Genomic DNA, 72,089 nt, shown 5'->3' on the forward strand with positions numbered 1-72,089 from the left:
CAATTTATTTGTGACTGTCCTATGTATCTGTATTGCTAATGCTAAGAAATAGAATGGACTGATTACAATGCTGTGCCTAAATATTTAGTCATGCTGAATGAGATAATTTTTCAAACACTAATGTAATAGGATAGGTATTAGGACTAGATTTCTGATATGATTGAAAATAAATTGATGGTGAAACATGTTTTCCTTGACTTTATAATAATAAGGATGTGTCCTACAGTGATTACAGAGTAAGAGGAGAAATGATCAGAGGTAAATTTTAGCACCAAATGCATTCATAACTAAAAAAGGCAGCAGGAAAATAAATGAACTAATCATAATAACTTTCACCATTAGGAAATGATAAAAAATAATGCATTAATAAAAATTAAAGCAGTAATTAATGTATTAAGAAACATCCTAGCAATTAAATAGAAATGATTAAAAATGCCTTCTGCTGTTCTTCAAATATAAGAGAATAAAACATAAATTTCTCTTTAGTTTTAAGTTTATTCATTTTGAGAGAGAGCAGGGGATGGACAGAGAGAGAGGAAAAGAGAGAATCCCAAGCAGGCTCCATGCTGTCAGCACAGAGCCCGATTCAGGGCTGGATCTCACGAACTGTGAGATATGACCTGAGCTGAAATCAAGAGTTGGATGCTTAACCGACTGAGCCACCCAGGCTCCCCTAAAGTAGAAATTTCTAGCTAGTCCAACACAGCAAAAATACAAACACCCCAACACAAAATTAGTTATGAGAAAAGGGACATAACCACAGTTTTAGGAAATAAAAAAGAAAATCATATGAATAATATGTACAGGTCTATGTTGCTAGGGATAGAATAATAAGGGAAAACAGATAATAGTATTTGAATATTTCAAACTAGTCTTCAGCCTTCTTGCATTTACTTTTCAAAAATATCAGAGGAAATTACATGTCTAGAAAACAAAAAACAAAGAAATCTATGAGATTTTTACAATGAGATTCTTTAATGAAAATAATCTAATAAGCTATGTAAATGAAATATACTTATTTGGATTTTTGTTGTATTATGCCTAGGCAGAAGCAGATCAGTATTGTAGAGACAAAGCAAACTAGGAAGCCACATTTTTTTTTACCTTAACTCCTAATGCAGATACGATATATAAGGTGCTTAAGTTACCATTAGAACAGTGGGAAAAGGCCAGTGAAAGAAAACACCAGGCAGCAAGAGGAAGCATGTACATAAAAATGGATGGTGAAGCAAAAACAATTATTCCAATTTGCAAACAAGAGAAGGAAATCTAAAGGAAAGCAGTTATTTTCATTTTTGGACTTTCCTAGAGTCATAAACTCCAGAAAGTTTTATGGTCCTTAAGCCTCTAAGTCTTTCGGGGGTTTTGTTCAGTAATTCTGGCTTTTGGCTCCTGTTCTACTTATTTCCTTCACACACACACACATACACACGCACAAACACACACACACACATACACACACTTGACTACCACTTACCACAGTTACTTAGATTTCTGCTTTTTTCTGATTTGCTCAGTTGCCACTTATCCATCAGCTTCCAAAAATGTATTGCATGCAAAGAGAGTACAGGTACATATGTTCATTCTGACAGGTTTAACTAAAATTTGTTTTTTGGGGGATGCCTTGGTGGCTCAGTTGAGTGTCTGACTCTTTGGTTTCAGCTTAGTTACAGTCTCATGGTTCGTGAGTTCGAGCCCTGCCTTGGGTTCTGTGCTGATAGCACAGAGCCTGCTTGGAATTCTCTCTATCCCTCTCTGTCTGTCCCACTTGTGCGCTCTCTCTCTCTCTCTCTCTCTCTCTCTCTCTCTCTCTCAAAATAAATAAATAAATATATATTAAAAAAATTTTTTTTTCCTAATGGTTTTGTTAACAAGAGATAGAAATGAGACATAAAAAAAGAACAGAGTAGACATTGCATGTGTGCCAAGGGTGTTGGAGGAGACATGTGATTTACCTTCTTGGACATACAGCTATAACTGGGAAACATTTGCAGAATGATTTAGACCTGGCCATTCTAAAAGTAATGACTTATCTCCCTGCCACTTGGGCAATAAAGAGAGAGAGAGAGAGAGAGAGAGAGAGAGAGAGAGAGATTAAAGAACTCAAGTTATAGAATCATGTGATTAGCTGAAATTCCATCTGTACTATTTGCTGGGTGAGTGAAGTTGGGCAAGATTCTTAGCCACTTGAGCTTTGGTTTTGCTCAGCTGTAACAGAGGAAATATAATAGTCCCAATTTCATAGGAATCTTGTAGAACTTAAGCAACCTGAGTATGAAAATACCTTGGGCTATGGAAAGGATTTACTATTTCTAGTAATTACCATTATTATTAACATATATTTTGTGTGTTTGTTGGATGATTATGTCAATATAAATAGCAAGTAAGGAAGAGTCAATAAGAAAATTGAAAAACTTTATTCACTTTGTATAAGTCATCCATGTGATTATTTTACTGCTCAAAATATGTATGAAATAAGGTGAATTTCAACATCAGTTTTGGTATGTGTGAATAAAAGTTAAACACATACTTTACAAACAGGCATAAAGATGTGATTATAATATCTATTTCAAATAAGAATGAACATATCATACTCAACAGTGAAAAATTAGAGTAATCTTAATTAAAATCAGAAGCAAAACACATATGCTGTTAATTGCTGTATCTATGAAACAGTGTTCTGAAGTTTTAATTATTTCAATATCCAGGACAAAGAAATAAGACCTAAGAATTGGAAGAAAGAAGATTATTGTTTGGATATTATGTAATTGCTTGCCTGGGAAACTTAAGGAATTTGACAAGAAAACTGTTAGAAGTAAGAATTTAGGAAGGTTGCTAATTATGCATTCATTTTCTATACATCAGAAATAACCAGTTTGAAAATGGAATTTTAAAAAGTCTGATAATTTTTCAAAATGGCAACAAAAATTAAAACTACCTGGGAACCAATGTAAAAGATGAAATATAATGGCAAGTCATTAATTATAAGAATTTGATATCATACAGACATGGATTTGAATCTCCAATATACCACTATAACTAACATTTATTGATACTTTCTAGAGGCAGATATTATTATAAGCACTTATGTAACTGGTTTAATCTTCTCAACAAGTCTTTGAATTTATAGAGTACTCATTTTACAAATGAGGAAAAATGAAGTACAGAAGAATTAAAAATAATATGCCTAATAAGATCATAGCTAATAAATTGTGGAGGCTAGATCCAAGGAAAAACTTGGTTGCAAAGCTTATGCTTTTAGAACTCTCAGAACTCTGTAATCTTTTAGATTTATCTGTAAAATGGGAATAATTATAGCATTATTATATGGGTTGCATATATTATCTTTAGCAGACTGCCTGGTATACCTGATATATGAAGAACATAAAATGGCAACTATTAAATATATATATATATGTATATATATATATACATATATGTATATATATATATATACATATATATATATATGCTTAATTTTTTCTGGATAGGAAGATTTATCATGTGATAGCTCTTAATTTTATCTCCTAAGTTAAGGTGCAATACCTAGTGCGGTTCAAATTAGAAAATATATTTGATATTCATTTAGAAGTATAAATGCCTTTTGCTTCTGGCAAGGAGAGAGTAATTGCTATTGACTAGCCATTTCAATGTAAAGAACCATAAAAATACAATGTATGAGCCCCTAGTTTTCAGGTTTTGAACTACACTCCCTGCATGCAGTCTATGAGAAAGGAGGATCTTACTTAGTGAGCACTGTAGTGACCATAGCTTTTTTTTCCTGAGGACAGTATCTTGACCATGAAACAGCAGGCTGGAACCTAAGCATATCACAGCCACCCCGCTCAACTGAGGACATAGACATGGCATCCAGGACAGTGGAGAGAAGCTGGAATCTATGGAATGGGGCAGGATATTGGAAGAAGGTGTGCATGCAGAGGGAGGCCAGAAGTCTCTGTAAGGGTCTTCTGTAAGACTGGCTTGGGATAAGCTATATAATATGCTTAGGATAAAACTATCACGTGTTTATAGAGAATGAATGCTGTGGGAGTGAAAGTTGAACTGGACTTCAGATAGTTCTGGAAGACATAGAATTCTGGCCCAACAGGCCAGGGAAAGTTAGAGATTTATGATTCACAAAGTCAGCAGCCAGTGTCTCGTCTCCATCCCTTGTCTCAGTATCCCACTATTTCCCTAGAAGAGCCTGATGTTGACAGAATAGACCTGTTAGGGGGCCTGCATATTAACTTTCCCTTGTAGTTTTGCCACCTTTATAATAAGATCCTAGTTCTATCAACTGTCAGCCCTGGAATCTCATGTAAACTGTATTTTAATCTACACTAGTCCACCCCACCACCTTTATCTGTTGATTTGCCTTCTGTGTTTCAGTTGGAAGCAGATGATTCTCCTTCTGATATATCATCAAAAGGTCAGTAGTAGTTGGGGCATCTGGGTGGCTCAGTCAGTTAAGCATCCTTCTCTTGACTTTAGCTCAGGTCATGATCTCACTGTTTGTGAGTTAGAGCCCCGCATTGGGCTCTGCTCTGACAGTGCAGAGCCTGCTTGGGACTCTGTCTCCTTTTCTCTCTTTGCACCTACCTTGCTTGCTCTCTATATCCCTCTCTCAAATAAATAAAAATAAACTTAAAAAAAAAAAAGAAGGTCGGTAGTAACCTAATGCTATAGCATGATGCCTACACCATTCACTTCATTTCATCTTATCAGGTAGACATGTCATCATGTAGACATTGTCACAGGAAGAAAAAGGGTGAATACAGTATAATAAGATATTTTGAGAAAGAAAACACATTTATGTAATCTTTGTAAAAGTATATTGTTATAATTGTTCTATTTTATTATTAGTTGTTGTTACTGTCTTACTATGCCTAATTCATAAATTACACTTTATCACAGGTGTGTATGTATAAGAAAAAATACAGTATAGGGTTCAGTACTATGCACACTTTCAGTTGTTAATTGACAGTTTTGGAATGTATCCCCACAGATAAGAGGGGATAACTGTAATTTTTTTTCTGTTAAACTAATCTCTATTGACTAGGGAGTTTAGTACATTAGAGTTTATTTCAGTGGTAATATATCATAGTTTATTTCTGTCATTTATGCTTTGTGTCTTATTTTCTATCTTCCTTTGGATTTAATGAGCTATTTTTTCAAATTGTATTTTTCTCTTATTCTTATCCTTCCCTTCTCTTTTTACATGGCATTTTGTTTAGCATGTTAATGCAATCTTGATTTGTTTTAATTCTACAGTAATTGATTTTGATAATAGTTGATTTCATATTGGTTCATACTGAGCTACATGTATACCAGTATCTTTGTTCATAATTGCTTTTTGTATACCTACTTACTCCTTTCGGTGTCAGTGTTCTACCTAAATACATCTTTTAGAATTTCTTTAGTGGGATTTAACTGGTGATAGAGTCCTTCAGTTTTTATTTGTCTGAAATGGCTTTGATTTTGCTTTTTAAAGAGTTGACTGGACATAAAATTCTAGTGTTGGGAGTTATTTTCTCTCTTCACTTTTAAGATATTCTTCAATTATCTTATGTGTACACCTTGACTGTTGAGAAATCTATTCATTGTGTATTTCTCAATTCATTAAGAAGTTCATTTTTCTCTCTGGATTCTTTTACGATTTCCTCTTTATTTTTGTTTTTCTCATAGTGGTACTGTGTTGTTTCTTTGTGTTTGTTACTTTCAAACTTTCTTGATTGCATTTTGAAAGTAAGGATATTTATGTATTTTATTAATTATGAGGTTTCCCATCTGCTATACCTATAAATAATGATTGTTTCATTATCTAATTATATGCATGTTAGACCACCTTAATCTTTTCCTTCTCTTATTTTCCACCTCTTTTCTTTGTAATTTCTTTTTTTTTTAAGTTTGTTTTGAGAGAGACAGAGAGAGAGAGAGAGAAGGCACAAGCATGCACACATGAGCAGGGGAGGGACAGAGAGAGAGAGGGAGAGGGAGAGAATCCCAAACAGACCTGTGCTGTCAGCATGGAGCCACATGAGGGGCTCAGACTCAGGAACTTTGAGATCATGACCTAAGCTGAAATCAAGAGTCGACACTTAACCAACTGAGCCACCCAGGCACCCCCTTTGTAATTACTTTATGTTTATTTTCTTGTTTATTCATTCTCTCTTCAAGTGTGTATCATTTCTTCAGTCTTTAGTAGTAGGTCTGAACAACTATTGCTGTCTCCATAATCTAAGTGTAATTAATATTTTCGGTTGTATTTTAAGCATTATTTCTTCTGAAACTTCTTATGCCTCCTCTGGATGATCATATCCTTTGTGTATACCTCTATATAAATTTAGGTACTAACTAATGAAATAAGGAAGGAATGATTTTCTCTCCTGTCATCTCTAATTTTTAGAATACCTTAGCCAAAATTTTAACCACTTAGTATTTGCTGCTTTGCTTCTTTATAAAGGGGAAGTTTAATATTAATATTCTATAAATTGTGATTAATTTGTTAAAATCTTATAATACAATGAAATGTTCTGGTTATATGTGGTTGGGTAATAGACCTATTCTAAATTCAGTAATTTAAAATAATTTATTGTTATATCTCAAAGTTCTATGTGTAGCCTTGACTTAATTGGTAAGTTCTCAGTGTCTTTCATGTGCTTGTAGATAGTAGTTGGGGCTAGAGTCATTAAAGTCTGGATTAATCTGGACATCCATGATGGCTCACCTATTTGGCTTACATTTGATGGATAACATCAAATATTTATGTTAACCAGAGGACCTATAGTGGCCTCTCTATGTGGCATAGATTCTTCACAGTATGGTTTTGGGTTCTGAGAGAAATCATCCCAAGAACAAACATTCTAGGAGAACCAAGCAGAAGCTGTAAAACTTCTTATAAAAATTACCCAGCTTAACTTCCACTGTATCTGTTTAGTCATAAAGAGTCACACTCAGGTCAGACTCAAGAGGAGTGGACTACACAAAGACACAAATATCAGAAACTGTGATTTACTGAGGTCATCTTTGGAGAACAAGTACGACTGTTTTCCCCAGATAATATCCATTCTATGTGTAATGTACTCTCCTCCTCTTCCCAAGATACCCAGAAAGTGATTCCATTATAGCATTAGTTTCAAGCAGGATATAATTTAGATGATATATCTAAATAATATTCAGATGCTAATAATGCAGTTCCTTAGAGTAGGAGGATCGGTTTCTTATTGCTGCTGTAACAAATTACTACACATTTAGTGGCTTAAAACAATATAAATTTCTTCTCTTACGGTTATGATGGCCAGAAATCTGCAATCAAGGTTTTGGAAGGGCTGCATGCTGCCCTTTGTTTCCTTGAATTTGTTACCTTGCCTTTTCCAGCATCTAGAGACCACTTGCATTCCTTTGTTTGTGGGTTCCTTGGTCCATCTTTAAAGTCAGCAGCATAATGTCTTCTCTTTTCTCTGACTTCCAACCTTCCTCTTATAGGAACTCTTGTGATTACTTTGGGCTCAATTTGATAATTCACGATAATTTCTCCATGTCAGAATTCTTATGCTCATTTGTGAAATTGCTTTTGTCATGCGAGGTAACATATTCACAGGTTCTGGGAATTAGGGTATAGTCATCTTTGCGAGACATTATTCAGCCTAATGCAAATGGTTTCTGATATGTTATTTCTAGAATAGTATTTCTATGAATCTTAATTCGTCTCGGTGAAGAGACATACCCCAACAAACAATGGTGGTTTGGAGATAGGATGAATGCAGTAATCACTGTTATTCATGAGTGGTAGAATGAGAGCACATAGCAGATAACCTGTGCATGCAATTCTTAAATCAAGCCAGGCATGTTACTATTGTCCTTGAGTATATCTCAGTATTCTTTCCTGGAAGTTATTCTCCATGGCTCTTAGGTAGGTGTTATCTATATGTAGGCTCTTAATATTACTGTCTGGACTCCTGACTCCACTTTCTCAATCAACCTTTATTTTTTACAAGAAATTTTCAGTTTTATGGCTTCCTCAGTCTGATTCCTTTCTATAAATGGTTCAGGGCCCAAAGGATTTATTTTATTTTTAATTATCTCTGTCTATTTTAGTGTAAGCTAACATTGTTTCCTCAAATACTATGTTCTTAAAACCTTTGTGATTTTCCTATGAATATCATAGATTCACTCCTTAGACAAAAGCCATGGCTAACAATCTCTATAAGACAGATCCTTTCCCTGCCAGAATGTGTTGGAGCAGTTCTTTTAAAATTTTTAGAAGCATTTTTTTCCTGCTGTCCTAAAAAAGTTAATTCAATATAAGTGCAGGAATCACATTTGCTAATGAGTTGTGCCACTGATTAGCAGGCTCACCTTTGCAAGGAGATTGGGGGAAATGAAGGCTGTTAAGGCTGTTATGGAAGAAGTCCACTCAGTCTTTTAAAAAAAAAAGCTTTATTAAAATATCACTGACATAAAGATCATATATACTTAAAGTATACAACTTGATGTTTTGATATATGCATATACTGTGAAATGATCACCAACCACATCAGGCTAATTGACACATCCATTACCTCTTCAGTTACCATTGTATGTGCATGTATGTATGTTGAGAAGATTTAAGATCTTTCCTGCTAATAAATTACAGGCATACAATATAATATTGTTAATTTTGTCATCATGCTGTACTTTAGAATTCCAGAATAGGTTAATCTTATATAACTGAAACTTTATACCCTTTAATCAACATCACCCCATTCCCCCCCCACCACCCTCCAGCCATGGCAGCTATCATCCTACACTCTATTTCTGATGAATTTGACTATTTTAGATTATACATATAGGTGAGATCATACAGTATGTCTCTTTCTGTGTCTTGCTTATTTCCCTTAGTATAATGTCCTCTAGGTCCATCCATATTGTTGCAAATGACAAGATTTTCTTCTTTTTTAAAGCTGAATAATATTCCAGTGTGTGTGTATGTGCATGTGTGTGTGTGTGTGTGTGTGTGTGTGTGTGTGTGTGTATGTGTGTATTAGAAGCACTTGTGACTACTTGAGAGGGTCTATGGGATGGTCCTTAAATCTTTTTAAAGTCATAATAAGTATTTTTTTTAGCCACACTGTTAAAGTGGTCTTTATCCCAAGGACATTTCTTACTGAAAACACCTTTTCATTTAGAGAAGCTGAGAATATGATGTCTTTAAAAAAAAAAAAAACCCAGATGGGGCGCCTGGGTGGCTCAGTCGGTTAAGCGTCCGACTTTGGCTCAGGTCATGATCTCGCGGTCCGTGGGTTTGGGCCCCACGTCTGGCTCTGTGCTGACAGCTCAGAGCCTAGAGCCTGTTTCAGATTCTGTGTCTCCCTCTTTCTCTGACCCTCCCCTGTTCATGCTCTCTGTCTCAAAAATAAATAAATGTTAAAAAAAAAATTTAATAAAAAAATAAAAAATAAAAAAACCCCAGAAATTCCTAACTTCTTTTTATTTTTTCTAAATTTTGATTGAAAGTGAAGCAATTTATTATTAGCTTGTTCTTCTCTATCCATGCCTTATCCTATAAATCTATATAAAACCAGGTGGTTCTTGGAACAAATCTTGGAACAAATCTCTAAACTGGCCAAATGTACCAGTTTATTTAGTACATTTTTTGTTTTCCTTGTTATCATAGGCAATGGTTTTACTAAACCTTTATTATATAATGAAGGTCATCTTTCCTCCAGATTCCAAGAAAAATTTTTCTCACTCTCCCTGTATCTTCCATTAATAATCTTCTTGCTGCTTAAAAGGCCTCCATTAGCCACGAATCCTAAAGCTAATGTCATATAGTTTAAGTTTTTTTCTGTTGTAGTACCCCATTCTATGGTATTACAATAGTGGAATTTCTCTTCCACTTATTTCTGCCTCATAACAAATAATCTGAAACTTAAATTGCCAAAAAAAAATATATTAAGAAAACAATTACACGTCATGACTGTATGGCCTGACAGCTTTAAGCTAAGTAAGCCCTTGGGTTCTCTTATACATTTGCCATTAAATAATAGTTGGAGATATGAAAGGCTTAATTAAGCTGACTGTCCCAAGGCACATTACTCACATAGCCACTATTGGTTGTTGGCTCTGAACTTATCCCAGCGATTCTTTTGGACTATGATCTCTCTATGTCACCTGAGCTTTGCAGAGAATTATGGTTGGGATCCTAGAGGGTTCATCACAACAAATATTCCAAGAGACCCAGTTAGAAATTGTGTCATCTCATGACCTTGCTTCACTGTGACCTGTTGGTCAAGACCAAGTCATCGGTCCATTCCAAGTTATAGTGAAGAATACTATTCTAGGACATGATCACTAGCAGATGTGATCAATAGGAAGATCATATTGGGAGACTAGCTACCACATGAAAATTGTTATTATCTTAATGTTGTTTATTGCAAATAAGCTTTATTGAGTGAATTGTAATTCTCCAGAGATAGATGTATAAATTTTGATGTAGTTTTATTGGTTTGTTTTTAGGTTTCCAGAATAAAGAAAAGAAATTGTGTGATAATTTTTATGTGAATATTGTTGATATTTTCTTTGTTTAGAAGTTCATGTCAACATTGCCTTTTTATTTTCCATTATAGCTTTAAAAATTGTAAGAATTATTATCAGTTCAAGAGTATCCTTAGAATGATATCAGTTTTCTTAAGTTTCCCTCAGGTAATATTTGTGGTTATATCTTATTAAATAAAAAAAGTATGAAAAGGAAATAACATATATGAAAACATGTACATGCTTAGACACATAGTAAGAACCAATAATTTTTAGCTTAAGTATATGATCTTTTTTCCCTCTTTTAAATGTTTTAAAATCTTTTCCAATTTTACTCCAACATTCACTATTACTTCTTAAATATGTTGCAAAGATTAATAACTTAATTAACAGGCATATGGAGGGCATTTTTAAATTCTCAAAGAAATGTGCTCTAACTGATAATGATAATGGTGTAATGATTATTTTCAAAAAGAATTGATCTTTTTTGAGGTAACTGATTAATTGTGCCTAAATTTAGTCAATTATACTTAATTCTGAAAAGGTAATTCTATTCTTAATAGTATTAAGGTCTATCTTATTCATACCTTCTTAGCAATTTTTACCTTACTGTTTCTTTTTGTTTGTTTTGGTTTGTTTTGATGAATCTGGGTGGTTCGCAAATCTTACTTTTCTGAGGTCCAAACTAACAGAGAAGTAGGTAGAGGAATAATGTAAATGGAAAGCAACATATCTGCTGTATTAGGCCACAAATTGTTTTTTATTCTTCATTTATAAGTTGAAGTTATCCACCCTATCCTGTGTGCTGTTCACCTTGCAGATGAAGGGTCTCTCACAGACCAAATGGAGGAGCAAAGTGCTGATGTTCTGTGCCCTGACTACAGATTCTCTAAAAGAAAGAGAAAAGGCTAGACCATACATACTCAGTTTTTACCCTAAATCAATAGTTAAGTCACTAATCTTTCCAATAATTGTAAGTCAATGAGAAGGAGGAGAGAGGTTGGAGGTTATTCTTTTCAGTACTTACAAAATGTCCAGATATAATAGACAGAGTAGGAATACTCCAAGAAAATTATTTCCTCTACCAGAATTATTTAAAGGATTCCATTATTATCTGTTTAGATTTCCTAGATATTTAATTGTAAGTAATTTATTAGTTGTTAATAAAAACCCAAAGAGAAGGCAAAAACTGTGAAAATAAAATACATATTTACATATACAAATTAATAGGCTAAAGGTTATCCATGAAAAGAAAAATTACATGTAATACATAAATTAGAATGTTTAATGCTAGTCTAAGAAAGTAAACATTTAAGAAATCCCTGAATATCGAAAATTTCTCTTTTTAGATGCAGATTGTCTTCATATTCTGTAGTATAAAGAATTAAAATATCCTTGACTATAGAGTCAATTCATAATTTGAAAAAACAAAATTAGATAAATTTCTTTTATAATTGCATCCAAAGTAGTTACTTTGGGCTTCCTAAACATTTTTCCTATACAGGTATTACTTATCAGTATAACCTGCTTTTGCTGTAAGGATGTCAAAACATAAAGTGAATATATGCAGAAGAATTCTCCATCTGTTATCATTAAAACTATTTTATAACAATCTAAACCTGTTTTACATTATTTGTGTCACGATTCAAGGACACAATTCAGCAAATAGCCAAAAACTAAGAGAATCAAAGGAAATTTCATCATCCTTGAGTACTCTTTTCCTTGAGAATGGATTTTTTTCTTCAATAATTTTTTAAATAAAAAATTCAAATATTCTGAATAAGGATTTTTTGACCATAGGCATACTTTCTTATAGATAGTGTTTCATTATTTGCTTTTCTTACTCCTTTAAATAAAAGAGTTTTATTTAAAAGTCTATGGCAGATGATCTTAATTCAGTCCTGGGTCAAAGTATTCCTATTGTTTGAGCAAATTTCTGCCCAAAGAATTTGGATGCAGTATATTTCTCTACTTGGTTTATATCACAAAGTATACGGAATTTTAGACATGTGAATCTAATGGTCAGATGTTAATTTTGTGAGGATTTACCAATCATTTGGATTTAGATCTTAGAATTATCTCATTTGACAAGATAAGTATAATATTTTGACATGACAAATAAGGGTTTAAATCACAATATCTTTACATATTAAATGCATCTTTTAAATCATTTAGAATACTCCCTTTACTTTGTAAAACTTAAATGACTTTTCCAAAATCCATGAGTATTTATTAAGAGAATAAGTGTTTAAAATGTTTAACTCCAGGGTATTTTTCCCGCTCTGTACAATGCTCTTTTGAGAAGGCACCCAGTTTTAGGGACTTATCAAGTATTTTAAATGTTCATTGCAAGGGAAGAGGTGTGAAAATCAAGCTGAAATGCAGAATAAGCATAGAGAAGATGGATTACTCATCTATGATTTAAGAAATAGAGGCTCATCCAGCTTCTCATGAATCATGGATGTTAATAGTTTCCAAAAGATTAATGTTAGGTTTTCATTAAGAACTTCAGCATATTCTTGATTATTTGGAATTTGAAATTTAATGATATGATTGAGAAAGAAAATCAGCTAAATTTTGGTTTAAATGTCCTTTTCTCTAATTTGACCTCCATCACAAGTATAAAGGCTCATGATGCTTTGAGAATCTGGAAACCTGTACCTATGAGGGCAGATTTCAATTTAAAAGGATTATGCTCCCAAATGCCAGAGCTGCCAGCAGCTATGTATGGGAAGCTGTTTTGGGACATTGTTCCTAAAATTATTGCTTCTAGCAGATGGCTTATTCACAAGTGAGGATGATTCAATACTTAAAATGATGAAAAAGATGGGACTTTTGGGGGTGAAAGACACTTACAACATCCAGCTTGTTGAACACCTTACATTGATATAAAATCTCAACAGTTAAGACACTAATGGGAAAATACTTCCTCTACCTCTTCTCAATGCTTTTTTTTTAACAAATATATATTAAAAATCATTGAGGGTATTGTGAACCATCATTGAAATAATTTTCTAATATTTCAAATACTAGACTTTCTGTTCTCATATGGGCACTAATTTATTAATTTGAGATTGTAATATATTTCTGACAAATGCTTTCGAGATAATGGTTTGTTCTCTGCTGAATTCTGGGTAGCTTATTGAGATGGTATCATGCTAATTAAAATGCACCTAGGAAAGTATCACTGTGGTCAGGACTTCAAAGATGGTTAAGACAAATTAATATTGTTGAACCCAAGAGATATATTATAAATTCCTCTTTATGCTTCCTTTATTTCTTTCAAGGACAATTTACCCCCTGCAGCCATAACTGATCTTTTAAGTTTCTTATTGTCTCCTCCTGAAGAGTAGTTTAATTCTCTGCCTAACAGCTACAGACTTATTTTTTGCTGCATTTTAATTTTTTGAACTGAAACATGGCATACCCCAATTTAAAAAATTGTGTTGGGAATTAGAAGTTAAGAAGAATTTAAAAAGTGGTAAGTTGTATTTTAGGCAAGTGTGCCAGGCAAACTAAAACTATGACTCAATCATTACATTTACCAAATGAATTTAAAACATATAAATACAATTACTTATGTTAGAAATACTCATCAGAAGAAATAGTTAACTTCTTAAGAGGGCAATTCAAGGTTAACTTTACTATTCCTTGTTTTTAAATTAGAATTCATTAATATAGGTAATAAGCATGGCTATAAAATTATGAATACATAATATTCTTGGGAAAAACTATACCTGATGACAAATAAATGTTTCTCACTCTCATGACTTGTCAAGTAGAATAGCTCATATTCCCAGATTTGAGTAGAACCTGAAGAAAGTATATAAATATATATATATATATATATATATATATATATATATATATATATATATAAAGTATATAAAAATTTGAGTAGAGCCTGAAGAAAGTATATACAGTTAGGTAACTGTAATCATATGTGTTAATTCCTTAAGCCTCATTTCCCCTAGTGAAATGGAGAAAATAGTAATAACTGGTTTGCAGGATTATATGGGGATTAAGTAAAATAAATGACATAAAGGGTTTAGTTTAATTTCAGTAACTGGCACAAAGTAAAGGCTTAGTAAATATTTGCTTTATTATAAATAATGAAGTCATTTTTATTGAGATATAATTGACATATAACATGTTATTAGTTTCATGTGTACAACATAATTTTTTTCATGTAATATGAGAACTTTTAAGATCTTGTTCTCAACAACTTTTTTTTTTTTTTAAATTTTTTTTTTCAACGTTTATTTATTTTTGGGACAGAGAGAGACAGAGCATGAACGGGGGAGGGGCAGAGAGAGAGGGAGACACAGAATCGTAAACAGGCTCCAGGCTCTGAGCCATCAGCCCAGAGCCCGATGCGGGGCTCGAACTCACGAACCGCGAGATCGTGACCTGGCTGAAGTCGGACGCTTAACCGACTGCGCCACCCAGGCGCCCCTCTCAACAACTTTTAAATATACCATATAGTATTGTTAACTATAGTTACCATGATGTGTATATTATGTACCCAGGACTTTATTTATTTCATAAGTAAAAGCTTGTACCTTTTAACCACCTTTACCCAGTTTGCTCACCCTGCCCCCTACTTCCTTCTTTGGCAACAGCCAACTTGTTTTCTGTATCTGTGAGGGTTCTTTTTGTTTTTTAAATTTTACATATAAGTGAGATCATACTGTTTTTGTCTTTGTCTGGCTTACTTCACTTAGCATAATGCCCTCAAGATCCATTGATGCTGTTGTAAATGGCAGGATTTACTTTGTTTATGGCTGGATAATATCCCTTTGTATATATATGCCACATTTCTACTTATCCGTTCATCCATCTTTGGACACTTACGTTGTTTTCATGTCTTAGCTGTTTTTAATAATGCTGCAGTGAACATGGGATATAGATACCTTTTTGAGTTAGTGTTTTCATTTCCTGTGGATGAATACCCAGAGGTGGAATTGCTGGATCATATTGTGGTTCCCTGCTGTTTTTCATAGTGACTGCCCCATTTTGCATTCTTTACATGCTGTTTTCCACCCTGACTGTCCAGGCTGTTTTCCATTGTGACTGCCCCAATTTGCATTCCCACCAACAGTGCACAAGGGTTTCCTTTTCTTCATATTCTCAACACTTGTTATTTCCTGTCTTTTTGATAATAGACATCATAACAGGTGTGTGGTGATAATCTCATTTGGTTTTGATTTGCATTTCCCTGATGATTAGTGATTTTGAGCACCTTTTCATGTATCTACCTATTAGCCATCTCTATGCCTTTTTTGAAAAAATGTCTATTCAGATCCTTTGTCCACTTTTTAATTGGATTGTGACTTTTTTTCTTTTCTTTTCTTTTTTCTTTTTTTTTTTTTTTTGCTGTTGAGTTGTATGATCATGAGTTATTTTATATTCTTACTTTTGGCCCTGATAAGTATTCCTGAAAGATGTATCTGTTTTACTGTTCTCTCCAGAACATTAATTTTTAAGGCTTTTCCTTAAGAAAATTGAAGGTCAAAATCATGTAAATGTTAATAACTTGAAGACTGTTTTATTTTCTTTTTCATGTATAATGTACTACAGATCTATAGGAGTGTAACACTATGGGACAGGGTGATTTTTGTAACAACCAGTACCTTAGCAGGTGTGCGGAGAGGAGCTAACTTAGGACTGATTATCAGAAGAGTCCGCTTGCCCGGCTGACCCTTGGCTGGCTTTTGTAATGATCTCTGATTGATAGGTTGTTCTGTGTGCCTGGGACAATGGATTCTGTTGTCCAACTTGTCTGGGCTATATACCAACAGTGTGATCAATAGTGAGCTCTTACTTTTCTTTTAACAGTCTGAGATTTCAGTGATTGTGGCTGATCATAAAGGCAGAGTGTCTGTCTTACCCGCTCACAATAAAAAACCTTGGAGTTTTAAGGGGCCTTACTTGAGCAGGAAAACTGCATAAGTGCTGTTACATTTTGCTATTGGAATAAGGAGACTGTAGGAAGCCTGTGCATGAGTTCCTCTAGATTCCACCTGATGTGTCTTTTTCCCTTGCAGACTGCTGTAATAAACTATAGCTGCGAATACAGCTGCATTTGAGCCCTGTGAATCTTTCTAGAGAATTGCTGAAATTGTGTTTGTGAGGACCTCAGAATAGAGGTCCTCAGTTACCTGTTATAGAATATCATGCAGTCAGGGATTATGTTAGGAAAGGTTATCAGAATTTATCTAGGGCAGGATCATAAATAATAGCTGGTTTAGAGTGTGAGAAGATAGCAGTTCCTCTGGGCTTAGCCCTAAAGGAGTTAGTGATGAAGTGAAATCCAGTAAAGGCACATTTTTTTATTGTTTTCTTCTTTTGTGTTGTCACTATGATAACCCATATGCATGTGTGGCTAGTGGATACCTTACTGAACAACGCCAATCTAGAAGTTTCAGATTTTTCCTGGCAGACACGTAAGGTGACAATGCTTGTTAGTTCTTAACATGGAATGAGATGGTCCTTTATTCTGGTGGAAGACATCATATGCCTACATTTTTTTCTCAAGCTGAAAGCATCTCTCCTGTACTCAAAGGCAGCATTCTATAAAAATCTTTAGTTAAGTACTTAAATCAGTAAATTTTTTAGCATTTTTCCCAATATATGCTTTGTTTCTTCTTTATATGCATGCATCATTGTATTAATAATATATTATACATATTAGAAAATACACTAGAAATTTTTAAAGAATAAGCTACAGTAAATATAAAGTCTAATATTATTCTCCCACATAATAATGGTTGCTTTGAGTACCTGTGAAGTATGTGCACTTGCATTTGGAGACCTCACCCTTATTTCTAAATTCCATTCTTCCAGAACGTACTGTAGTTCATTGAAGAAATGTGTGACTGTGTTGCTGGTGCAAGGAAAATGCACCATAACCTTAGAACATGTTTTGGTTCCAGAAAGTAAGAAAGTGCTCAAAGAGTGATGGAGACATATCCAAATGATAATTGGGGCAAATTGAAAATCAAAATAAAATGTTAGCCCTCAATTTTAAACACTTTAAGCAAATTAGGAAACCATGGACCCATATTTATGTAAATAAATAATGAATACCTAAATAAATTCGGTAGAAAGGAAGCTCTATCATACAGTATCTCCGCTTAAAATAATCATTCATTGATTAATGAATGTAAAATACTATAAATTAACTTTTCAGTGGAGAAATTTGGCAGATATGATCTTAAGCAAGTGATAAAACTAACATCATTGATAATGAGAGGTAGAAACATCATGTAACCTGTGATATTATGCACTGAGCAGAAAACATTCAATGTATCTTTGAATTCTAAACAAAGGAACAATTTATTTATGTGGAAAATCAGAAAAACCCCAAATGAGAGACTTTTTTAATGAAATTACTGACCTGTATGTCAAAGTTATGAAAGACAAGGAGACAATGAGAAGCTGTTCCAGTTTACAGTAGGGTGAAGAAACATGACAACTAAATTCAACATGTGATCCTGGATGTATTAAAGACTTTACTGGGATAATTGGCAAAGTTGAGTGAGTTCTGTGAATTAAATGATAATCTAGTGCATAATGCTAATTTTGTGATTTTGATGGTTATAATTTGGTTTTGTAGGAAAAAGTTGTTATTTTTAGTGTATGCAAACAAGTATTAAGGAGTAATAGGATCATTTTGATTTTAATTTATTAAGTGGTAGAGAAAGTGTATTGTATATATATGTACCTGTATATATGCATACATATATTTATATAGACAGGTGTATTATATACACAAAAATACAAAAAAAGCAAATAATAAAGCCAAATGCGAAATGCAGATGACGTATATACTGAGATTCTTCTCTTTTTTTTTAAATATATTTTTTAGAGCAGTTTTAAGTTCACAGCAACACAGAAATTTTTCATATACCCCATGTCCACACATGCATAGCCTGCCCCCCCCACTATCAACCATCCCCCACCAAAATGGGAACTTTTTATTACAATTGATGAAGCTACATTGACACATCATAATCACCAAAAATCTGTAGTTTACATTATGGCTCACTCTTGTTGATTCTGTAGTTTTGGACAAAGGTTTCATGACATGTATTCATTATAATGAGTTGGGTTTCTTTTACTAGTTTTGCAACATATCTGAAAGTTTTAAATCATGTCTGAGATTTTAAAAAGTTCAAAACACTGAAGATATTATCTTAGAATTAGGAAACATGATATTTGCATCAGTAAAAACTTTTGCCTTGGCCAGGGGGCCATAACAATTGGCCTCTACCTTGGTAGAGGCCTTGAGAGAAAGACTGTGAGCCAGGGAATAGAGGGTCCAGCTAAGCTACACCCAGGGTTCCCCACCCACAAGAACTGTGAGATAATAAATGTTGCCTTAAGCCACTAAATTTTTGGTTAATTTGTTCTTCCACACAAGGTAACTAACATAGGTAGTAGGCACTGTTATGATTCTCACTTTTGAAAGTGAGGACTCTGAAATTCGTTTCTGGAGTAACTGCTGGGATGTTCTTTGGTTTAAACACTCAGTGAGTATACTGGTACTGCCAGTTAGTTATCTGCCTGACTCATAAAGATATTTGTCTTATTGTCATCCCCCAAAATGTCTTTTGCTTATGACAAAGCCCAATAACTAAGGTTTTCAGGGATTATATTCTGAGAATACACTGACCAAATGCTTTAGCCAAATCTGTGTAGAACCCATTTGTGTGCTAGTTGAGCATATTATACTTTCAATAAATGTTTCAAACTCAGACTTTCTAGTTGAACTCTGGAACATTTCCCAGATTTCATAGATTTTTAATAATCCCCTGGTGAAACTATACTAGTTTATATTATTTTAACTGGATCTAGAGTCCTCTGAATCCTTTATATTGTATACTTTAGGTTAGGGATTCTGATGGGAGCAGCCTTAAGTATTAAAGGTCACAAGAGTGTGCTTAATTCTAATCTCTTTATTTACATAAATATCAATAAAATGGTCTCTCTGGAGTGTGTGTGTGTGTGTGTGTGTGTGTGTGTGTGTGTGTGTGTCTTTTTAACCAAATGCTTTTTATAGTTACTTTCCAATATTTTCATAGTTAAGTCTATTTAAATTTTATATAAATGTATTTTGCAGAATTTATTTTTCATTATTCAACAAGCAAAAATAAGAGAATAAAGGATAAAATTGCAAGAATGTGTTCTCAGTTAAAGGTTACAGAGGCATTGAGTTATTTATCTCCTCAACCCTTATGTAAAGTGTATGGACTCCCCAGACCTGTCCCTGGCAGATATGAGCGGCCTTACCTTAAGTCCCAGTCTGAAATACAAATTTTAACATTTTATGGGGTCATGCCAAAAGAAAGAGCAGGATACAGCTTAGTAAAATCTTTGATAAATGTACTTTTTCCCTCAATCCTGCCCTTTTATTCAGTCACAAATATATTGGGCAGGGCTCTTAATAACAGAAATCAACTGTAGCTAATATGGGCAGAAAAGCATTTTAAAGAGATGTCATGAAAGAATTCTTACGGAGATTGGGAAAGCTGGAATTTAAGGCTAATCAGCAAGAAATCATTTCCAGTTTGATTATGCTCTTGGATCTTGAAACTGGATTCAGACACCACAGCCTATACCAATAATACCCTGATACCTCCAGTGACATTTGTTTCTGGATTCTAGATGGTGTACAGGTAACTGCTATACTCTTACAATGAGCAAAGAGGAAGCACCTGCCACTGTCACTGTCTCTCCAAGAATGGATGCTTTGTGACTCTCACTTCTTCACTGGCTTCCAATTAAAGCTCAGAAGCAAGTGTTTGAATTCAGGCTTCCAAAAGGGTAAGGGTTATTTGACTTCTGTATGGGAGGGGCGTTTGCCTCCTAAGTTGAAAGAGTCCTTACACATAGGACTTTTGTAAAATGCAAGTAATGTGAAACAATGGCAAATGTACATACAACCAACCATTATCATAAATCCATTAGAGATGATAGCTAAAATGGATCATTTAAGAATGGTGAAAGTTTAAATGATTATAAAACTAGGGAAATCTCTGTAAGGGTTGTTTCTGAAGATGTTAATGCACTGCTTAAATATTTAAGAAAAAATTAGTCTGTTTCAAAGCCAATTTTCTGAGCTAAGTTCTGTTGGTTTTAAATTTGGAATGAAAAGTATGATTATTGGCCTAATAATGATTTGGAGGCTCATTTACTATCATGGGTTACTGCTAAGCAATGTTTCAGATTCATTCATGATGGTAGGAAAAAAGTCAAAGTGAATAAAATGAGGCACATTAACTCTTTTTCTTCCCTTACATTAGACATTCTTCAGAAATAAACGTGTTTATTAATTGATATTTTATTACCATCATAAGTTTACAGGAATCTTATTTTAGTTATTATGATACTTATATAAATACAGGTCATCTAAAGGAATGTGGCGATGAAATTATGAAATTTGGTATGTAATAAATGAAATGCTTGTGCTCTAAAACAGTTACCATTCTCACACTTTGAAAGCAATGTATGGTTTAGATTAAAAACATTTATTCGGAACCAATATAGATTATGGGACAGCATTTAAAGAAATTCTCAACTCCTGGGATCTGTGAGCTTTCTAAACTGGATGACTCAGTCAATAAGTCATGGAACTTCCCTGTAACATGGACTGTAAAGTGTGACTCAAGTCTGTTCTAACGTATTAGACTGTCAAAATCTTCTAAAGAAAACTGTCTTGTATTCAGTAATTTATTTGCACAATTATAGAATATTTTAAGCTTTAACTTTGTTCTCCTACCCACCTGTATGCACATGTGCGCGCGCACACACACACACACACACACACACACAAACCAACACACAGATAGACAATTAGACACACATACTCAACTGGGACGCAGAATAGTCAAACCTATATTTTACTATCAGTTCTCCCATATTTAATTCTTTGAAGAACCAGACTTCAAATAATAGTAAGTCCAATTACAGCTTGACTTTATAGCCAAACTCAAGTCTTGAGTAGTAGATAGGTGAGTTTGTAATAACCGTTAATCAGTTTTTATAACTAGTCAATCTAGTTATAAGAAAAGCAATGTGTGGCAAAGAGGTAATGGAAGGAGGGTGGGGAGTGGCAAGTAAAAGCAATAAACTTGTTCAATGGTATAATTTCCTTTTTTTATTTGGCTTTAAGAAACCAATTTGGGATCTATTTTGATAAGTAAGTTCTTAACTCTGGCCCTATGATATTGTGATTGTAAGAAATATATATTTAGTCATTCAGATGGCCAAAATATATTTCTCATATATATTTGGTCTTTGTTCACAGTTCCTGGCTCACAGCTCACAAAACCATAGCAATTTTTAAGTGTGGAAAGTGTTAAAAGTGTCTTTTGTTATGTTAACAGGGTATCATTTGGAAAGCACTTAAAGATGGAGCCTGGTTGCCAAGAGAGCCAACCATGTGATTAGAAGGTTAGAATTTTAAGTCTCACCCCCTGGTCTCTGGGGAGGGGAGAAGAGGTGGAAATGAGTTTATTTGCGAAGGCTGATGATTTAATCAATGGTACTTAGGTCATAAAGCTTCTTTAAAACCTAAAAGAATGGATTTGGAGAGTTTCTGGCTTGGTGAACACATAGCTATTCAGTGAGAGAGGTGCCCTGGAGAGGGCATGGAGGCTCTGTGCCCTTTCTCCATACCTTGTCCTATGTATCTTTTCAATCTGGCTATTCCTGAGTCATACCCTTTTGTAATAAACTGGTAATCTAGAAATTAAAATGTTTTTCTGAGTTGTGTGAGTCACTCCAGCAAGTTAATTGAACCCAAGGTGGAGATCCTGGGCACCTTTCATTTATAGCTACTCTTTCAGAAGTATGGGTAACAACCAGGCCTTGAAACTGGTATCTGAAGAGTGTGTGTATGTGTGTATGGGTGTTGGTGTGTGGGTGTTGGTGCGTGGGTGGGTGTGTGTGCATGCACGTGTTGGAGCTGGGGTATCAGTATTGTAGGACTGAACTCCTAACCTGTGGATTCTGATGCTATCTCTGGGTAGCTAGTGTAAGAATTGAGTTGATTTCTCCAACCCCCTGCTGGTGTCTGAGAATTATTAGTCAATGTGAGGGAACCCCCATTTCCACATTGGAAATTGAGTCTCAGACTACCAAAAGAAGCCCTTTTAAATTTACTGTGAACATTTTTATTGTATTTGTACTGGTACTGCTTTTGCCTTTAAGGCATGTATAATCTGAAACAATATAATTGTATACTTCTAAGATATAGAAATAATAGAATAAAAACTGAATTAATAAAAAAAGTAATTAGTACATTGTACTCATTATGGCAAAAACAACATTACTCTTTCCTAACATAAAATCTTCTTTCTATGACCTGGATATTATTGTAGAGAAATGGAATATTATAGTAATTAGAACTGTCAATTTTAACAAAGAAAACCTAGATTATCAGATAACCAAAGGAACTATCTTCTTTCTATACTCTGAAAAAAAATATTCTATAAACTTGATAGAATCTTCATAATTTTCAGACTTTTTTGGATCATGCTGATAAGACATTCTCTTATGAATGTATGTGATGTAAAATCAGTGGCTGTTCACCACACAGTGACAGGAAGGTTAGGGTGATTAATGTGGAATGGGGGTAGGAGGCACTGGCAGAATGTAGCATTTTCATAAATTGTATGTTCCCCAAGGAGCTGCTTATTATGGCGCCTTCAGCACCAATCCCATCATTTCTTACGGAACATGCCATATTCCAAATTAGTGCTCCATTCCCAAGACAACTTTCCTCGAGAAGCAGTCCTTTCCTGTACCGTGGATTCTTTTGACAAACTATTTCAGCAAGTGACACTTGTCCTCTACTTTCTCCTTCACGTCTTCCTCATCTGGCTCATGAATTTTCAATTCATGTTCTCGTACATTTGGGGGAAATTCTAGAACACTACCAACTGGACAAGTACTTAATTTCAACTCTGGCCATCAAATAAGTCTTTCAGGGTTTTAACACTTTTTCCACTTCTACCTTTCCTCATATTCTTATACTCAAACCTATGTTATTTCTATGCTTTTACCTAAGCCCTGTGAAAATAGTAATAAAATTGATAAAGCTAATCTCAATACCTTTGTGGACAGAGACGGCATATAAATTAACATCTGAGCTGTGCTTCCATAGGCGTGGTGTTCCAGGAGCTTGGTCTGGGGAGAGCAGCAGGGAGAGTTAACTTATGGGCTGTGGTACACGTTAATAAAGGGAGGAAAAGGGATATCGTCTTGTGAAGAAACCCGAATTGAATGCCAAGCAGAACAAATAACTGAGAAAAAAATTCAAATACTATCAAGGAAGTAAATGTATAATTTTGATGAGAACTCTAACCCAAGGAAAGAATAATCTGGAAGAATTCTCTGTGCCAGAAGAATTTTGTCAGAGATTCTCTTGACAGCCTCCTGTGCTTTCTGCCTTTGGTAAAAAGTACATTCTTAAGGGCAGTAAGTTTTCTTGAAATTCTACCCCTTCTTCAGAAATCCCTAATCTCAAGTAGGGTGGAGATGTTTTTTTTTTCAGGTTTTCTTAGTGGGTGGTTTAAATATGCCTTTATATATTCCACTGTAGAGAAATGAGTTCTGACCATGGCCCTACAGGATGGACTTTCCAACTAACAAGGGTGCAGTTGCCAAAGCATTAATGAGAGCCTCTCTCTCCACTCACTTTGTTTACCACTTTATTCAATTAAAAATAAGAGTTTATCAAATGCCAAGGGCTGTACAAGATGTTGAGGGCAAGTCAAAATAGAAATTGTCCATGTCATCATAGAGCTCACAGGTTGGACAATTTATAAGCTCACTCCCCTCCAGCCGGTCATCAATTTAGAACTTGAGGTGCTGGGTGGGCAGTTAGTATTCATTTTCTGCATAAGTAAGAGCAGAGTAAGGTGGGATATTCATTGGTAGAATTTCATGAAACAGAGGTTTTTCTAGAGATCTTCAGGGAACTTACAAGGATTGTGTGTTTTTTCAAAAGTATGCCAAGAGTAGGAAAGGAATCCACTGTTACTATGAAAAAGGATATTTTTGATGAGGGACAGCAACAAATCAGTATAGATGGACATGGGGAGCAATTGTGTTGTTGGTTAGGCATAACAACAGTTTAGTATTCATTTGACCAATATGTACCTACTACCTATTCTCTGAAAAGCATTGGAGATACAGCCTGCAAGAAGCAAATGTTTTTCTTTCTCTCATGAATCCCACATATTAACTGGAGAGACAAATTTAAAGAATGTAATTACACAATTTATTAATGAATGTAATTGCCAAGATTACTATAAAGAGAAATTTCAGAATGTAAAGAGAGCACATCAGGAGGGTATATAACTTAGTTTAGGGCATTTGTAAATGTGTCTTTGAGTAAATTATACAAAGGGTAAGTAGAAGTTTCTAGAAAATGTGTGCAGGAAGGATACATAAATAGTATCGTCACAAGGAGCAGTCTTTGTGCACTCTGGAAGAATGATTAAGTATGATGAGTGTGAGTAACTAAATTTGGAATGAGAGCTTTTGGAGAGCACGTGGTTGTCTCTGCTCTGTGGAGCAGGCAATTCTTAATCTTATGGTTGTGATTTCAGGCCCCACTTTGGATATAGAGATTACTTACATAAATAAAATCTTTATTAAAAAGGAAAAAAGAAAGGGAGCCTTTGGGAGTGAAAGGCAGAGAATGGTAGACAAGGGTTAATTTCTGTGATTCCTAATTGACCACATTAAAGATTTCATGTTTTATCCTACTTGAGCGGGCATCTATCTAAGTTCTTGGGTCAGTGAAATGTCACAAATAGATTTGTCTCTAAAAAGTACTAGGAAGAATGTGTTGGGTTGAGGACAAGAATGAATTTAAAGAAAGCAGTGAGGAGACTACTTCAGTATCCAAGAAAGTGGTGGTATAGATATAGAATATGGTGATGTCAGGATTTGTTGTTGGGATGGATCTAAGGAGTAAGCAAGAAGGAAGAATCAAGTTTCTCTCTTATATAACTGCATGATAATTGTGCCAGTCACTGAAGTAGAGGATATAAAAGTATTAATCCTTTTTGGAAGAAATAATCTAAGTTTTATAGAGAGAGATAGAAGTGCTTCTACAAATAGAGATGTCAAATAGGGAGATGGTTCTGAGGTTCTGCAACTCAAAGGTGAGGTCAAGGCTAAAGGCATCAGTGTGTGAGTCATTGTATGTCAGAGTGTAATTGAAGTTAGGAAAGTGGATAAGCTTGCCTGGGAAAAAGTGTAGAGTGAACAGAGACTAGCACATAGGGTCAAGCCTAGAAGAACTACAGCATTTTAAAGATTAGAGGAATAAAAGAGTCTACAAAGGAGGCTGAGAACTGACCAGAAGTATAGAAGGAAAAGAAAGACTATCTTGGGGTATATGTCTTTTAAGTATATCACTGGTCTTCAGGAATCACATTTATAATCAGGATACCACTATTATGAACCCTCTGTGCCTCAATTTGCTCGTCTATAAAGTAGAGGGTAAGAACGCTTACCTGCCTATCTCAGGGGAATTTGAAGATCAAATATGATAATGTCCAAAAATAAATTCAAAATGGATTAGAGACCTAAATGTGAGACCTGAAACCATAAAACTCCTATAAGAAAATATAGGTAGTAATCTCTTTGATATAAGCCATAGAAACACTTTTGTAGTTCTGTTTCCTATGGCAAAGGAAACAAAAGCAAAATTAAACTATTGAGACTACATCAAATAAAAAACTTTTGCACAGCAAAGTAAACCATCAACAAAACAAAAAGAACCTACTGAATGGGAGAAGATATTTGCAAATGGTATATCCAATGAGGGGTTAATATCCAAAATACATAAAGAACTTAAGCAACTCAACACCAAAAAACACAATCCAATTAAAAATGAGAAGACATGAATAGACATTTTTTCAAAGAGTACATACAGATGGCAAAGAGACACATGAAAAGATGCTCAACATCACTACTCATCAGGAAAATGCAAATTAAAACCACAATGATATACCACCTCACACCTGTCAGAATGGCTACAATTAACAACATAAGAAACAACAGGTGTTAGCAAGGATGTGGAGAAAAAGGAACCCTTGTACATTGTTGCTGGGAATGCAAACTAGTGCAGCCACTGTGAAAAACACTATGGAAGTTTCTCAAAAAATTAAAAATGGAATTGCCATATGATCCTGTAATTTTACTACTAGGTAATTTATGAAAACAAATAATAAGTTTGAATATGAAAACACTAACTTGAAAAGATATTTGTACCCTAATTTTATTGTAGCATTTACAATAGCCAAGATACGGAAGGAACCCAAGTGTCTATTCATAGATGAATGGACAAAGAAAGTGTGGTGTGTGTGTGTATGTGTGTGTGTGTGTGTATGTATGTATGCGTGCACACACATGCATGAGCATACACACACACACATAGGAATATTATTCAGCCATAAAAAATGAAATCTTGCCACTTGCAATAACATGAATGGAACTAGAAGGTATAATGCTAAGTGAAATAAGAGAAAGACAAATACCACATGATTTCATTCGTGTGGAATTTAAGAAACCAGACAAAATTAAAAAAGAAACAAAAAACAGACTCTTAGCTATAGAGAACAAACTGATGGTTACCAGAGGGAAGATGAGTAGGATGGGTGAAATAGGTAAAGGGGATTAAGCGTACATTTACTGTGGTGAATATTGAGTAATGTGTAGATAGTTGAGTCATTTTATTGTACACCAGAAACTAATATAACACTATGTTAATTATACTTGAATAAAAAAATACATGATAATGTCTGAAAGGTCCCTGAGTACAAAGAAAAAAAAAACTCTATGACAGCTTAAATTATAATTATGCATCATCATTTTCCCTCTTAAGTGTTTTATTATCTCTGTGTTCCTGAGGGTAAATGTACATGAAAATAAGACTCTGCCAAAAGCTTTTACTCAGCATGCTATCTCCTAACCTCTTTAGGTAAAGTTTTGTTCATTTTTCATCTCAGCTCAAGACTTACTTCTTTAGGAATGCTTGGCCTCAACTTCCAACATAGGCAAGACTCCACTGTTATAGAACTGAGTTCCTTTGCTTTAGAGGACTTAACTTGGATTTTTAATTAAACAGAATTTTGTGATTATTTGCTTACACTAGAATACATGCTTCGTGAGAGCATGGACCATGTCTTTATTGATCTTTGCTTGATTACTATTTCTTAGAATACTCTGTGAAAGGTAGGTATTTAAAAATATTAGTAGAGGGGAGCCTAGGTGAGTCAGTCAGTCGAGCTTCCGACTCTTGATTTTGGCTTAGGTCATGATTCCAGGGTCATACAATTGAGCCTGTGCCTCATTGAGCATGGAGCCTGCTTAAGATTCTCTGTTTCTCTCTCCCTCTCTCCCTGTCCCTCTCCCCCACTTGTGCTCTTTATCTCTCTCTCTCTCTCTCTCTCTCTCTCTCTCTCTCTCTCAAAAAATATTAGTAAAATAAACCGAATAAATGGATTAATAAATGTTTTCTTCAAAAGTCAAGAAAGAGGAATTGAAAATAGAAAAATATTTAATTTACCAACATGTAACTCATGTGTGAAATTAGGAAGACCTAGCTCAGTAAAGCATTTGTGATGCAAAAATGAAGGGCATTGGAGAACAAATAGAAAATAAAATGCAATGATAGAGAACAGACAACTTGTTCAAGAGGATTGGCTATGATAAAGATGAGGGTGTATGCCTGGGTAGCTCAGTCAGTTAAGTGTCTGACTTTGGCTCAGGTCATGATCTCATGGCTCATGAGTTTGAGCCTGCATAGGGCCTTTTGCTACCATCACAGAGTCTGCTTCGGATCCTTGGTCTCCTTCTCTCTCTGCCCCTACCCTGCTTGCTCTCGCTCTCAAAAACAAACAAAACTTAAAAGAGAGATGGGAGAAAGCAGTGGAAGTATTCTTCCACACCTAGTGAATATACCTTATTTCATGAACACTAGATAAGTGGAATCAACATTAGAGGACTACAAAGAGCATACTTTACAACCTGAAAACAATTCAGAGACTGAAGTTAGACCTGAGTAGTATGGCATCCCACAGAGACAGCATTGTTTATGGATACGTGGGCAGTTGCATGTATAAAAAGGGGACCAGCACAGAAGATGAAGATGAAGTGTATCATTTTTTGGAGGCTGTCTTCTTCATGTTAGGGTATCATTGTCGTGGGCCTGCCTGAACATGATTCTGTAGTACAGAAAGGAAGGTGTCCCTCAGTAAGCCTGCCATGGGAGTAGGCCTATTGATGTCAGAAGGTACGGGCTCAGAAGAAGGTATGTTGGTCCTTCAGGCTGCTTAGTACAGGTGAAGCAAGTACTCATATAGCACATATCCCACATTCCTGAGGATCCTGTGCAGTGCTTTGACCAGGCTGCGTTAACACATGGTGGTAGTGTAGTACCTCATCACATTGGATGAACTGTTTCCCACGTTCATATCCCAGGTCTTAACCAACATCTCAGAGGCTCACTTTGATCATCTGAGTCAGTTTCTAACTAGATGGTATCACTGCACATTTCTCCATAAGAAGTAATTCCCAAAGGTGATGTCCCATGATACTTTAGACTCTAGGTTAAAACATCTTGAATATTTTCCTGACAGATATAAGAAATAGACCTGTAAGAGTCCTCAAAAGGGCTGCTTCTCTCTATAGACAATAGCCAAAGTATGGAAGGAGCCCAAATGCCCATCCACGGGTGAATGGATAAAGATGTGGTGTGTGTGTGTGTGTGTGTGTATATATATATATATATATATATATATATATATATATATATACTTGGTGATCAGAAAGAATGAAATCTTGACATTTGCAACTCATGGATGGAACTAGAGGGTATTATGCTAAGTGAAATTAGTCAGAGAAAGATAAATATCATATGACTTCACTCATGTAGAATTTAAGATACAAAACAGATGAATATAAGGGAAGGGAAGCAAAAATAATATCAAAACAGGGAGGGGACAAAACATAAGAGGCTCTTAAATATAGAGAACAAACAGGGTTACTGGAGGGGTTGTGGGAGTGGGGATGGGCTTGGCTATTTCCAGCTTGGCTAGAATGAAATTCTCACGTTTTTCTTTAGATTGCTGTTGCCTGTTGGCAGACAACTGACCTCTTCGATAAAGTCTCCAAGGCTTGGAGGAAATATGATGGTTAGAAACTTCCTTTCCCAAAGAAAGAAGTTGGTCTTTAGCTTTCAGGAGAAGGCCCACGGGAGGCAGCCATTGGGGATGGAGTAATTTTAGGCTCAATGACCCATACTAATTGCCAGAGGCTTTGGTCATAGTATAAAGGAAATGAGAGGCATTTTTAAAGGTGAAGTTCCATCTCAGTGCTAGTTAGAAGTCTCCTATAATCAAAATAAAGTCAATCTCCACGTGACCCAGTCTTCACCCAGTGTTGTAGTTTAATAAATTTCTGTATCTAAAAGTAATTTTAAAAACATATAGAGATTAAATTGAGAAAACAACAAAAGAACATTATTTTCCAAATACAAAGAAGAGTTCCTAAAAATTCTATGTCCTCAACTATTTCTCTCAGAATCTGATAGCTACTTCTTTGAATCCTGTCTTCTTTTGGTAAAATTCCAGAAAATTCTCCATCTTCTTAGCTTGAGTCAAATCTCCTCTCCTTTTTCCAGTCTCCTTTTGGGCACCAGACCCATCAGTGGCTTTCCATATTTTGCAAAAACAAAAACAAAACAAACAAAAACCAAAATAAAGTTGATTTTGTGCCTCTAAAATTTCCTAATCATCACCCTGCTTCTAAACAATGGAGAAACAGAAATTGTGTAGGGATTCAGAATTCTCCTTAGTAGACAAAGAGAAGGGTAAATTCTTTATTTTCTTGTCACACAAGCTAAACCCCAGATTTCTCATTTCTTGAGCAAATGAATATATTGTGTACCTATTGACTCTAAAGTTGCACCAGCCTCATTTGAATTCAGAGCTGCTAATACTGGATATTTGACTTTGGGAAAGTCAGGTAATTTTCTCCTCTCTCAGTGGAGTTATTAATAGCTGCCACACAGGGATGTTGAGAGGATTACATGGAAAATATAGGAAACGATTCTGTTGTAAATGGCACATAGTTAGCTTGCAACAAGAGCTGGTTCCCTTGGAATAGAGTTCTCTGCTTGTGACAGTTGTAACTGGCACAGTAATAATTACTATGAGGATTAATTTTAACCTAAGTTTGTTTCAGCATATAAGGCAAGTTCAAAAGTTTGACCAAAGACATTTCACTTTTACATTTGACCTTGAATTGTATAACGCTTATGCTGTAAATAATTTTAAAATTATTAGTATTCAAATACCAGTGGGAAAAACATGGAGAGGATAGATTCTAACATGGTTTTTGGCAAATTGCTTACCATATGTGAAGCTGGATATTTTAATGAGGTGTTTTCTCTTGTTTCATCACACTTAACTTGTGTTGACAAGAATCCCTTGAACATGATCAATGCTAAAATCTCACTTTGGATATTAGTTAATATTCTCATGTTCTAAAATTTAAAAATACCTCTATTTCTACTGACATTCATTTGCCTTTGCTTCTTTTTGTAGTTGATTGTAAAAGAGTTACTCTCATAAACATGTCATTACCATTAAGATTATTTGAAAACATTTTTATCAGTGTTTACCTTTGCTTCAAAGGATATAGTCAATTAATTTTCATGTCAGCCTTATCCTCAAGTAGAGTAGTTCCAGGGAACTTTTCACTGAACTTATTTATGTCTAAAAAACAACAACGTGCTGAATCAGTAACAAGAGAAGGAATCCGAAGCTTTTGGAAGTCTTTTTACTGAATTGAAAAATTTACTTTCATTGCATCAGTGTTTTATTAGAATAACCAATCAAATATATAATGCCCAAATTCTTTTATTTATCTATTTATTTATTTATCTACTTATTTCTAAAAATGTTTTATTAGTATTATTTTTTTTTTCTTGAGAAAGAGCATGAGCAAGGGAGGGGAAGAGAGAGAGAGGGAGAAAGAGAATCCCAAGCAGGCTCCATTCTCAGTGTAGAGTCCGATGCAGTGCTCTGTCTCACAACTGTGAGAGCATGGCCTGAGCCGAAATAGAGTCGGATGCTTAACTGACTGAGCCACCCAAGCACCCAGGAAATTCTTTTAAATCAACGTGTTTGTGTTTTTCTTAAAAAATCATAGTTTGTGTCAAGGTAATTCTAAATTACATTGGATAACCAATTGGGATCAGATGGTTTGAATCAGTTTTCGTGTATGTTTCATTCACAAGAACCAATAGCATTCTTCTACTCAGGAATTTAGGGAATGAAGTTATTTGTTTATTAAAACAAAAATAGCAAAAATTTCTCAGAGTAAATACAAACCAAACATAAAACAATTTGGAATTGAAAGTGGAAAGTCACTAATAACTTCTTCTTTCCTTCCTTCCTTACTGCCTGCATTCTTTTTTCTCTTTCTGTCTTCTTTCTTTTCTTTCCTTCCTCCTTCCTTCCTTCCTTCCTTCTTTCCTTCCGTCCTTCCTTCCTTCCTTCCTTCCTTCCTTCCTTTTTCTGTCTTTCTGTCTTTCTTTGTTCTTTCTTTCCCTTTATCCCTTCCTTCCTCCTTCCTTCCTTCCTTCCTTCCTTCCTTCCTTCCTTCCTTCCTTCCTTTTCCTGCTTTTATATCTTCCTTCAACTCATGTGAGAAACCCTATCCACAGGGATTTGAGATGGGGAGGTGAGCAGAGAGAGGAAATGCATGTAGGCAACTCTTTGCAAATTGTTCTCAGTGGTAGCTTCAGGAGGGGCAGACATGGGCCAAGAAGACTATATTAGAATATACTAGAATATGTTTGTATGCTACAAGGAAGAAAGAAAAATTAATATTTGTTGATTCACCTAGATTAAACACTTGTCTGACATTTGACATTTAACTGAGGGCAGTATTTCCCTTTGACTGCAGAACTACATGGTAATCTACCCTACACAAACTCCTGTCCTGCCCATAGGTGAAGGAGTGAGAGGAGAGAAAACAGGGGAAATTAGAGTAGCACCTGCAGAACAGTCTGGTGCCTGAATCAGGTATAACTGTTAGTCCTAAAGGGATATACCATCATGTAGCCTGTGTCAGGACTGCTTTCCTTTTTATGGATGAATAATATAACATTTTATGGATGGATGACATTTAAAAATTTTTATTGATGCAAAGCTTTTTAAAAATTTTAAATTCAAGTTAGTTAATATACAGTGTAGTATTGGTTTTATTTGGGATTGTGTGACTACATAGATCAATTTCAGAAGAATTGACTTGTTAAAAATACTGAGTCTTTAATCCATTACCACAAAATATCTCTTCATTTATTTATGTTGTCTTTGTTTTTTTCCAGTTTTTTGAGGTTTTTCTGCATATAGATTCTGCATATATTTTGTTAAATTTGTACTTAAGTATTTTATTTTTTGAATTGCTATAATGTACATATATTACACAACATATTATATACTAGATTGTATACTATAATAATATACAATATAACCATACTTTGCATCTTTGATATGCTTGCTTTTTTACACAGATTTCTGGGAAGATTTTTTTGGTGAGAGGAATAAATTCTGTAGAATTTTCTTTATAGCCAATTGTATTGTCTCTGAGACAGTTTTTTCTTTTTCAATCTATTTATCTTTTATTTCTTTTTTTGTCTTCTTATATTATTCTTTTACTTGTATTATTGTCTTTTTACTTCCAGCACAATGTTGAATATGAATGGAGAGAAAGAACATTCTTTTGTTCCTGATCTTAGAAGGAATATGTTCAGCTTCTCATGATTTAGTATGGTGTTAGCTGTAGGTTTTATGTAGATGTTCTTTATCAAATTGAAGAATTTTTCTTGATTCCTAATTTTATGTGGGTTTTTACCATGAGTGGATATTGGATTTTGTTAAATGCTTTTCTGAATCGGTTAATATGATCGTAGGATTTTTCTGTTTATGTTAATTATATTGATTAATTCTCAAATGTGAGTTAGCCTTGCACACTTGGAATAAGTTTCACTTGGTTATGGTGTATGACACTTTTTATACATTGATGCATTCAAGTTGATGATATTTTTGAGGATTTTTGTGTCTTTGTTCATGAGAGACATTGGTTTATAGTGTTCCTTTCTTGTAAAGTCTTTATTTGTTTTGATGTTGGGGCACTGCTATCTCAGAGAAAGAGTTGCGAAGTATCTCTTCTGCATCTTTTTTCTGAAAGAGATTTTAGAGAATTGGTGCCATTTTTTCCTTAAATGTTTGTTAGAATTTACAAATGAAATGATCTGGGTCTGGTGATTTATTGGTTTGGAAGCCTATTGCTTACGATTCAACTTCTTTCATAGATATAGAATCATTCAATTTTTTGTGTGAATTTTGGTAGTTTGTGTCTTTCAAGGAATTAATCCATTTTATTTAAATTATCATATTTGTGGCCATAGAACTGTTCATATTATTCCTTTATCATTTTAATCCATGGAATCAGCAGTCATGAGTCCCTTTCAACTCCCATATTAATAATTTGTGTTTTCTTTCTTTTTTGTATGGTTAGCCTGGATAGAAGTTTATAAATTTTATGGCTGTTTTCAAAGAACTACCTTTTAGTTTTATTTATTTTTTCTATTGTTTTCTTGTTTTCAATTTTATGCTTAGTGCTCTAACTGCATTTTTTTCCTTTTTTCTTGCTTTAGAATTAAACTGATAATCTTTTTATAGTCTTTTAAAGTTGAAGCTGAAGTTAATTGATTTTAGATATTTCTTTTATATCATAAGTGGTAAATGTTACTCATTTCCCTTTAGACACTGCACTGTTTTCACAGCATGACAGTAACTTCGATAAGTTGTAGTTTTATTTTCATTTAGTTCAAAACATGTTTTAATTCCTCTTGAGACTCTTATTTAACCCATGTATTATTTAGAAATGTTCCATTTAATTTCCAAATACTTGGTGATTTTCTAGCTAAGTTTCTGTTATTGACTTCTAGTTTAATCTCATTGTAGTTGAAGAGCATACTTTGTAGTATTTATATACCTTTAAATTTGTTAAGGATGTTTTATGGCCCAGAATGTGGCCTCTTTTGGTTGGTGTTCCATATCAACTTGAGAAGAATGAATATTCAGCTGTTAATGAAGAGAGTATTCTAAAATTATCAATTAGACAAAGATGATTGATATTGCTGTTCGAGTCTACTCTCTCATTGATTTTCTACCTACTTGAACTATCAATTACTAAAGAGGAAGATGTTTTAATTTCCAGCTCTAATAGAGGGTTTGCCTATTTCTCTTTTTCATTTCTATTAGTTTTTGCCTCACATATTTTGATACTCTAGCACTAGGTCATACCCTTTTTGGATTGTTTTGCCTTCTTGGAGAATTAACCCCTTCATCATTGTGTAATGTTCCTCTTTATCACTGGTAGGTAATTCTCTTTGTTCTGAGTTTGTCTTGTTGGAAACTAATATTATTCTTCCAGCTTTCTTTTGATGAGTCTTAGTATAATTAGTCTTATCCCTTCCTTTGCATTTATCCTATCAGACTCTTTATATTTGAAATTATTTTGTTTTAGACAAAAGTAAGTTGTGTTTTGTTTTTTATCCAGTCTGAAAATTTTTATTTTTAATTGCTGTATTTAGAACATTTTATTTTATTTTATTTTATTTTAAGATTTCATTTTTTTAAGTAACCTCTATACCCAACATGGGCTCGAATTCACAACTCTGATATCAAGAGTGGTACATTCCACCAACTGAGCCAGCCAGGCGCTCCTTAGAGTATTTTAATTTAAAGTGATTATTGATATGTTTGGATTAATATATTTTTTTAACATTTATTTATTTTTGAGACAGAGAGAGCATGAACAGGGGAGGGTCAGAAAAAGAGGGAGACACAGAATCTGAAACATGCTCCAGGCTCTGAGCTGTCAGAACATAGCCTGACGCGGGGCTCGAACTCACAGACCGCGAGATCATGACCTGAGCCGAGGTCGGACGCTTAACTGACTGAGCCACCCAGGCGCCCCATGTTTGGATTAATATTAACCATGTTTGTAAATATTTTTTCATTTCTTGTCAGAGATTTCTTTTTCAGACTTCTTTCATTTTAATTAAGCATATTACACAGTTTAATTTTATGTATCCTCCTAAAATATCAAGGATACATTTTTACAAATGTGTTATTGGTTACCTCAGAGTTTACAATACACTTTTTGAGTAACATAAGTCTACCTTCAAATAACACTATTCTCCTTCTCTTGTAGTGCAAGTATCTTAAGTCCAAGCATTCCCAATCTCTTGCTCCTGCTCCTTATAACATTGGTGTCATTTTACTTTGCTTATGTGTATGCTACTATCACCCAATGCCTTGTTGCTATTATTACTTTAAATACAATTAACTTCTAGATCAATTAAGAAGAAGAAAAGGCCCCTACCTTACAACACTCACAAAAATTAGCTGAAAATGGATTAAAGATTAAGTTAAGACCTGAAACTGTGAAACTCCTACAAGAAAACATAGAGGGAGGGAAAGCTCCTTGTCATTGGGCATCAGCAAGTCAGACTATATGTAACTAAAAAGTTTCTGCACAACAAAAGAGAAAAGGAAGCCTACAAAATGGGAGAAAATATTCTCAAAACATAAATGTGATAAGAGGTTAATATGCAAAATATATAAGGAACCCATATACGTCAATAGCCAAAAGACAAATAATACAGTTAAAAATGTGCAAAGGGGCAACTGGGTGGCTCAGTCAGTTGTGTCTGACTCTTGATTTCAGCTCAGGTCGTGATCTCACAGTTTCTGGGTTCGAACCCTGCATCAGGCCCTGTGCTGATGGTGTGGAACCTGCTTGGTATTTTCTTTATTCCCTTTTCTCTCTGCCCCTTGTGTTCTCTCTCTGTCTCTGTCTCTGTCTCTGTCTCTCTCAGAAACAAATATATATTAAAAATAAGAAAATAAAAACAAAAATGGGCAAGGGATCTAAATAGACTTTCCCAGAGAACATATACAAATGGTCAGTGGTACATGAAAAGGTGCTTGGTATAGCTAATGATGAGGGAAATGCAAATTGAAACCACAATAAGATATCATCTCACACCTGTTAGAATGGCCATCAGTGCTGGTGAGGATATGGAGAAAAAATAATGCTGTGTGCTGTTCATGGAAATGTAAATTTGTATAGCCACTATGTAAATCAGTATGGAGGTTTCTCAAAATATTACAAATATCATATGATTCAGGATTCCACTTCTGGGTATTATCTGAGGGAAATGAAATCGCTATCTTGAAGAGATACCTATACCCCTAATTCACTGCAGTATTGTTATAATAGCCAAGACATAGAAACAGGTGTTCGTCAGTGGATTAATAGATGAAAAAAATGTGATACATATACACGCGCACACACACACACACACACACACACACACACACACACACACACAATGGATGATTATTCCACCATTAAAAAGAAATCCTGCCAGGGGCGCCTGGGTGGTTCAGTCGGTTAAGCGTGTGACTTCAGCCCAGGTCATGATCTCATGGTTCATGAGTTCGAGCCCCACATCGGGCTCTGTGCTGACAGCTCAGAGCCTGGAGCCTGCTTAGATTCTGTGTGTGTGTGTCTCTCTCTGCCCTTCCCCTGTTCACACACTGTCTCTCTCTTTCTCTCTCTCAAAAGTGAATAAACTTAAAAAAAAAAAAAAAAAAAAAAGAAATCCTGCCACTTATGACAACATGGATCAACCTTGAGGGCATTAAGTTAATTAAAAGAAATCAGACAAATACTGTGTGATCTTACTTATATGTGGAATCTAATAAAACCAAACATGTAGAAACAGAGAGTAAGTTAGTGCTGGCCAGGATCAGGCAGATGGGGGAAATGGGTGAGAGAAGTCAAAGGATACAAACTGCTAGTTATAAGATAAATATGTTGCGGGATAATGTACAAAATAATGGCTATAGTTAACAATACTATATGATACACTTGAAAAGTTGCTAAGAGTGTAGATCTCAGAAGTTCTCACCACATACAAACACACAAAAATGGTAACTATTAGGTGGTGGATGTGTTAACTAACCTTATTATGGCAATCCTTTCACAGTATTCTAATATCAAATCATCCCATTATACACCTTAATCCAATCCAATGGTACATGTCAATTATATCCCAATAAAGCTGTAGAAAAAGAAATAAGAAAAAATATTTTATTTTATTTTCATTTATTCGTTTCCCACTGTTCTTTTTTTTCTTTACATATATCTGTGTTTCTGACTTAATTTTACTTCTCTCTGAATTAACTTCTTTGGGTAGATTTTACAGGGCAGGTCAGCTAGTGATAAATTAATTCTCTGCTTTTTTTTTTTTTTTTGTCTGAGAATCTATTTTTCCTTCACTTTGGGGATAATTTTGCTAAGTGCAGATTTATAAACTGATTTTTTTTCTTTTAACACTTAAAATATTTTGCTTCACTGTCCTCATGCTTGTACGTTTTCAGAGAAGTCTGCTGTAATTCTTCAAGTTGTTTTCCTGTAGGTAATCCCTCCACCCCTACTTCTTTTTTTTTTTTTTAATTTTTTTTTTTCAACGTTTATTTATTTTTGGGACAGAGAGAGACAGAGCATGAACGGGGGAGGGGCAGAGAGAGAGGGAGACACAGAATCGGAAACAGGCTCCAGGCTCCGAGCCGTCAGCCCAGAGCCTGACGCGGGGCTCGAACTCACGGACCGCGAGATCTTGACCTGGCTGAAGTCAGGCGCTTAACCAACTGTGCCACCCAGGCGCCCACCCCTACTTCTTTTAAAGTGGCCCCATAGTCTTTAGTGTTCTGTTGTTTGAAGAGGATATACCTCATGTTTTGCTTTTTGTGGGTATTTTTGCTGTTTCTCTGCTGGGTGTTCTCTGGTTTTCCTGTATCTGTGGTTTGATGAGCATCATTAATTTTAGAAAGCTCTTAGCCATTGCTGATTCAAATATTTCTTCTGCTCTGTATATTCTGTCTTCTCTTTCTGGTTTTCCAAATGTTTATATATTAGGTCTTTTGAAATTGCCCTCAAAGTTCTTGGATTTTTTTTTCAGGATTTTTTTTTCTATATTTCCATTTCACTTTTGGAAATTTTTATTGCTATGTATTTAAGCTCACTAATTCTTTCCTTAGCCAATTCAAGTTTATTGATGAGCCCATTAAAGATTTCTTTATTTCTGTATCATGTTTAAAAAAATTTGGTTTCAGCATTTTCTTTTGATTCCAAATTCAAATTCCCATGCCTCTGCTTACAAAATCCATCTGTTATTGTATATGTATCTGTTTTTTTTCCATTAGATGCTTTTAACACATTTATTATAATTATTTTATATTCCTTGTTGGTAACTCCCACATTTTGTCATATCTGAATCTGGCCATGATGTTTGCTTTTTTTCCCCATGGTCCATGTTTTTTCTCTTAGTGTGTTTTTCATTTTTTTGGTTTAAATTGGACTTGTTGTTTTGGGTAATAGGAACTGAGATAAATGAGTCTCTAGTGTGAGGATTTATGTTAATACGGGTAGGTGTTACACTGTATTTTAATTTTGTTGTTGTTGTAGTTGCAAGATATTCTAAATTCCTCTAGTGTCCTTGGTTTTGTCTCTTCATAACTTTGGGCATTTTTAAGTTCTCCTTTCCAGAGAGCATTTGCATTTTGCAGGTTTTTCAGCTATAATCCACTCTGATTTACTATAGTCTCCTGGTATGGTGGTAAGGCATAGCGGGGAAGAAGTATTTAATAATCGTATTATTGAATCTCAGCCTTTTAGTGAGCCCATGTCTCTGGTCTGTGACTTTCACATGTCTTTCCTTGTATAAAGTTTCCAAGTAATGATACCTGGCTTGAGAAGCCCCTTCTCACCCCCCCCCCCCCCGCCATCACCTTTTTCATACAATGCTTATATAGGTAGTTATACTGCCTCTACACAATCCAGTTCATGTCACATAAAGCAATAAATAATAATAGTGAGCACTTTTATAATTTTTACTCTGTGTCAGGGACTAGTCTTAGCCCGTTATATATTTTAACCTAATTGTTCCCCATAAATAAATTATGCAGGGGTACTATAATTATCTGCATTTTGCAGTTGAGGAAACCAAGAGACAGGTTAAATGATTTGCCCAGGGTCAGTCACTAATAAGTGGCAGATCAGGAGTTTGTCATTGAGAAGACTACATCTTGAGTAATTGGAGACTTGGATGGATGGATGGATGTTGGATAAATGAGCCTTTGTTTTGCCAGATAAAAGCATGATTTTAGCTTGTTAGTTATTACTTTCTTTTGCTCTCATGAAAGGGCATAAAAAGCATAGCATTTCTACAACCACTTAGTATATTGTTTACCAGTTATTTCTGTGGTTGCTACCTGACAGCAAGTCAATACTTGTTACTTGTGAATGTTTTCATTTCTTTAGTGATCCCTAAATTTATATTCCTCCTGCACCAATTATTGAAGTGTAATCGAGTCTTCACCAGTAAATGAATTAGGTAGGTGAATCTGTAAATGTTTCTGATGAAATTAGGTTTCATTTTCTGTGGAGTCTGGTGGAAAAAATTAGGCATTTAATTCAATGAGTTATGAGGACACAGTCTGAGCTTCATTGATTTATTTACCATTATTCCTTTAGTGTGGACTTTGGAAATGTAGTTATAACTATTATATTTCCAATAAAATAGGAAACTGAATTTTCACTACTGGAATGTTGGCATATATTTGGGTTAGTTTCTTTTTAAATGTTCCCTATATTTTATATTTAAAATTGATTAAAATACCTGTTTTATACATTTATCAACATGATCAAATATATCCTATGCTTTAGGCTAGAAGTTTGGGACGTTTGGCTGCCAAACATTTCATCCTGTTCATACCATATTGGCCAACATTATATAAAGCCTAACATTCGCTGGAATTTTAGCAAGTAAAAAGAACCAGGATACAAAAGGTATCTTCTGTAAGCTTAATCTGTAAATTTACCAGATATATTTATTTTCTTTAAGCTCCTGAATAAAGCTTGGATATGAGAATTATGATCCTTTAAAAATGTATTTTTATGAAGATAGTCAATTTGGTCAAACAGTTGGGCCCACTGGTCAGCTAACATGAAGAAACATTTTTAGGTAAATATGGAATGTAATATCACAGGGAATCTACACTATGCCTCAAACATATAGAATACATAGCTGGATAAATTAAATGCATAGCTAAACTGGAAATCAAGAATGGAAGAAGCCACAGGCATTTGAAAAGAATCAGAAAAGCAAAGAACACTGAATAGACACCTAGCCAAGATGTCCATAGGGAAAACTAAGGAATATGGGGCTCTACTCCTGATATATACTAATAATCCTGACCCCTGATTCGAAAAGTATAGGAAGCAGGAGTTGAGTTGCCATGAGAAGGCCAGGAACCACACAGGCATATATTGTGAATTGTAACCCAGAAAAATTCCACCCCGGTTGCCACAGGAAAATAGCAAAGGAATTTTCTGTCTGCTATCTGTCTGAATAATATCCTCCCAATTTCATCCTTGTAAACCTTTGTTCTACTTGAAAGGTGAATAAAGGGGAACTTCTCCTGCCACAAGGCCTTTGAATCTATTGTTTCCTCTGCTTTGGATGTTCTTCCAGGGAGCCATGTGTCTCATCACTTTTCTTTGATCGGGTCACTGGTCAAAGATCATTTTGCCAGAATGGCCTTTCCTAAACTGCCTGTCCCCTTTACCTTTCTTTAGATTTCACCATAACACTTATCATCTAAAAGATGACAAGTTGATTTGTTTACTATCAATCTTTGTCTAGTAGAATTAAATGCTATGCTTACAGGGACATGTTTAACCTCTTACTACATAGAAAATCATCTGGCATGCAGAAGATGCTCAGTAGTGGTTGTTAATAAGAATGTGAGGAAGGAAAGGGAAGGGAAGGAAAGGGAAGAAAGAAAGCAATACAAACAGGTAAAGTAAATAAAAGTTTGCCTCTCTAAAAATAAAGGAGACATAGTTTGGGATTTATTGATCACTGAGTTACCAAGCTGTTCTCATTTTTTAAAAAGTTGCAAATATTATGAAGTCATCAGTGATATTGTGTGAGGAAACAGATGTGCATTTGATATTACAAAGAATTGAGACTCAATGTGTTTAAAATTCCAATTTAATAATCATCAGTGCATTACTACCCTCTAATCAAAGATCTAGTTTATGGCAGGAACCATTCTTCTCGATCCTGCTTGAGTTTAAGAAATTTGTCCTCAAGATTGTGCTACTACAGAAGTAGCAAAGAATTTATACCCACATTTCTTTCTCAGTTCATAATCTCTCTTCATGTTTCCTGTATTCTACTCATCTTCACCAATAGATACAATTCTTATAAACTTTATTATATGTCTGATGTCAAGTGGATTTTAAGATCAAAGTAGGCAAATGTGACCCAATGGCCATGTCCAGTCAGTAGAACTCTCCATGGGACAAATGTCTCCATATGGGACAAATACCAAATTTCGAAATCCTTTAGTGCCTTTTCATGATTTTGGTGTATAACTTTATGCCATTCAGGTTAGAAATGCTGACTTCCTATCTAAAACTTTAATTTCCACAATATAAGATGTAAACCTTCATCTGAGTCTTGAAAGGTATATAATACTGTGCCTTCTTTGGATCGATCCTGAAGGGAAATATAAAAATCATGACTTTTATCATGTTACCTACTGATTTTTAAGCACTATCCATAAGAATTGCCCTTGGTTATGAATATTTGAAATCTATAGGGCAAACATGAATGACAGTAAAGAGAAAACAGGGTCAAAATGGGCAAAGATTTGTCAGACTGAAGGAGAAGATGTTTTAAGAAAGGTGAAGAAGACCTACAAATGAAATCTAGCATTCTTCAACATTTTATTTATTAACTTGGTTCAGTATCATGAATATTGGATTTGATTCTTTGAGAGGGCCTCTCTTTACATTCCTGTCTTGAATCCAGAAGATGAGCTTAAAGTATAGTGTGGTTACTTACACATCATTATAGGCTTCATATTGTTTTAATGATTCATTCTTTCAGTAAGCATTTATTGTTCATGACTACATGCATAAGCATTTAAGCTGCGGTTGAAATCTATCCCGTTTAATGAATTGATTCAGTATACTACTATTGTGATCCACGTTTATCAGCTTGGGGTCAGAACATCTGGGTAGGCAGAGTTAAGAACTGGGAAAGTTAAGACATTCCTCTTCCTTTGCTCTTCATAGGCCATTGCCTATGTGGGTATAATTCATAGGAGAAATAATGTAGTCATCTCAGTAACTTTTGTTTGTGTGTGGAAGTGGGAGTTGGGGAATGGTGGATAATAGTGACCATACCCAGATCATCCTCCAGTGTGAAAGAAGCAGGAACAGAACTGAAAGGAAGGCAGAAAGAAGTTCTGTTTCTTTAACCTCCCAGAAGAGTGTGTGACTGGCTAAAAATTTAATTCATTGGCTTACTATAATTACAATTCAAACCAATCTATAAAAACTGGCCACATTTTAATGATGATGGAGCTCTAAAATTATTCTTCTTTAAGAAGACATCATACCTATAACACATGTTAAAATGCTTCTTTGTTATTATCTTAGCCAAAAGTCACACTTGGACACATTTTCTTCCTTTATATTGAGCAACATATGATGGAATGAACCCTTTAAAAGATTCCTTCTGGGCATAATTTAAGACAGAGTTTGTAGGAAATGTGGGTGGCTCAGTAAGTTGAGTGTCTGTCTCTTGATTTCTGCCCAGGTCATGATCCCAGGATCATAGGATCGAGTCCCGGGTTAGTCTCCACACTAAGTGTGAAGCCAACTTGGGATTCTCTCTCTTTCACCCTCTGCCCCTCTCCTCTGCTCATGCTGGATGCAGATTGTCCATGACTAGCATGGTGATTCAACAGTGTTATTAGGGGCCTGTCCTACTCCTGAGTTTAATTTTCTTCATGTTTAGTGTATGGCTTCCATTTCTGAGGTTTTTCTATGGCCCAATGTAGCTTCTGATGCTCTAGGCAACATAGTTATGTCCTGAGCAGCATAAAGGATAAAGATGGAAAGAGAACATGTCAGATACCTCAAGGGGGATACCTCAGGGGAGTCCACATTCTCAGCATCCCCACTCATATACCAGTAGTATGTAAGAAATTAGTAACGTGGACATACCTAGTAGGAGGCTAAGAAATTGATCTTGGCTAAAGATCGCTCCTGAACAAACGGTAGGATTCTTTTCTGAAAGAAGAGGTAAATGGATACCTGGTATGCAACTAGAGGGTCTGTCACGGAAAGTGGGATGACCACAAGGTATCACATGTGTGCAGGGCTTGCAGTAGCTGGCAGAACATTGAGAGGTCCTTATGTAAATCAGGACCAAAAATGTCATGATTCTTTTATGTCAGACATCAGGAATTCTGTATGAGAAAGGTATACCATTAATAAATAGGGAGGCAGTGGGCTATCATTAAAATCCAATTGGGGATTAAAACAGACTTCTTTTCTTCATTGATGATTTTATATTCTTCATCCTTAAGGAAAATATAATTTCTTTCTTTTTTAAAAAATGTTCATTCACTTTAGAGAGACAAAGTGCACGCACGTGCAAGTGGGGAAGGGTCAGAGAGAGGTGAGGACAGAGGATCTGAAGCAGGCTCTGTGCTGAGAGTAGAGAGCCCAATGTGAGGCTTGAACTCGCAAAGAACATGAGATCATAACCTGAGCCGGACTCAGACACTTAGTCTGCTGAGTTACACAGGTTCCCCAGAAAAATATTTTTACATGGTTAAGAACTGAAGACTTTTAGAAGATTGGCCAGTAAAGATTGAGAATAAAAAGAAGTTTAGCTACAGAGTTTTTAAAAAAATGCTCATTTCTGGGGCGCCTGGGTGGCTCAGTTGGTTGAGCGTCTGACTTCAGCTCAGATCACGATCTTGCAGTCCGTGGGTTCGAGTCCCGCATTGGGCTCTGGGCTGATGGCCCAGAGCCTGGAGCCTGCTTCCGATTCTGTGCCTCCCTCTCTCTCTGCTCCTGCCCCGTTCATTCTCTGTCTCTCTCTGTCTCAAAAATAAATAAATGTTAAAAAAAATTTTAAAAAAATACTCATTTCTTCTATTTCTTTGATACAGTGGTCAATGAGTCAATGATATGTCCTGTCAAATCTAGTTATTTAATTCTCATGACAGTGAGTTTCTGTTTGTTTGTTTGTTTGTTTGTTTATTATGTCCAGAGTTTATAATACAAGGACCAGAGCTTTCTCCCCAACTCAGGTTTATAAATTTTTCAATTGGCTTGTGAGGTCAGTAGGGATACTTTTTTTTTTTTTTTGTCTAATTTGGTTTCTGGGAAGACTTTATTCAGGTCCTCAATGCTCATCTGTTCACATGGAATTATGTTCTTCATCTTCTCCAGCTCTTTTTCATATTCCTCATTCCTGGCCTTTGAGGGAGACAAAAACTCAGCACATCTTTTCACATCTTCTTTTTCTTCAGCATCTACCTGGACAGTATATTTACCTCTGGGCATTAAACTTCTCAAAGTCATCTACCAAGCCAGATGTCACCACATTGACCTTGTAGTAAGCCCAGTAAAGGGCTTATAACAGGTGGATTCTAGGGGAGAGTAGCCAACCTGGATGGAGGTGAGGGTCTCATTCCAGGATTTCAGGGAGTTAGCAATGGCCTTTTGGTTTCCAGTTATGGTCTCCCCAAAAGCTACCCAGTCATGACTTTTAGAGCAAGTTTTTGCCCAGCTATCTTGAGATCTTTCATCTACCCTGGCAGCCCCATGAGTTTCTTATTTTAAGGAGCAATAGTTAAAAATGTGACTCATATCATTTGAGGAACTTAATCCTGGATTTAATAATGCTGGTTGCTGAGCCTGTTCTAGAGATTCGGAGACAGTCTAGCTGTGATGTGGTCTAGGACTTTCTAGTTAGCAAAACCTCAAGGTGGCTCCATCCTGTCTAGAAGTTTTCTGTTCTTGGTTATTGGATTTTTTGGAGGGAGAGAGAATAGGTCATTGTGGTAGAGAGTAGGCACAGAAGAGTAGAAAGCAATATTGGAAAATTTTCATCAGAGAGATACTGTAATTAGTTTTCCTCAAAGGAGCATGAACCCAGTAATAGCCTGAACAACTTCAAACCACAAACCTTAGTAAACACCTGTTACTTAATTATAAATTTTTACTACTTAAGCTTTCTTTTTGCCTCACTTTCCTCAATTATTAAAAAGCTTATTCAGTTGCATGAGTTTTAAAATATTTTGTATCAGTGAAGTGGTAAAAAGTAAAAGTTACCCATTAAAATAAAAGTATTTGGAATTGGCTGATTTTCTTGTCTTACATACTTATTTGATTTTTCTTATTATTTGCCAACCAGTGTTTTCTAATTTTGGACTTACTGAAGAAAGTCAATAATTTTCTGTGACTTACTGATGGATCTTTTGTAATTACTGACATATTCAGTCACTGTGAACAATCATTAATTTAATGTTCTCATCATTCCTTATCTAGCCTATTCTACATATTTGATTATTGTTTCCCCTGAGCTCCTCCCCATAGCATATAATGTATCCTCAATGGAATGTAAGCCACATGAAGGTGGCATTTTATATCCATGCAATGCCTTTCTCTTACGTATTATAATATCTTGTCATTTTGGAAAATAAAGTAAAAAATGTATCTTAAATGTAGCTGAATTTCAGGGCACCTGGGTGGCCCAGTTAGTTGAGCATCAGACTTCAGCTCAGGTCATGATCTCACAAGGCTTGTGGGTTAGAGTCCCACATCTGGCTCACAGCTGTCAGCCAGGAGCCTGCTTTGGATCCTCTGTCCCTTTCTCTCTCTGCCCCTCCCCCACTCATTCTCTCTCTGTCTCTCTCTCTCTCTCTCTCTCTCTCTCTCACACACACACACACACACACACACACACACACACACACTTTCTCTCTCTCAATAATAATAAACATTAAAAATATTTAAAAATGTAATTGAATATTATTTTTGCAGTAAGCTAAGTAATAATTTTTAGCTATTCTTCACAGTGGCCTTATAGGCTGGCTGCTATTTATTTAAGGTTAGTTATCTTTCCCCTAGAGAGGATATTACAAAGGGAACGGCAGATTCTTAAGTTAAAATTGTGTTTCCTGATCAAAAGCACAGGATTTATATGGTTGCTTTACTAAAATTATTGTTGCTGCTTTTTATTTCACTCCCAGTTTGTTTGGTGAATAGAAACTAAACTTTCTTGTCAATTTATACTTACCATAATTTCAGAAGCTGTTGAGGTTTAAAGCATGAGCTATATTCCTCTGAATCCAGCAATATGAATTTTTAGTAGAAAGAGAGTAAACAAATTCAAAGAATACATGAACTGTTATTAAAGGTTCCTGTTATCATAGAATTAAAAGTTGTTAGTTGTAGATTAGCAATGTGGGTTATTTTTAAAAACAACTTTACTCTTAATCAAATAAATCCATAATTATAGAATTAATAAACTTATGTTTATAAAATAAGTTGCCTCAGCTTATTGATCAGCTTACAGAATCATTTTAGAATGTTCACAGGGAAGCAATTACCTTTCCCTTTCCAAAATATATATTCCTTTCTCTCAAAATGTCTTGAGAAGAATATTCCAACTTCTAAAATTTCCATAATTGCTCTTGTCTGTATCTTCTAGTTTACTTTTTTCTAATGGCTATATGATTTAGAGAAACTTCATTTCTATAATTCTTAAAATTTCATCAAAACACTTTCCTGAGCTATTCAGGTAAAACAAAAATATATATTTTCTGACTAATTCAAACAATTATTCTAATATTCACTTCATTTTGTGTATACCTACCCTTTTACTATACATTTTAGACTAAATTTTTTTGATTCTACTCCCTGCTAGTTACAGTTGAGTCTTGAACAAAAGGAGTTTGGACTACGTGGGTCCACTTACATGCAGATGTTTTACAGTACCCTACTGTATGTGTATTTTGTTGATGATTTTCTTAACAAGACTTTTTTTTCAAGCTTCCTTCATTCTAAGAATACAGTATATAATACATACAACATACCAAGTATGTGTTGATTGGCTGCTTATGTTATCTTTAAGGCTTCTAGTCAGCAGTAGGCTACTAGTAGTTAAGTTTTGAGGGAGTCAAAAATTATATGTGAATTTTTGACTGCATGGCCCCTAATTGCCCCTAATTATTGCCCCTAATCCCATGTTGTTCTAGGATCAATTGTATTTTCAACTTTTACATTAGCCAAGATTTAAGAAAGTGTAGGAAGAAAGAATGTACCTAATCAGTAACCTGAAAGTATAGCTAATGAATATGATCACTACATAAATAGCTGTCAAAACATGGATATTTTTAAAAATGAACGGAGGTGCTAACCAGGCCAGACACAAGGATAACTGTTCAAAATAACTGAGGCTGTCCTGGGAAAACTGAGGCAAATGTTCATACTGGTGATAAATAATTCACCACAAGAACTAGCTAAAATTCCCCACATTCTGTAAATTTATTGCAACATGCACTAGCTAAGATTTCCCATATTCTGATGCATATATTTTTATTTTTGGGGAGGAAACTTTTGACATTTTTCATTAAACTGCACTTAGTTCTTGGATGGGAGTGAGGTGCTGAGGCTCAGCACTGAAGGAAACACATCCCACCATGTTGGTTCTCAAAGCATACATATCAAGCTTTCCTGTTAAATAAAGGTATTACCATTTTATGGTATCTCCAATGTTTTAGGATGTAGTACAGATAAACTGTAATTAAGCTGTCATATTTAGGTACAACTGTGTAGTAAAACTGCTTTTAAAAACAACATAATTTAAAGGAAAATCTATGCTTTCAAATGCCTAGTGCTTTTTTAACTTTTAGAGCTTATCTTAGAACTAGTAAAGTGTAGGAGCATCTTTAAAGAGCAAACAAGTATTAGATGAATGAAGTCATTAATCTGTGGAAATCTCTTTGAAAGACAGAATGTTTAGCATAGCAAGTGGTTAAACAGTGATCGAAATGTAAAAGACAGAAACTAGAAAAAAACAATAACATTATTACAGTTAAGGTTGCTTAAAATCAGTTTTAAGTGATTTAGAATATCTATTCCTTCTCTTCCTCAGAATAACTTCATATAATATTCTGCACGGTTCCTGATTTGTACTCTGAATTGGCAGGAACAATCATTTCCAGATAGATCTGTGTTTACCAGTGGTAATGAACACATCTATTCAAATTCTCCTTCTAAGTGGAGAATTCACCTGTGGCTCAGTTAAGCATCTGACTCTTGGTTTCGGCTCAGGTTGTGATCTCATAGTTCTTGAGTTCAAACTCTGCGGTGGGCTCTGTGCTGATATGCAGAGCCTGCTTGGGATTCTCTCTCCCTCTCTCTACCCCTCCCCCCCTCACACCCCCCTCCCCAAAATAAAAAAATAAACATTAAAAGAAATTCTCCTTCCATATTTGATTAGAAATACTGGTGTTGCCTCAGTAATAGAAGTTTATTATTAAAAAATTACCAGTTGTTGAACTGAGTAGTACCCACAGCAATACCATGTTTTGTTGTGGAGACGTCCGTTTTGGTACTAGATCCTTTACTGCTTGACAGTGATTACTTATGTAAATAACTTTTCCTCTTTGGACTTAACCATGTGTGTGAACAGGTTGGAATTAGCCTCAAATGTCTTCTACCTTGAATGTTTGGTGAGTTGTTTGTTTTTTTTTTTTTTTAACATTTATTTATTTTTGAGAGAGGGAGAGAGAGCGCAAGCAGGGGAGGGGCAGAGGGAGAGGGTGACACAGAATCCAAAGCCGGCTTCAGGCTCTCAGCTGTCAGCATGGAGCCTGATGCGGGGCTCAAACTCACGAACCGTGATATCATGACCTAAGCCAAGTTGGACACTCAACTGACTGAGCCACCCAGGTGCCCCTTGGTGAGTGTTTTACTTTAATATTATAATAGAATTTCTCAACTTCTTTCTCTCATTATTGTATATTTTCCATGTTCCTTCTATTGTAGGGTTTTCTAATTTTCCTTTCCTTTCCTTTGGAGAGAAGCTTCTGAAGGAATAGGTTCATGCATTTTTCCATATTTATAACTCTGATTCACTAATACCTCAACTTTTTGATACGGCTTTTCTCTTACCATTTAACAGATTAATTATTATTTTTTAGGTCACCAAAGACATTTGTGTGACTAACCCAAGATGAGCATAGGAATTCTTATCTCATGTAACATCTCTGCAGGATGTGACCTTTTGGGGTACTTTTGCCATTTTGAAGTTCTCTCCATCATGGTATTTCATGACATTTCTTTTTACTTTTTTTTCCTCAACTTCTCTAGCCACTCTGTTTTTTTTTTCCTTTCTTTACCCTCTTCTTTAATATTGGTATTCCACGAACCCTTGTTCAACTTTTCTTTAATTCTACTTAAACCTATAAAAATTTATCCATATCCATAAGTTCAGTTTCCACTTACTATGTACATAAATCTCTCTCATTAGACCAAATCTTTTTTAGGTTCTGTTTTACTACATACCTAACATTCATCTGAATATCCAACAGATACCTCAGGTTCAACAACTGTAAAAAAATAAACAAAACCAGTTTAGCATTCTAATACAAATGTATTCCTCCCAGAGTATCCGTTATCACTACATATACTAGTTGCCTAAGTCTCGACCTTTTATCAGTTTTATCTACTTGAAAAATTATCAAACTCTTCTTTCCTCTTCATATTCATTACAAATGACTGTGGGTTAGCCTTATTATTCTTTGCATTTATGTATTAATAATACAATAGCCTACTGGCTAGTCTCTTGTTCTTCACCCCCAACCACTGTCTAAAATTTTGGCATAGATACAGCTTTCTGAAACAGTGAATTTTTTCTAGTTCTTGTCTGCTTAGAACCCTTCAATGTGTTTTCATGGCTCTTAAGATAAAGCCAGAATTACTTGGGGCAGTGGATTCAGCAGCCGACTTCAGCTCAAGTCATGATCTCATGGTTCATGAGTTTGAGCCCTGCATCAGGCTCTGTGCTGATGGCTCAGAAACTGGAGCCTACTTTGGATTCTGTGTCTCCCTCACTGTCCCTCCCCTGCTCATGCTCTGTCTTTTTCTCTCTCAAAAATAAACATTAAAAAAATTTTTTTAGAAAAAAAAGATAAAGCCAGAATTACTTAACATGGAATAAGAAACCTTCCTGAGTTGGCTCCTGTCCATCTAGTCTCATTATCCTGCTATATAGCACTCTATAATTATTTATATATTTATTTCTTCCCTTGAATTATGTGTCCCTTGATGGTGAGGACTGTAAAATATCTCATGAGCTCAAACTCATGGAAGTGTGTCCCACATTTGAAATATGTTCAGATGGTATTAATTATTTAATTAAAAGATTATCAAGTTTAATAAAAGTAAAATAGGATTGATATGTTCTCAAAGTTATACAGAGTTAATACCTACATCGAAGAATTAGAAATCTAAATTCTAATCTTCAATCTCTTATTAATTAGTTGTGTAACTTTCACCAAGTCACATAACTTTCCTGGTCCTCAGTTTCTTACCTGTAAAGTGATTTTGTAGTGTTAAATGATTTCTTAAGCCTCTTCTAGTTCTGACTTTCTATATAACCTGGTACTGTTCCATGGTCATAATTTAATGAGACACATTAACTTTTCTGGCCTCTAAGGAACAATTTCCTTAGCACTCAAATATAGTGTTTCACCCTAGTTTCTGTCCTATATCTAAGTATGTTTTGCCCAAGGGAAAACAGGCTCAGAGTGCTGTGATGGTGGAAAACAGTTTCTCATTTCCATTGGTTTTATATAAAGGGGAGAAAATGGTGTCATAACTCCAGTGGATTTATTTCCTGCTAACTTTAAAAGCTACGAAATGCTTGAAAATATATCCTCAATGTCACTGATTAGAACGTCCTGTGGAGACAAATTAATTTTCTCTAAATGACATTTGAAAACTTGCTAAGGGCAAAGAACAGGAGAATATGGCTATCCGATGAGTCATTTCATAATTTCAGGATGAAGTTGACTACCTTGTATGATAAGTTTTTGTGGAGCAAACAGGACAAGGTGAGTTTTACCCAGCTATGAGCAAAGTACCTATTACTAATTTAGAAAAGGGAGGGATAACAGTCTGGAAAATTATAGGCACATTTAAATAACTAAATGTGCTATAAAGATATATGCCAAGATTTTGGTGACAAGACTTAAAAGAGTTATGGGTAAATTAATACACAGGGACCAAGTTGGATTTATGAGGCATGAAATAATTACAGACAGTATGAAGAAGAGTTTTATGTTAATGCAAATTGATAGTGATACTGAGACTCTGGTGTTTGCAAATTCTGTTAATATCCTGGAAGTATGTAATAGAATAGAATAGAAATAGCTAAGCTAATATTAAATCATGTAAGTTTATAAGTCTTGTTTTTTTGAAGAAGATATTATTGTAGCAAAAAAGGTTGTATATTTATGGTGCTAAATACCCAACATAGAAAATGTAGATAATAGAATGCTACCTAATTGGAAAGACATAGGTATATGATTGAGGTAACGGTTCTTTTTTTTTTTTTTTCCCTTCTTCTTCTTCTTGTAGACTGGCTACATGTTGAAAGTCATTTTTAAGTAGCTCCTACTTGTTTTACTCTTTTTCTTATTTTAACTTTTGTGATTAAAGAATGGCTTAAGTCACCAGTATGACACATTATAAATAACACATTCTCAGTCATGGGGATTTGAACTAATTTAGGAGTTGCAAATTTAAAATGCTGATGATAGTGTATTCTTACCAAGTCTACAGAATATTTGAGTGAGATGCATGTAATCCTTTTGACTGAAAATATTAACATTTAAAATTTCACAGAACTAAAAAAAATGTTTCAAACATGTCCATTACCGGTAGAGTAGTGGTTTAGACACTCAGAAGAGCTCTCCTGCAAAACAACTAAATCTTGCATTACAAACACATTGCTGAGTTTCAAGAAATAAAGGAAATCTTCAGGGGCCTAAGCAAGCAAAGAGCAAAGCTGTAAGTTGAAACCTTACCAGGGAGCAGTGAAGAATAAGTAACAGGAAAGCTGAGTTGGTCCAAGGTATAAATAAATACCCAGGCTAACCCTGTGATTAAATGCTGTTATGAGGATGTATCATAGTGTGCAGGAGCCTAACCAGGAGGGGTAAAGAAGCCCCAAGTAGGTACCAGAACCTGTTGGATAACAGCAGAAGCAAACAAATACTTTTTTGTTTGAAGTATCATACTTTTAGGGCCTTATGATTCCCACAGAGTAAGGTCAAGAAAAGAAATGCTTATAATCAGAGACCACAAAACACAGAAGGAAAGAAGACCCACGGGTAAGTATCAGCGTCAAGAGGAAATACTTCAGATGCTTTTTAAAAAGTTTTTGTTTTTAAAGGGCACTTAAGGGGTGGCTCAGTCAATTGAGTGTCTGACTCTTGATTTTGACTCAGGTCATGATCCCAGGGTCATGGGATTGAGCCCCATGTCAGGCTCTGTGGTGAGTGTGGAGCCTGCTTAGGATTCTTTCTCTCTCTCTCTCTCTCATTCTCTCTCTTCTCTCTCTCTCTCTCTCTCTCTCTCTCTCTCTCTCTCTCTCTCTCTCTCGGGGTGCCTGGGTGGCTCAGTCAGTTAAGCGTTCAACTTCAGCTCAGGTCATGATCTTACGGTTCGTGCGTTCAAGCCCCACATCGGGCTCTGTGCTGACAGCCCAGAGTTTGGACCCTGCTTTGGATTCTGTGTCTCCCTCTCTCTCTGCCCCTTCCCCTGCTCATTATCTCTCTCTCCCTCTCTCTCTCTCTCTCTCTCTCTCTCTCTCTCTCTCTCACACACACACACACACACACACACACATACACAAATAAATAAACATTAAAAAGATTCTCTCCTTTTCTCCATCTACCCCTCTCCCCATTTGTGGTCTCTCTCTGTGTGTCTGTCTTTAAAATAAAAAAAATTAACGTTTTTTAAAAGTATAATTGATATTCTTAAACAAGGAGAGAAAATGGAATTATATAAAATGCTCAGTTAAAACCGCAAAAGGCAGAAAAACTGTGGAAGACAAAAGTAAGAAAATGGGCAAGAAGAAAAAAAAGTAACAAATATGGTATATATCAATCCACCTCTATCAATAATCATTTTAAACATCAATAGTCTATGCACCAATTAAAAACAGAGATAGTCATGCTGATCAAAGAATAGGATCCCAGTATATATTGTCTGTAAGAATCTCAATATTATTAAAAGGAGATAGGGATGCTGAAAGATATACCACACTAACACTAATCAAAAGAGTGAACATCTATATTAATTTCAGCCAGAACAGACTTCAGAGCAAGGAAAGGTATCAGTGATAAAGAGGGAATTGCATAATTATAAAGAAGTTAGTGCTCCAAGAAGACATGATGATCCTTAATAAATACATGTCTAATAATAGAACATCAAAATATGTGAAACAAAAACTGATAGAACTACACAGGGAAGTAGATGAATCTACTATTATAATTGAAGACTTCAATGCTCCTCCATCAGAAGTGGACAGATCCAGCCGCAGAAAATTAGTATGGACATAGTTGAACTCAACAGTGCCATCAGTTAACTGGATATAATTGACATCTATTGGGAATTCATCAAACAACAGCAGAATACACATTCTGTCCATGATCACATGGGACATTTACCAAGATAGACTATGTTCTGGGCCATAAATCACGCCTTAAAAATTTTAAAGGGCTGAAAGTTCTAAGCTTCTAATCCTAGCTTAGTCTTTTAGTGACTGGCCCTCATTCAGGACTATTGCCTCACCAACTATTGCCTCATAAGAACAAAAGACACTCCTATCACCCAGGAAATTCCAATGGACTTTGTTGTATAATGCCACCTCTACATATATCCATTTTCCAAATGTGTGTATTATTGGTGAGGTTTCTAGTCAGTTCCGTTTGTCTGACCTTGTGCTAGTATCATTCTGTCTAACTTATCATAGCCATTTAATTGTTAATGAGGTAAGTTCTTATCAATCCCCTACCTGTGCTTCTTCTCAGGAAGTATCCTATATATTCTGGAATCATTTTTTAGGCCTAGTTATTCTAACTCAACAATCTACTTTCAACCACATTGCCATCATCATTTGATATTACATTTGACAATTAACAAATACGTATTTGGCATCTACCATATGTATATACATGAGCTATGTTTGGGGATGTAGCACTGCACTGTGCTGTTAAGGGTCCTAAACGACAGTAGCTTATGGACTTACTCTGGATTTCATTTACCATGCTCAAAGCTAGCAAGCAAGCATGTTCTCTTTTAAAAGAATGTGAAATTCAAAGTTGAAGAAAATATGACCATCCTCCCCCTGATTTTAAGAGATGCAAAATAAAACTAAAGCTAAGGAGTTCACGCCTAAGCATAACTGACTTCCATCCAATTCCTAATACCTATTTAAAATCCGGCAGGTCTGCACATCTGTATACTTTATTCCACATTGGTGAAAGTCTGGAAAGTTGGTGAAAGTTTGTTAAAATTAGAAAATCTAACCTTCAAAGTAAGTAGAGAAGGTGTTTCCTTGATGTGATGCATGTGCTTGTAAGAAGGAGCTGGTCTTCTAAATAGTCACTATTCTGAGTTCATGGCTACATTATAATCATTACAGAAATTAAATATTTAGGTACCAAGATTATCAACTGCTGTAATGCAGCTAGTACTTGCACTATTTGTGATGGTAGGGAGTATTTTAATTAAGAAAAGTCAGACTTCTGAGGATTAAATCATCTGTCACTTACCTTCCAAAATGGCAACTAGCCAACTGAGAACAAACTTCCCTAAATAAAAGGGATAAAAAAGATGTCTAGGGAATTCTTCCTTCTGAAGCCAGGAAGCAAATGGAAGACCATGGGGGAGGCAGAGGAACAGCAGAAAGAAGTGACAAACCAGAAAGCTCACATTTTCACTTCACCTATCTCATTCCTGCTGTTTACACTTAGGATGTGATTTTATGGAGTACTCTGTTCTCAAAGAATTTTACCAATCCGGACAACACTGGACCCAGAGAGAGTGCTGAAACCAGAGGCCACATAAAACTGGAAGAGTGCAGATGGGATGGCAGAAGCTTATCATGAGACAGAAGCTTGTTTAAAAAATGTTTTTAGAAAACAGTATGTTACCATATAGCAACAAAAGGTACTAAGTTCCAATTGAGCAAAGTATTAAAGAGCATAAAGTGCTATATAATTCTGTCTGTATTCAAAGCCAGTGAAAATGAAGTCAGGGAAGTTATGGGAATTAATTTAAGTTGAAGTGGGGTAAGGCAGCAGTTTATATGATGGCAATTGCTGGTGCCTGTGCTAGAGCAACTTTTTAAAATCTCAAGTTTCTTTCCCATTTGTATGTAGGGATAGGCCCATCAGAAGACCTGGGTCCAAAAGCCCATTGCCTCACCAAACTCTACATATATTGCGGATGCATCATACTTTTCAAAACCCCTGAAGAGGAGAGAACAAAGGAGCAAAGAGGAGCCACTTTAGTACACTTCTGGTTGATAATAAATTTTGCTTTTAATGCTAAGTCTTGTTAGACTTACACAGAATGAATATCTATTAGATTTCTTTTTAAGATCCCTTCTCTAAACTCCTAAGTATATACAAAAGGTCCTAGATGGAAATTTTTGTTCGACTAGTTCTAAAAAAATGTAGATTTCTTTCCTTTTGTTCTTTTTCCTTTTCTTTCCTTTTCTCTTCCTTCTTCCTCTCCTCCCTTTCCCTCCCCTCTCCTTTCCTCTCCTTCTGTCTTTTTTTTTTTTTGCTTCTTTATCTATCAGATTTAGAGCACAAGTGAATCACAAAAGGAGGCAAAGAACCCAGATGGGACAAATGATGCCTAGCAATAGGCCACATGTTTGAGTCTGTAATATGTTTTCACTCTCTCTTCTAAATTTTGAATATAAGCCCAGTTAAAAAATAAAAAAGCTTCACAGCTTGCATACCTGACTCCTCATTCTCTCTTCTATTTATTATTTCTAAATGGCTCATCTTTGAGGTGATTTTAAAGGGGTAGTGTTATAGAACTTACGTTTCCTTATTTATGGAAGAATTAATCAAGTGTGTTTAACATTATAAGTGCCTAGAAAGTCAACTTTGACCACTCTGATTACATTGTTAAGGTAATACTGAATTTCTTATTTAAATACTGATTATTATTTTCCACATGATTGTATCAAATAAAAGCAATTACTATTGCATTTTGACTACATTTATTGCCAAATAAATGAATGCCTTGAATTTTTAAGTCAGGTGCTCTGTTCATTGAACTGTTTACAGAACAGAATGGTAGTTAATGTATATGGCATTTCCCCAAACTAATTCCATTTGCCACAGAACAATTAAAATATACAGAATACAGACTCACTTTTACTAATTCATCTGGTTTCTGTAATAAATTGTGTGTACTAGTGTTGGCTAAACTAATGAAAGTATGTTTTGCTTGTGAAAAAATAATTCAGTACCATATGTTCATTATTTATATGATGGGTGTAAATTATTCAAAATGCTTCTCTTTATTATAAATTTTTTTAAAGTTTTCACATATTTCAGGTAACTATTATTTTTTAAAAAAACAGTTGTTCATATAGTATTTTAGTGTATAGTTCAATGTATATAGCTGCTTTCATTCAGCCTTGAAAATAAGATTTTTTAAATGAATCACTTATTCTCATAGAAATTTATGTTGTATATATAACTTCTGAGCTAAAATAATACACAATTGCCACAAAAAGGCAAATTAATTACAGCATAAAAGGTCATTTTTAAGTTTTCTGACAGTGTAGAACATTAGAAGGACAAAAATCAATGGCACATTGTTCTATGCTGGAAAACATCTTGATTTAATCAAGACGCTGTGTAGGCTTTTATGATTCAAAATAATTGTACTTTCTATGAAATCAGACATTCAGATTTGTAAGCTACTGTTTTAATAAGAAATGAATCAAAGATTAGAGAAACATTGCATTTACTTTCTTATTTTCTCTTACAAACAAATGTAACTTTCCAACACAAAGGCATTTCTTTCTATTTACTCTTTAAAGTTATATTTATACAATTGATGTATATTTTCAACATTAATGAAATAGCTCTCAAAATGTATAACCACATAGAAGTATAACAATTGTATATTCAAGGATAACTTATCCTTGAAATTCAGGTTTTTATCATCTTTCATTGAATGAAAATTTGAAATGGTCTCTCTGGGGAATTATTTTCATTAGTACTCTCATCACCAATTCCCCCCAAATGCCCTTATTTAAAGATGAGTCATTGCCTTATTTCAAAAATACATTTTTTTCTCTTTGCTTTTCTTTCTATCCTGAAAGCAAATGAATTTTAGGATTCAAAACATCATTGGCTAAACACTTTAACACTATTAACTGTGTGCTCATAAGTGAAAATCATGAGTAAATTTTGCAAGAGGTAATGTATTTTATACATGTATTATACTGAAAGACTATGGAAATTGGTGCCAATAAACATGAGTTTGAATTCTAATTTTCCCATATTCCAGCATTTTGAGAATAGCAACTCATTCTCTGCATCTTTTTTTTCATCGGTAAGAAGACAATAATCTGATTTAAAAAATCATATTTTTGTGGGTGCTGGGGTGGCTCAGTCGGTTAAGCATCTGACTCTTGATTTCAGCTCAAGTCATGACCTCATGATTTGTGAGATCGAGCCCTGTGTTGGGCTTTGAGCTGACACTGTGGGGCCTGCTTAGGATTCTCTCTACCTCTCTCTCTCTACCCTTCCCCCACTTGTTCCCTGTGTCTCCCAAAATAAATAAATAAACTTAAAAAAAATTAAAAATCATATTTTTATAAGGAACAAGTAAAACTCTTTAGATGAACATATTGATGAACCATAAAATACCATAACTATCTCTGTTATTATGTGAAACCAAAGATAAAGCAGTCATTGAGAATGTAAATATGTAAAACCAAAGATAAAGCAGTCCTTGGGAATGTAAAAACAATATGGAGGTTCCTCAGAATATTAAAGATAGAGATGTATGATCCAGCAGTTCCACTCCTAGGCATATATCTGAAGGAAGTGAAGTCACTATTGTAAAGAAATGTCAGCAACCCCATTTTCACTGTAGCATTATTTGTAATAGCCAAAATCTAAAAACAGGTTAACCTAAGTATCTACTGATGGATGGGTAAATAAAAAAATACAGTGTGCGCGCGCACACACACACACACACACACACACACACAGGAATATTCTTTAGCCATAAGAAGAAAGAAATCCTGCCATTTGCAATGCCATGATTGGATTTAGAAGGCATTATACTAAGTGAAATAAGTCAGAAAGAGTAAGATACTGTATCTCATTTGCAAGTAGAATCTGAAAAAAAAATCCCATATTAGTAGAAACAGAACAGAGCACTGGTTGCTAGAAGTGGGGGACATGGGAGGGAGGCAAGATAAAGAAGGCCTGATTATTTAGACATTGGAAAAATTATTTTACTCTGAGAGCTAAGTCATAAAATCAACATAGCATACATAACTAAGCACAGTCATCAAAAATACAGAATGGCTAACGGACATGATAGGAATTAAAATAATATAATAGAACATTTCAAAAATAAAACATGGTTAAAAGCCAACTTATTCATAAAGGGTGTTGGTAGCAAAAGACACTTAGGAAATTCAATTATCAACTCTACAAACTCATTTGACTCCAGCTTGATGGCTTACCATGACCTTTAAATTCAATTAGTATGTAATTAAAATTCATTCTACTTTCATTTAATATAGCATGGGAGGCCAGTTTTCTCCTTCAGATCTCCAGGGATTTGGGGGGAAAAGATCTATTTCAAATATTTGTCTACAATTCAGTTCTTACATCAAACTCCATTTTGTCTCCTGCTGAGCTATCATTCTTCTTTATCCCTTTCCCACAGAACCACCCAAATGAGAATGAGTGCATAACAATATAAAATTGTGACCAAGGTTCCAAGGGTGGTATGTGGGTAACATTTGTAGCACAGCACAGAACAATACAGAACTTGAAAGTCATTCAGCAGCCATATCTAATCACTGAGTAATTTCAAAATTCACCTCTCCTTGAAGAGCCTCACCTTTGTAGGTTTCTTATTCCCATTCATTCTGGTTGTCTCTCCCTAAATCAAAAATCTCCCCTCTCTCTACAATGGAGAACAATTCAGTACCCTCCAAATTAACTGCATGTCTTCTTTGCATAGTCAGAGTTTATTAGACTGATTATTAAACAAAGAACCAAGGAGCAGTTGTAGAATCTCACACTTAACTGTGTTAGTTTCCTAGCGCTGCCTTAACGAGGTACCAAAACTTAAAAGTCATGAGGCTTAAAACAACAGATATGTATTCTCAGTTCTGGAGGCTTGACGCTAAAAACTAAGATGCTGACAAGGTTTATTCCTCCCAAGGAATTTCTGAGGCAGAATTTTCCTTTGCGCCTCTCCTGGCTTCTGATGGTTGCTAGCAATCCTTGGTGTTCCTTGGCTATGGATGTATCTATCACTCCAGTCTTTGCCTTAGCCTTCACAGTGGCTTTCTTCTCCGCTGTGTCTGTTTTTAAATTTCCCTCTTATAAGGACCTCAGTCATTGGATTCAAGCCAGCCTTAATCCATTATGACCCCACTTTAACTTGATTGTATCTATAAAGACTCGGTTTCAAAAGAAGGTCATCCTCACAGGTTTGGGAGTTTGGATTTCAATATTTTTTATTGAGAGACGCAATTAGATGCATAATGTGGAGCAAATAGCTTATGTAGGAAACTTAAAACCAGATTTTTCTCTATTGTCGACCAGCCCCAAGATTTGACATAGCTGTTAGTCTCTAATAAGAAACATCCCACTTTGTTGGGTGCTCAATATTTTTGTGTTTTGTAGGGTGACAAAATAAGTCACCCAAAAATATGGTATTTTTGTATAAGACTTAGTTTGAGCAGAAAGCAGTTGAGAAGAAGCAGATACAAGAAAAAGCTGTCTGCTGTCCCCTATTTTTCTGAAAGCAGGACATAAATTTATAAAGGTGCCCTCTTCTCCTCTCTACCGGGAAGGACAAAAGTTAATCACTGGAGACAACTTAAGACTTTTATCAACTTAGCGACAGCACCAGAGGAATTTACATAATAAACTTTATTAACTAGCCTTGTCTGTCATTAATTTCCCATATATTTGCCTTCCCACAATTTGCCAGCCTTGGAAACCCTTTTTGTTTGTCCTGTCACTTCTCTAAAAACATATTGTTCCTTTGTTAAGATGCTACCTAAGCCCACGTTCTAGCCAAACCTCTGTTACTCACCTTGTGTACTCTTCATGTGTTATATGCGCAATGCATGTTAGTAAATACTTGTTTTTCTTTTGTTAATGTGTCTTAGGCCCATCTAATTTATAGATCCCCAGCTGGAGAACCTAAGATGGTTAGAGAAAGAGATTTTTCTTCCCCTCTAACTCCTATAAATATATTTTAACTTTCTTATGGGATCAAATAAATTACTTGGGAATAGATTGATCCATTTCAGGCCTGTCTTTTAAGATTTGTTAGGTGGGAACACAGCAATGCTCAATTTAGGACTAATTATTCCTCCACAACAGAAGCAAGGCTCTTCTGAGTACTCTACCCAATGCCTGAATCATGAGGTTTTCCAGTTGGCTTGGTGGGAATGGGCACTATGTCCAGTTCTATGTGAATTCCAGCACCTTTGCTTCTAGGCTTCTGGGTGGTTCTTTCCCTGACTTTGGGTAGTTTCCTCACAGACACATATTGATCAGTGCTGAGAGGGCTCATCTGCAGGTTTATAGATTTCTCTCTTTGGGCAGCTTTCTTTTCATCAGTGGTCTGCCCTGTGAACTCTACTTACTTTGCTCTACCAGTCTCTCGCCTTTATCTTCTCCGATTAGGGGATCTGCTGAGCTCTGGTTGGGTCCTCCCCCACGTACTGCAATCTTGTGTGACTTTACATCCTCCTGTATGTGAGCATTAGATTGTTTCCAATATCTTGCTGTAAACAGTGCTGCAGTGAATAACCTTGTGCTTATTTTCATATTGTTAGAGGTTAATTTAACAATAAGATTTCTAGAAGTGCAATTACTGAGTGAAAAAGTAAGTGTACGTGAAGATTTTTTGTGTATTGCCAAAATATTTCCCTGGAAAGATTGTATCACTATCCATTCCCATTAGCAACGAACCAGTGTGCTTATTTCCCTAATCCCCATGAACCAAAAATATTGCCATGTTTTTAAATTGTTGTCAGTCTGATAGTTGAGAAATGGTATTTTAATATCATTTTCAGTATCATTTCTCTAGTTACTGAGTTTGAACATCTTTTCATCTGTTTGAGGGCCACTTTTACGTCTTTTTTTTGGTGAATTTTCTGTTGAAAATTGTGTGTGTATATATATATTTTAACCTATTAACTACAAGAATTTACTACATTCCAGGTTCAGATAACTCAAAAACAACCTTAGTTTGACATATTTTGGAAAAATTTTAAATCTTGAAGATTTAAAGAATCTTATAAAGATCCTATAAAGAAAATGAGGTCATAAACACCCATACTTAATAAAATAAGGTACCATATTTAGTACTTTTGATATTGGCTAAGGCCATGAGTTCTGGGTTTGTGAGATTGAGCCCCACATCAAGTTCTGCTGATACCACAGAGTCTGCTTGGGATTCTCTCTTTTCCTCTCTCTTTGCCCCTCCCTGGATCATGTACACACTCTCGCTCTGTCTCAAAATAAATGACATTTAAAAAAAAAGTTACCATCTCCCATTTATAAATTCTCACTCTTGTGGTTATATATCTTGTTTGGTTTGTGAATTTGATATACTGAGAATTGAGAGTTCTATCAGCTATCAAAGTTGAGATATTTAGGCAGGGAATCTACAAAAAAGGAATTCAAAGGAAAATACTAAGTTAAAATATGAAATTAAGCATAATTAGTCTATAAATAGCAAGGCTCAATGAGGTCATATATAGCTTATAGATGGCCTTTAATCATCATTTGTTAATTAATTCATTAATTAGTAGGGGACATTCCAGATAGAAAAAAGAAAAGGACTTAGAACCAAGACTTAGTTCTAAGGACTAAGAAACTGCAGAATTCAGAGGTTAGGTAGGGAAAGAGAAGGCCAAATAGAAAAGTAAGAAGTGATGGGCCAGAAAGAGCAATATTATGAGAGAGGAGAATTGTCAGAAAGCTAAGTGGGGAAGGCATTTCTAGAATTGAATCATAAACTATAGAATTCTTCTAAGATGTCAAATAAAACAAAGATATACTATAATACTTCCTAATGAGCATTGATTGCTTCATCTGCCTGCTTTAGGCACCAAAACTTCATGTGCGGTAGTTAGCTAGATCTAACAGTCTAAATTTGAATTTCTAACTAGAAGAGCTTTTCTAACCATTATATAACCTCAAATTACTGCTATAATATGAAAAGGTAAATAGATTGTCTGAAAAATCTTTCTCTACAACATCACTAATCAAACTTCAGAGCAGTAACTTCAGGGCAGTGGGGAGATTTAATCTTCCATGAAATGCAGTGCTAAATAAAGAAACCTAGTGACCATTTGCAAATAGAGACATTCATCAAGTATAGATGGGATGAATGTCAGGAAGTTGAGCACTCGTTTGGTACATACACACTATATAATTAAAAAAGAAAATTAACTGCTACTGGAAATGTCATATTTGAGAAATGGTTTTAAAATTCTACAGACAAAGTCAGATTTAGGAGAAGAAACAAAAAGTTATTTTAAGTATTTTTAGAATGTATTATATGGAAATTTTTTTTGAGAACTTGTATGTGTATGACAGAGAGTATGTTTTCATAGTCATATTTTTATACTGGAGTATTTAATCATATTCAGAAGTGTTAGATAATTTATATAAGCCTAATGTCTCTGATAGCAATAGAAATTTGAAAACAAATTTGAAACAGTAGAGAAATTACTTTATTTGGACAGGTTCTTGATAATTCAGGGAGAATTATGGACTCAGCATTTCCAAAGCCAAGATTGTTCATAAGTTATCTTTGTGTGTTTATTTTTTTGTTTAGTACAACAAAACAAAAAACCCCACAAACCTATGTTTTGGAGTAAGTTTAAAAAGTTCCATCACTTTTTGTTAATGAACCTACTATCTCTCTGCATAAATTGGCAAAATTTTTATCAGATTGAATCCTGATTAAAAAAAAAAAATACTGGACACCTGGGTGGCTCAGTCGGTTAAGCCTCCCAACTCTTTGTCTCAGCTCAGGTCATAATTTCACAGTTCCTGGGATGAGTCCCACCAGGTCTGTTTCTGCTCTGACAGTGTGGAGCCAGCTTGGAATTCTCTCTCCGAGTGCAAATGCATTCTCTTCCACAAAATAATCTTAAGAAAAATTTCTTAAAAAAGTACTTCCTCTGCAAGAATTGAGCTTCAGTGGGCTAAATTTTTAAGATAGACATTAAAACTCCTTTTTCACTATAGAAAGTATATTAATAAAGAATTCAAATTTCATGTTTAATTATTATCCTATTAGTACAGTCTTGGAACAAATGAGGCCAAGTCTGTTAATAATTTAAAAATAAACTTTTTTTAATGTTTATTTTTGAGAGAGAGAGAGGCAGAGTGTGAGCAGGGGAGGGGCAGAGAGAGAGGGAGACACAGATCATAATTTAAAATATGATTTAAAAAATTCGCAGTATAGTTTAGTTCTTATGGATGGTAAAACTTGAATGATTATATTTGACCTTTTTAATCAAGTCACGCATTCAACTTTGTTTATTTTTTGTTAATATCATTTTCATTAGTGACCTTTGCACTTGATTTAAGTTTAATTTTCTTCCAGTCTTATAAAACTTAATTGTAGATATGGAAATAAAAAGCTTAGTCAGTATTTTCCAATGTGTTTACAATTATTTTTATCAATAGCCAATAATCTGCAGTCTGTTCGTATGTTATTAGATACTGCCATGTTGTTTTTCAACTTTGTGTGTACTTATATACATTATCAACAGTTTGTGAGAGTGATCTTTATATCTTTAACAAAAATTTGCATTGTTAAACTTTATTTATTGTTTTTTTTTAGTTTTCTAGGAAATACATACACACATATTTTTCTATTGAGTTGCACATACTTTTCTTAATTGCTTATAAAAAGTATGTAATTTGGGTAGAAATAGTTTTTCTTTATGTTATACATATTTCTCATATTTGAGGGTCTATTCTTGAGAAGTTCTTAATTTTAGTGTAATCAAATTTTTCAGCTTTTTAAATTATGTATACATTTTGGGGATTTCTTTGAGAGATATTTTACTATTTCTAGATAAATAAGATGTGCCTGATATTTTTTTAAGGTTGTATTCTTCACATTTTTTATTTTCGAGAATGTGGAATAGAGTTTTGCATACAAAAAGGGTTATCATTTAGTGGTTGTTTTCTCAGTTCATTGCATTGGTCAGAGGTTTTGTAATGTATAAAATATCCATTTCAAAACTTTGTGAGGTTAATTTTTAATGAAGTTTCTATGTGTGTTTATTCTGTAATTATTGACAGTACACTTCTGTGTATGTTCATTAAATGGTGCCGTATTGTTAGTAATTTGTAAGTGATGTGTTGAAATAACCCATTGTGATCATGGGTTCATCAATTTCTGTTTTCTACATATTAAGGTAAGATGTTTAATTAAATGCATTTAAATTTAGAATTTTAATTTCTTTTCCTAAAATTGTGTTTCTTTGAGAGAGGGAGAGAGTGTGCAAGCAGGTGAGGGGCAAAGGGAGAGGGAGAGAGAGAATCCCAAGGGGACTCCATGCTCAGCACAGAGCCCAACATGGGGCTCAGTCTCATGAACCTTGAGTTCATGACCTAAGCCAAAATCGAGTCAAAGAGTCAAAAACTTATCCAACTGAGCCAAGTGCCCCAAGAATTTTAATATCTTCTAAGTCAATTAAAACTTTTGTTTCTATAGTCACCATTTTTATCTATGATAATTCTTCTGACCTTAAAATCTCTTTTGTTTTATACTAATAACAGTTGGTCAGCAATTTATAGTTGCCGTTTTTCTGTATGTGTTTCCAGACCATCCCTTGCAGTCTTTCTATGTTCTTATGTTTGGAATAAACATCTTATAATCAGAAAAAGTTGGAGTGGGTTTTTAATCTAACTAAACAATCTCTGTCTTTCAGTTGAATTATTTTACTAGCATTTAAGATAATTGTGAATATATTTGAATATATTTCTACAGTCTTATTTTATATTTTTTGTCATCTTCCTTTTTTCTGTCTTTTTCTCCTTTCGTACTTACTTTTTCAACAATCATTTTTTTCCCATTTAGGTTTTCTCCTTTGTACTAGACATGAAATTTTTCATTCTATTTATATTCTTAACTAGCTATACTTGAAATCCAACTATGAATTTTATTATTTGTATGGTTAATCAGTGTCTAATTTCCTTCTGAAGAATTCAATGAACTTAGTATGTTTTCATTTTGACCATGTATGCACACACACACATCATCCCAGTTTACATGGACTTAATGACCAGCTATTTAGTTCTTTTAAGTTTATTTTTAATTTAAAAATATGTCTAACATATTGACTTAGTATTTCCATAACCAGTAAATAATATATATCTAGCCCTATATTAATTTTCCTTTTTCTATACAATGTTCTTCCAAAGATAAAATTAAGTTTTAAGTTTCATTGTTAGCTCCATTTTGCATGGAAAGAAACCTTTGTGTCACCAGTTTTTACTGGTGTTGAGGACTCTTAGCTGTGATAATACCATAGGTCTTAGCCATGTGTGGTTTTAAAATTTAAATTAGGTAGAGCATGTGACCCTTGATCTCTGGGTTGTGAGTTTGAGCCCCACATGGGGCATAGAGCCTACTTAATAAAAGAAAAAGGGGAAAAAAAGTGAATTAAACAAAATTAAACATTTAAATCCTTAACTGTGCTAGGCATATTTTTTATTATTTATTTATTTTTAAAATTTACAGCCAAGTTAGTTAGCATATAGTGCAATAATGAGTCCAGGAATAGATTCCAATGATTCAACCCCTACATATAACACCGAGTGCTCATTCCAGCAAGTGTCCTCCTTAATGCCCCTTGCTGACTTAGCCCATGCCTCCACCCACAACCCTCCAGCAACCCTCAGTTTGTTCTCTATATTTAAGAGTATCTTATGTTTTGCCCCCTCCCTATTTTTATATTATTTTTGCTTCCCTTCCCTTATTTTCATCTTTTTTTAATCTTACATTCCACATATGAGTGATGTCATATGATATTTGTCTTTCTCTCACTAATTTCGCTTAGCAAAATACTCTAGTGCCATCCACATTGTTGCAAATGGCAAGATTTCATTCTTTTTGATTGCCGAATAATACTTCATTGTGTGTGTGTATATATATATATATATATGTATATATACCACATCTTCTTTATCCATGCATCTGTCAACAGACATTTGGGCTTTTTCCATACTTTGGCTATTGTTGATAGCACTGCCATAAACATTGGGGTGCATGTGCCCCTTCAAAACAGCACACCTGTATCCTTTTAGATAAATACCAAGTATGCACTAGGCATATTTTAAGTGCTCAGTAGCCTCATATGGCTAGTGGCTATTGTATTGGTAGCACAGCTATAAGACACTTAAACATGGAAAGTCCTATTGGATGGCACTGCTGGAAGGCCTGGGTGGGTCTCACTTCTCATTATTCAAGAATAGTTTCTTTTTTCCCAAATGGCCCTTTAACTAGAGCTTTGAGAGTTGAGCATCTTAATTTTCAGTGACTCTAGTTTTCCAATTTGGATATTTGTCCCTTTCTTAGTATTTGCTGTTTTCAATTTGCTACCTCTATCTAAGTAGGTTCTTTGGGATTTCCCCTGATTTTTTACAAACTTAGACATACATCTTAAAAATGCTTATTGTAATTTATTCAGTATCTATGAGTTATCAGAGGGCAGCAGACCACTATGATACTGGAATAAAAGACAAAATTAGCTTATTTTTATTATTTCTGTGTATATTCATACATATTTTCTTTTTCTGTGAACTGTCCACTGTATTGCTCTTTACAAATTATCAATTGATTTCTGAATTTTTTATGGACTTGAAGGAACTCTGAAGGAAATAGCCCCTTTTGTACCAGATGTTCTTTGGTGATGTTGCTTTTTTCCTTGTTTTTGCTTTGTTTCTTTTTGATGTTTGGTTTTGACTCTGTAATAGTATATATTGCCAAAGAGGCTACTTAATTTTAATTTACATAACTTTTTATGGCTTCTCTTGTTTCATATGAAATTTAGGCAGGTCTTTTCCACACTGAAGATATACATTCTTCTTGTACTATTGCAGTTTATTTTTAATATTTACATCTTGAACCCATCAGGAATTACTTCTCGTGTAACCTTGAGATGGTAGTTTTATATATCCTCAAGATGTATGAGTTTTTGCAACACTATTCATTGAACAATGCATTGTTTTAACTGATAATAAAAAAATCGTAGAGGTTATGCAAAAGTCCTGTGTGTGTGTGTGTGTGTGTGTGTGTGTGTGTGTGCGCGCGTGCGCGTGCATGTGTATGGTAATGAAGGTCTAATTTAGGGCTATTTATTTTCTCCTTCCTTATGGTTTGTCTAATATTGCCTGAGTAACAGAATAATAGGATTTCCAGAAGTTTACAGTTGTTGATATTCCTTTGTTATTTTTAATGTCTGTGTAGAAACTTTAGAATTCACTTGTTTAAAAAAATTACATTGTGGCTTTTATTGGTAACAGATAATGCTTTAAATATTAATTTAGAAAATTTAACATTTTTCTTACTGAGCGTTTCTAGCCAGGAACAGCATATTGCGTTTTAATTGATTCAAATTTTATTTTTATGTCCCACAAGAGAGTTTTAAAATTTACTTCATATGAATCTTGAACATTACTTATTAAATATATTTCTGTAGGTTTAATCCTTTCTTGTTTCTATTGTAAATGAAAGTTTTCAAACTGGTTTTGTTTTTGATAGAGGAAGGCAATTTAAATTTCAAACTCTAAGACAATGCCCTTATTTTTAAAAATATTTTTCAGTTGATTTACTTAGTTTTCCAGGCACACAAAATTGTTTTGGTAAATGATGATGATTTTTCTTGTTTCTTACCTTATTTCTCTCTTTTGTCAAGTCATGTACGCTCTTATATCAAAAACAGTGTTAAACAACAGTGGTCATAGTGTATATCCTTGCACTATTTATAAATTTAACAAGAACACTGATTTGCATGCAAAAATCTGTCTCTACATTAAAACTATAAATTTTAGATTTATGTCTAAATACATGTTTAAACTTACATCTATTATCTGTATTTTCTAATGTCTAATAAATATCCAGGATTTTAAACTTGTTATGTACTATTTACATCAGATGTGGATGTAAAATTTTAATCAAATACCTTTTTACCATTTAAGAAGTGATGATAAATATTTTACATTTGTATTGTTATACAAATTATATTAGTAGATTCCTTCTCTTTTTTTAAGTTTGTGTATTTATTTTGAGAGAAAGTGAGCAGGGAAAGGGCAGAGAGAGTGGAAGAGAGAGAATCCCAAGTAGACTGTGCTGTCAGTGCAGAGCCAGATGTGGCACTCCCATCTCACGACTATGAGATCATGGCCTGAACCGAAGTCAAGAGTTGGATGCTTAACCAAGTGAGCCACGCAGGTGCCCAACAATATCAGTAGATTCCTTCAATATTTAAAATTTTCTTTTTAGAAATATTTTTTAACGTTTATTTCTTTTTTAGAGAGAGATAGAATGTTCGTGGGGGAGGGGTGGAGTGAGAGGGAGACACAGAATCCAAAGCAGGCTCCAGGCTCTGAGCTGTCAGCACAGAGCCTGACATGGGGTTCAAACCCATGAACCATGAGATCATGACCTGCGCCAAAGTTGGATGTTTCACTGAGCCACTTAGGTACCCCCTTCAATGTTGAACTATACTTGGGGGAGCCAGGGTGGCTCAGTCGGTTGAGCGTGTGACCTCAGCTCAGGTTATGATCTTGCCCTTCTGGAGTTCAAGCCCCACATTGGGCTCTGTGCTAACAGCTCAGAGCCTGGAGTCTGGTTTGGATTCTGTGTTTCCCTCTCTCTCTCTCTGCCCCTCCCCCACTCATGCTCTCTCTCTCTCAAAAATAAATAAAAATTTAAAAAAATTTAAAAAATACTGACTTATACCTGAATCCAGTAGACTCTAATTAATAAAATATTGTTCTTATTATTTATATTAATATGCATTAATATATGATTATACTCCTATATTCTGTCTGCTAATACTTAATTTATGATTTGTGCCAGTAGTGAAAATGTATTATTTTCTTCTTTGTCTTTCACTTTTATTTAGATTTGCTAAAGATGCCCTTGAACAATTTAAATAGTATAAATTTTATGTTGCTTAAATAATTGGTAGAATTCCATGAATTTTCTGAGGAATCTGTAATTAGTGCTTTATCTTGAATGGGTTTATGTGTTCAGAGGTGTGGGAGGTGAGAGGTTGTTTGTTGACAAGTTTCTCTATTTCTTCTGTGGTAATCTGTATGTTTCAATTTATGCTATCTTGAGTGAGTTATCTTCTATTATTTTGTCTACATATGCAAATTAATTTTCATTGTTTATTTATAATTCTTTACTATCATCTTTGAAAATTTACATCTTCTGGGGTGCCTGGGTGGCTCAGTTGGTTAAGAGGCCAACTTCGGCTCAGGTCATGATCTCGCAGTCCGTGAGTTCGAGCCCCACATCAGGCTCTGTGCTGACAGCTCAGGGCCTGGAACCTGTTTCAGATACTGTGTCTTCTTCTCTCTGACCCTCCCCCATTCATGCTCTGTCTCTCTCTGTCTCAAAAATAAATAAACGTTAAAAAAAAATTTAAAAAAAATTTACATCTTTTCATCTTTAACCTTTTTTAAAAGATTAAAGATTTATCTGGTTTATTCTTTATTTTAACTATGGATGCATTTCTCAGAAATTAAACTAAATTCAACTTTTTAGTTCAATATGGGCTATTTATTACTTTTTCAATATAGTCTCCCTTCTTTATTGCTCTTTAACTTTTTAGGTTAGATATTTATTGTATTTATTTTTTGCTTAGTAATGTAAATCATTAAACTATTCAATATTTCTCTAAAGACTACATGTGTTAAATAGACTACTGAATGTAATATTTCCATTAGTGCTCATTTCTAGGCAGTCTGTTTTGGTTTTAAACCAAAAACTATTTGAGAGATTTTTTTTTTTATATATTTTAAAGTCTTGACAAGATTAAAAGAGTTCTCTGCTCTCTTTTTTTAGGTTTATAATGTTTTGGACATTCAACTAATATATTCTGGTGTCTCATTTCATTCTGATAATAAACCTGAGAAGTAGACATTTTCCATATTTTGAACAATGCAAAGGGATCCTACAGTATTTAAGGAGTAAGATACGTCATGGAAAAATAAGACTGAAATCTAAAATTAAGCCTTGTCCAGATGTTGGGTATTTCTTTTTTCATGTACATATTAAAAGAATTAATGTCTTTATTTATTGAGTAAATGAAAGAATGTGATTAAATGAGACATAGGAGTCTGATGTACCACAATAGTAGGATCAGTCACCCTTTTGGTGGGATGTGCAGCTTGAAAGCATTAAGAGATGTTAGTGGAAATGGTGGAATTTCAAGTCAAGTTCAACAGGGCACCCTGCTGCAGTATTAGATAAAGATTTCAGATTTTCTGGCCCCAAGTCACAATGCCATCTTGCCATAAAACTGTGACACTTGCTAGTTACCATTTTTTTAAGTTTATTTGTTAGAGAGAGAGAGAGAGAGAGAGAGAGCAAGCAAATGAGGGAGGGTCAAATAAAGAGAGAAAGAGAGAGAGAGAGAGAGAGAGAGAGAGAGAATCCGAAGCAGGCTCTGTGTTGTCAGCTTAGAGCCCGAAGTGGGGTTCGATCCCATGAACCGTGAGATCATGACCTGCGCCCAAATCAAGAGTTGGAAGCTTAACTGACCGAGCCACCCAGGTGCCCCACCATTTTGTTTTTTATTTCCCTGGTTAAATGTCTTACAACATGATAGGATGGAATCTGAAAACTGGATACTAAATAATACTTTCACAATATGTTGTCTTAATGATCTATTGCAGATAAGTATCATTTAGAGATTCTCTTATTTACAGGTTGAGTAATAAAAGCTCCAAAATTACAAATATAATTTCATTTGTAATGAGGAATCCCATCTCTCTTTTAAGCTTTGGTTATTTCCTTGAAAATGCACAGAAGAACTCTATGATACTTATCTTGCAAATCAAAACCTGAATCTCTAGCAAGCATTTTATAGTACCGTAGCTTAAATGCTGTGACTAGAAGGTTCTGTGGTATCTAATTTACACCTCCCT

General features: G+C 34.8%; 1 pseudogene; it reads right to left on the reverse strand.

Annotated features, from left to right (window-relative positions):
• Window positions 1–23,346: 23,346 nt before the first annotated feature.
• On the reverse strand, window positions 23,347–45,374 carry LOC125153795 (ATP synthase subunit d, mitochondrial-like; annotated as a pseudogene).
• Window positions 45,375–72,089: the final 26,715 nt, after the last annotated feature.

Source organism: Prionailurus viverrinus, chromosome A2 (genome assembly GCF_022837055.1).
Source record: "Prionailurus viverrinus isolate Anna chromosome A2, UM_Priviv_1.0, whole genome shotgun sequence".
Taxonomy (NCBI): Eukaryota; Metazoa; Chordata; class Mammalia; order Carnivora; family Felidae; genus Prionailurus; species Prionailurus viverrinus.